General features: G+C 39.1%; 2 protein-coding genes and 1 long non-coding RNA gene across 6 annotated transcripts; 1 reads left to right on the top strand and 2 right to left on the bottom strand.

Moving 5' to 3' along the window:
• Nucleotides 1–6,134: 6,134 nt before the first annotated feature.
• On the bottom strand, nt 6,135–18,391 carry LOC133657452 (uncharacterized). 3 transcript variants are annotated; one of them, XM_062058798.1, is made up of 3 exons: nt 12,172–12,497; nt 6,973–7,862; nt 6,135–6,889 (listed from the first exon to the last, which is right to left on the bottom strand). In XM_062058798.1, exons 1-3 carry the CDS (start codon nt 12,362–12,364, stop codon nt 6,821–6,823), a joined length of 1,152 nt encoding a protein of 383 aa, XP_061914782.1. In that variant the 5' UTR covers nt 12,365–12,497; the 3' UTR covers nt 6,135–6,820. The 3 variants fall into 3 exon arrangements, with proteins under 3 accessions (XP_061914782.1, XP_061914781.1, XP_061914780.1); XM_062058797.1 differs by lacking the exon at nt 12,172–12,497 and adding an exon at nt 18,351–18,391 and having other exon boundaries at nt 6,135–7,862; XM_062058796.1 differs by having other exon boundaries at nt 6,135–7,862.
• On the top strand, nt 18,149–28,064 carry LOC133657453 (uncharacterized). 2 transcript variants are annotated; one of them, XR_009827269.1, is made up of 4 exons: nt 18,149–18,216; nt 22,088–22,157; nt 22,573–22,664; nt 26,142–28,064. It is a non-coding gene; the product is annotated as an uncharacterized LOC133657453 (long non-coding RNA). The 2 variants fall into 2 exon arrangements; XR_009827268.1 differs by having other exon boundaries at nt 18,194–22,157.
• Nucleotides 28,065–34,226: 6,162 nt separating this feature from the next.
• On the bottom strand, nt 34,227–65,351 carry rhoq (ras homolog family member Q). Its single transcript, XM_062058795.1, has 5 exons — nt 64,824–65,351; nt 64,489–64,547; nt 45,765–45,929; nt 40,896–40,991; nt 34,227–38,742 (listed from the first exon to the last, which is right to left on the bottom strand). Exons 1-5 carry the CDS (start codon nt 64,963–64,965, stop codon nt 38,581–38,583), a joined length of 624 nt encoding a protein of 207 aa, XP_061914779.1. The 5' UTR covers nt 64,966–65,351; the 3' UTR covers nt 34,227–38,580.
• Between the last annotated feature and the right edge of the window lie 6,738 nt (nt 65,352–72,089).

The following is a 72,089-nucleotide window of genomic DNA, read 5'->3' as shown; positions in this document are numbered from 1 at the left end:
TTTATTCTACTTTTTTAGGTCAAATACCCTTTTGAGCTTATAGGCATGGACCTGGTGGGAAAATTAACCATGACAAAAAATGACAATCAATATATCTGTGTCATGATTGATTATTTCACTAAATGGCCACAGGCTTATCCATTAAAATCCAAAAATGCGGCAGAGGTGACCGAGTGTATTATAACATTTTTTCATCAGTTTGAGGCACCAAAAAGGATTTTGACGGACCAAGGCACAGAATTTGTCAATGAGGTAAATATGGAAACCACGGCAACTATTTGACTGAATTCATGTGTACATTGTAACAGCTTCCAAATATTAGTGTTCCCACATTCATTTTTACATATAAACTTTTTTGTGGTTAATACAAAATGCTACATATCCTAAGACGTACAGTATGTGCACTCTACATTTACAGATTAACAGGAGTGTGTGTGCCAAGCTGGGCATCCAGCGGAGCCTCTGTGCCCCCTACCATCCTCAGACTAATGGTTTGGTGGAGAGGATGAATGGGACCATCCAAAGGTGAAGGAAATATAGCTCCTATCTTTTCTGGGGTCAATCTATTCATTAAATATTGAAGAAGATATTAAATATTTCTCGGTAAATGATGACGTATTTCTAATGAGGTTTGCCACTAACATTTTTAAACCATAAAAAATATTGATGGCACAGATTAAATCAAATAGTCAGGACAGCCTAATACAATTACATATTACTGGAGTTTATTTTAATTTCAGCAAGATATTTGAAGAAATTTGAGAGTGAATATTGATACATACTCTTTTTTTGGAACAGATGATCTCAGCAATGTCTGTCACAGCTGTGGGATAGAGGAGAGCGATAACCCTCAATGGGTATGTTTTCACTGTGCAATACAGTCAGGCTGTGAAATAGCAGGGCGTAGATAACATAATTATTGTAGTATATAGAGCTGTAACAGTGATAATGATGAATTATTTAAATCCGGAATTTATATACAGTACATTTAATGGCCCAACTTATCTGCCTCCTCACCTCCATCCTCTCTCACCTTAGATCTGCTGTGACATCTGTGACAGGTGGTTTCACCACGAGTGTGTCCTGAGGCCAGATGTGGATGGGGATTACCTGTGCCCTGCATGTTCATGATGAGGGATGGGGGGGTTGGAAGTATTAAACTATATTTATGTTATGACCTTCTGCCCAATATCTAATAATATTTCTGTTTGTAGATGTATAGTTACTTCTGAGAAGTTAAATTTTGTTACAAATAAGTGTTCTATTTTGATTGTCTTTGGGTTTACTTTATTTGACGTTTGACTTTGAATATTGTATATATAAATTATTTAACTATGTGTGGATTTTGTTATTTGTTTGCATTAAAAGAAATTGCATTATACCTTGTTTGATAAGAAATTATATTTCTTCTCCTCTGACCTGAAGACTGGGGACACTGTACATACCAAGAAAAACATAGGGGGTGCATTCTCAGGCAGCAGGCCTGAACGTCCTGCCTGAAAAGGCACCCCCACCCTAACTCCACTTCTGGTGGTCCAATTTTCACATGGTTTTCACTGTGCACTGAGGGGGCTATGAGGAGTCACCAGGGTGAGTGCCAAGTCTCTATGACCTTCCTAGCCAGAGATAGATAGGGGGTGCATTCTCAGTTAGCAGGCCTGAACGTCCTGCCTGAAAATGCACCCCCACCCTAACTCCACTTCTGGTGGTCCAATTTTCACATGGTTTTCACTGTGCACTGAGGGGGCTATGATGAGTCACCAGGGTGAGTGCCAAGTCTCTATGACCTTCCTAGCCAGAGATAGATAGGGGGTGCATTCTAAGGCAGCTGTGGAAAATGCACCCCCATCATAACTCCACCTCTGGTACTTCGGGTACTTAACGTTATTTGTGAATGTTCAATTTGAAACTTCTTAAAACGAAATCAATGGTAGATATCAGATGCATTCATTTATTTATTCATCCATCCACCCATGAGCTTCTTAAAGTTAAAGAAAATGTCATATTTTTTAAAATACGAGTATTGGATCACAACAACACGTCGAATGAAGCAGCAAACATTCGTTCTCCTTGATGTCTCTAAAAAAGTACATATAGAGGTTTACTTTGGTGTATATATTCTTTACAGTAAGCTGTCAAGGTAGACAATTAATACTACATTTTCGGGACAGCAAATATTCCAATATTAATTGGTTATTGTTTTCGCCTTATCTGATCTAATGACGGCGAAATCATTAAAGGCTCACAATTTTTAATCCATCCACAAGTAAAGAATACGTGGATTATTCCACTTTATGTACTTTTTTATGCCGAAAGAGGCGATTTCAGCCACTTGAATGACGGCGAAATCATTAAAGGCTCACAATTTTTAATCCATCCAAAACTAAAGAAAACTTGGATTATTTCACTTTATGTACTTTTGATCTAATGACGGCGAAATCATTAAAGGCTCACACTTTTTAATCCATCCACAAGTAAAGAATACGTGGATTATTCCACTTTATGTACTTTTTTAGGGGGGGTGCATTCTATGGCAGGGGTGCGTTTTCAGGCCCAACACCGGTAGATGTGGGACACGGTCACCTAACCTTAAATATTGTACTTCTATTTAGAGTGCCCTCATATGATGTCTGACTTCTATTTAGAGTGCCCATATGATGTCTGACAAGAGTCGAATAATACCAGTAGAGATAAAGCAGTCATTTAGTGTAACTCTTCCAAAGAACCCCTAAAGCCCAGCATTGTATAGATTTCAGAGCGATAAGCCTAATGAGCCACATTACAAAAACAATGAATAGTAAAAAATAATAATAATAATTAAAGTACAAAAAGACGCTTACATCTGTGTTATTGATTACACCAAAGCATTTAACTGACAATAAAGATCTTCAAATACAAACTAAGTTATACTGGGAACAGACAGTTGCAGTAGGAACCCAGCATCGAGTAACAACAGAATCCCAGATGAAAAATTCAGTATGTCAAAGCTTTGTTCTGTCACCTAATTAATCCAATTTATACACAGACATTTTTTTCGTAGAAGTCGAAGATATGAAAGACGTGAATATCGGGGTAAACATAAATAATCTAAGATATGCTGATGATACAATTTTGATCACAGGGAACAATTCGGACCTACAAGACGTAGTAACAGCAGTAAATGAGAAATTAAAACTATACTGAATGTAAATAAACAATAAAAACAAAAAGAACGGTAGTGAGCAGGAAAATTCCACTACCAAATATGAACATTAATATAAAATAGAACACAATACATCAAGCCAACAGCATAATATATTTGGCATACATGACAACAGAAGATGGAAAATGTGACACAGAAATGAAAAGAATCGGAATTGCAAGATCGGTATTTCCAAAACATGTTTTCAAATCTTAACACCAAGAAACATTAACATCAGTTTGAGACAACACATTATGAAATACTACGTATGGTCAACACTACTATATGGTGCAGAAACATGGACACTTACAAAGGTAACAAAGATCAGGTTAGAGGCATTTGAAATGTGGATTTATAGAAGAATGTTAAGAATTTCATGAACAAATTAAGATTTTCTAAAAAACTTAAACATCTTGAGACTACTACTTGTCATTATAAAGAGAAGAGAGTAAGCCTTATTTAGTCATATTGTTAGAGTCATTGATGAGCAAGCTACTTAGAACACGGAGTAAGCTAAGCTACAAATTACTCTCGATTAAATGTAGCTAAGCTATAGGGGAAGCTATCCCCGGAGAATTGTAACAAGCTAAACTACAAGATACACTGCAAAAGTAGCATGCTACATTTAACAGCATTCATATCTATGGGCCCACATGTATATTATAAATTTTAATGTAACTGAGAGTGTACAAATAGACCCAATAAGGGTCCATTACTATTAACTATGTGTCATTTAGCTGGGAACACCCTACAACTACCTGTAGGGGTCCCTGCACCTCACTGCATGTATTTATTTAGTTTGCCTTTTCTTAGGCCCACCCCTATAATGTTATTCATTTTCTCTACATACAGTAAAATGCCAGGATCTACCTATATCTTGACAAAAAAAACAATGACTTGTGTGTTGTTTGGGAACTGTTGGTAATGGTTATGTGCATTAAAAATTTTCATGAACTCAACTCACCTTAATGTGTGTTCCTAAAATTGTGTTGAACGTCTTAGATAAAGAAAGCAGTTAGGATTTTGGTTTACAGAGTAAAAATCTAAGGTTTTGGGCATTGTTTTCTCCAAACCCATATATTTGTCTAAAGATGGCCAAATATGGGTTTCCTGCACATCACCTTCATCACTAAAGGGAATATCTAATCTGCGGGAGAGAATTCCTCTGCCTTTTTCATGTATATTTTTATGTTTTTTTTTAAGTTGTCAGCTTGAAGCGTCCCTCTGTCTCCGACTCCTTTGTCGTCATGTGACAAGAGTACATGTTTGTTATGATTTTGCTTACAAGTTCCGATGACCCGCCTTATCTTGCCTGATTGGCCAGCTCGTAATGTTTCGCCCTAACCTTAGCCAATTGTGAATCATCATACCAACACCAACCAATCATCATGATTGTCCCCCGTATTTATGGATGTTGTCATTCATTCAAGTCTTTGTTTTTTTCTCCATATTTTTGGGGGACCTGGATTCACTGTCCTTTTTCTCTTTGTAGCTTGTAGCTTTGATGTAAGCTACCTAGCTACGTGGGTCTAAAAGTAGCTAAGCTACAGGAAAAGCCACTTGTTAAAAAAATAGCTAAGCCAAGCTACTGGAAAATGTAATTAAACTACGGAGCCTAGCTACAAGTAGCTTGTTACTGCCCATCTCGAGGAAACAAACCTTCAGAAACTTACGAGGTAAAGTTGAATGGTACATATGGTAGAGGTAGACCAACAACAACGTACACTGACAACATCAAAGACTGGACCCAACATAAATATTAAAACGCATCCGAGTGGCTCAAGATAACGAGAAGTGGAGGATCATGTTCGCAGACCTGCTAAGAGCAGGTGACACCTGGTGTTGATATCTGACAACTTGACAACTTACTTAGTCGAGAGCTATGTTGCTGATGAATAAGAAAAATGTAATGTAAAGTGCTGATTGGTGGTTAAATGTCCTCGAGCAACATATTACAGTATGTATACAACATCCAGCTGTCTGAATGCATGATTGTTGATCCAGATAGCAACGCACAACTCTATGAATGGATGGATATCCATCCATGTTGTCAGCCTATCCCCAGGTGCATGTCTTTGGAGGTGAGATTAGTACCCAGAGAGAATCCACTCAGTCATGGGGAGAACATGCAAATTCCGCACAAAGCCCCACAGCCCACACGCAATGAAATTCTAAATAAAGTACCTGTAAAATCTTAAGGGAAATAAACATTCTCTTGTATTTTTGGACTGAGGCCAGAAGACAGAGTATGTGAGAGAATCAAAAGCTTAGATGTTTATTAACTATTTTTTAGGAGTTCTATTCCTATACAGTCTGAAATACCCTTCCATGGTATAACTGCGCCAAGCCAAATTTTTTACCTTTTGTCATTTACGTTTCTGATAGATTCCATTCTTGCTCCCCTGGTCCTTTATCTTTGGCAGCCTGGGTGTACTTTAGGTACACATGCAAAGGCAAGGGATACAGCATTTTCTGCTGATTGCTGGTTGGTGATTCCAGCGAGATTATGCAAAAACTGCACAACCAATTCTAATTAAACTTTGTGGAGTAGTGCAAAACATTAAATGTAGACGGAAATAATTTTCTTTTGATTTCTCAGTGGAAACCAGATTTGGCCAACAACTCCCAAAAGACCTACTTCTAAGGAGCCTTAATTACAAATTGCATGTGAGAAAGTGTCTGCAAAGCCTGGGAGGTGTTTGGGTGTTGGTAGTTGAGCACAAGAGCAGTTTATTTATAAAGACTACAATATTAGTGGCAGGAAATTTATTTGTCTTAATTTAACAAAATAATTTTAGCGCAACTATTAAAATAACAGTTCCAAGCAGACAAAGAGTCCATAAAATAGTTTTATCATTGATCAAAATAAGGAGAATGGTGAGGAGTCTGCCATCATTCCTTGTGGGCAGTCATTGCAGCAGGTCTTGTGTCCGCAGACTTCCAGCCTGTCCAACCCTCTCGTAGTAGCCATCTCGACACCGGAATTCCTGTAGGCACAAGAACATAACTAGCAGCCAGAACGTGCATTAAAAAGAGCTCTTAAGACACATCCTGCTGCCAGCGTTACTAATTCCCCTGTAGGGATCTTACACGGCTAGGCAGAGCGGTTCACCGTGTCGCTGCCTCTGTATCTTGTTGCAACACTATGACGCTTCAGTCCGTCATTGCCTCGTCCGTGGGTTGAGATGACAACTGACATAGGTGTTAGTAGTGGGTTCTAATCAGTTGCCAGCCAGTCACTAAACCACCATTCCAACTCAAAAGCATGTAATATTACAAACTGCTCAATGTGTACAAAGTGAAAAATACTATACAAATAGGCATGTAATCAACAAAGGATTAAAACATTCTTCTGTTGTGTGGCATGTTGATGATACAAGTTGGCTTTGTGTGACTGATAACGCCGTCTGCTGTATTTTGTGTCAAAGCAAGAGTTTGCCAGGAACTTTCCGACTTGGTCTGTTTTGCACAGGCCTTGCTCTTTCCCTCTCTATCCAGTACACGCGAGGTGGTCCTTCCCTTCTTGGAGGATCACTGAGAGGATTTCTCCAAGGCTGTTTTGGTTTGATGTTTGTCGCCGGGACTTTTGGCTTTTCTGGTCCATATATGCGACGAAGACTCAACCATGTCCTCCTCACCTCAGGTAACGTCGACGTGATTCCCAATGTTTTTGGCCTCTTTGGTCCTGATGTGATCCCAGGTAACACACTGTTGGCCTCCAAAATTGTTAGCCTATTTTGCGCTTCTGTTTTTTCAGGTCTTTTAGATGCAGATACCTGGTAAGGACTCACCCTTGGTTTCTTGGGTTCCTGTGTTTTTTGAGAGGGCTGTAGTTCAGGTATTCCAGGTTTTTGACGTTGGGCAATCCGAGGGTTCTTGGACTCAATTGGTTTCAGACGGTTTTTGGGTGCGGCTTTCTTTGGTGTGAATGGCGTTGCCCCCGGTTTATCAGGCACTAGTAGTGTTGCTCTGTTCATAGACTTGGCCTTCTCTGGACCAGGTTTTTTATCGTGTTTGTTCAGCAGGGGGTTTTGCTTTGGAGCCTTGCTGCCTGCCTTCTCTGTTTTGCTTGCATGTTGAAGTGGAATAACTTGTCTTTCATCAGTATTTACTTGGTCACTCTCGACATTCTTTGTTGGATTTGGTGGGGGAACAAGCTTTTGTGAAACTTGTGCCTGAGTAACATCAGCATTGTACGTCGCCGATTTCATATCTAAAGGTGTTTCTGGAATAACTGGGATTGGTGGCAAAAAGCACTGACTCATGTCTGGCATTGGGTGAACTGGAACTGTTGGAAAACAGTACTCTTTTATGTCTGGCATTGTCTCAACCAGTAATGGTGGCAAAAAGCCCTGGCTTATATCTGTCATTGTCTCACTATCATCACTCAGTCCGAAACTCTCATCTTCACTTAAAATCCATTCTAACGACAATAGGTCTGTCTCTGTGCTGGCGTCGCAGAAGCACCGTTGTGGTAAATGCGCATGAGTTGTTCTGCGCTTCCGTCTTCGTTTATGTATCACTTCTTTTGGTAAAACCTTTGCCGAAGCCAAATCCTTGTAGAGCCTGTATAAAAGGCCAAATATGTCTTCCTCAGATATGTTTTGCAATGATGGGACAAAGGCCATGCTTGGGCTGGGAATCGTTGTTTGGCTGTCTTTATTATCCAGAAAGTTTGTCTCTGTAGAGAACCATAGACAAAAACAGATAAACAAGCATATATTTAAAAATATCATGTTGTCTAACATTGCAATACATTTACTCTATGGCAATCAAGCAGTGGTTCAAAGTATGTAATAAATATATGTTCTATACTATTACTGTACAGTATAGTAATGTAAACGTCAGTAATGATAACCACTGTAAAACTCCCTTATTATTGTTTTAAATGAAAATGATCGGAAAACCGTGACTGCACTTTGATAAACTCACAGACTGACTGGCGCCAGCTCACTAGTTTAATTACTAACATGAAAACAAGAGACATTAATGTATTTCCCCACTAAAAAAACAATACCTATACACCATAATCTGAACTTGTATGAACACTATACTGTCTGAGCAACTAAGAAATTAAATTGTGCACACTGAACATAAAAGCAGTTCTCTCTGAGTGTCTCTCAAGTGATCTTTACTCAAAGGAAGAGACAAAGTGTTTTTACGGCTTGTTCAAGGACCGCTGCACAAAGTAGGACACAACGCCCGCTAGAAATAATAATATTACTATTATTATTTACATCTTAAAGTAATACAATACAAACCAATATTTAAAACAACAAAAGTATAGCCATTACAACAGATTGTCAGTGGAGCATATAAAAAACACAAAACATGCAAAATAGTGGATTTTCTAATGGTGTGTCTATTTTATTTCATTTTATTTTTTTAAATAACTTGGTCAAATTATTTTTAGTATGTGTATAATTACTTTTTAAATACATTCAACAATACTGCAATAATGATGATAACCGTGATATGAAATATTCATAGTCACATCCCTACTACAGTACTAAGGGTGCACGATACATGTCGAGACAGATAATTATCAGGCTGATATGACGAATTGTAACTTAAGATGGGTATTGTTTACATTTTAACTGATACTAATACTTATAAAAATGGTGCCAGTGCTTGCATGATGCCAAAGCTGTACTTAAAAAAAAAAATTTTTTTTTTTTTTTCAAAAACAATGCCTTTATATTTTCATGGCTTTTCATGACATTTAAGGTGAACAGACTAGTAATTTCAATACTTTATGTAGATCAGTGGTTCTCAAACTTTTTTCACAAAGTACCACCTCAGAAAACACTTGGCTCTCCAAGTACCACCATAATGACCAACATTAAAATACAGTAGCGCAGTAGGCCTAAGTATTTATTAAAAACAAGGCAGAGGTGTTACTCAACAAGTATATTTAATATTTCCGACCACTGTAACTAGGGATGTCCGATAATGGCTTTTTGCCGATATCCGATATTCCGATATTGTCCAACTCTTAATTACAGATACCAATATCAACCGATACCGTTATATACAGTCGTTGAATTAACACATTATTATGCTTAATTTGGACAACCAGGTATGGTGAAGATAAGGTCCTTTTTAAAAAAAAAAAAAAAAAAAAGAAATAAATTAAAAACATTTTCTTGAATAAAAAAGAAAATAAAACAATATAAAAACAGTAACGTAGAAACTAGTAATTAATGAAAATTAGTAAAATTAACTATTAAAGGTTAGTACTATTAGTGGACCAGCAGCACGCACAATCATGTGTGCTTACGGACTGTATCCCTTGCAGACTGTATTGTTATATATTGATATATAATGTAGGAACCAGAATATTAATAACAGAAAGAAACAACCCTTTTGTGTGAATGAGTGTAAATGGGGGAGGAAGGTTTTTTGGGTTGGTGTACTAATTGTAAGTGTATCTTGTGTTTTTTATGTTGATTTAATTTAAAAAAAACAACAACAAAAAAACGATACCGTTAATAAAAAAAAGATACCGATAATTTCCGATATTACATTTTAAAGCATTTATCGGCCGATAATATCGGCAGGCTGATATTATCGGACATCTCTAACTGTAACATAACACACAGCATGAACAGTAACACTTGGTTTGAATATAGAAAAATAAAACACTGTACTTTAATCAAAAGATTATTTGGCGTACCGCTAGATGGAGCCAACAGATTGAGAATCACTGACATTGATTAAATGATAACTAAGGCACCGAAAGAAAGCTCCTTTTTTCAGTGAGTTTAGAGTACTGTTTACGTTGGCACTGACATTATGGAACTAGGTTTAGGTTTCAGTGCCCATCCCTAAATGTGACGTCATTGTGATAAATGTGATAACATTAGAAATATCTCAGTTAAAAACAAAATCAGCCCAATGAGGCTGGACTACCCGTACCGTGCTGCGGATAGGTTAGGTTAGGTAGGGGTAGATAGGTAGATAGGGGATTTATATGGCCACATTCATCGTGGTTTACCTGACACATGAAACATGAGGCATTCGGGCGTGCACTATTCACTTTAGCCGCCAGATGGCAGTAGAGTGTTAAATATCTTAAAATGTGTTTTGTGGCAATTACAACTTTGACTACAGCGTCAGTTGCTATGTAGTGGCACTTTCCATCATTTTCGGCAGACTGCATCGCCAAATGATGAACCCCGCCTCTCCCCGTCACGGGATAATCACCCATATGAATATGAATCCCTTCCCTACTGTGGCCTGTCGTAAACTTCCTAAGTTTGCTGTAAACAGACATGGCGCCGATCGTGTGGGACTTCTTCACTGTTGTTCTTCACAGAGGAAGATATTTTGCATGCTATCTGCACCAAAGGATTTCCAAACATTCTGCGAGGAGGGGCAAAAACATTGTGCTTCCAACACATCAAACCTGAGCAGCCACACGAAAAACGTCAGCATTGCTACGACAGAGTTTTGAAAGCCTACAAAGATGCATAAGCTGTTTACCATGAATTGAGTAACGTGGACCCCGACTTAAACAAGTTGAAAAACGTCTTGGAGTGTTACCATTTAGTGGTCAATTGTACAGAATATGTACTGTACTGTGCAATCTACTAATAAAAGTCTCAATCAATCAAACAAAGAAGCTGCCGCAAAAAAAGATGTAGACCAGGGGTGTCAAATGTGAAGTGAATTATATTTATATAGCGCTTTTCTCTAGTGACTTAAAGCGCTTTTACATAGTGAAACCCAATATCTTAAGTTACATTTACACCAGTGTGGGTGGCACTTGGAGCAGGTGGGTAAAGTGTCTTGCCCAAGGACACAACGGCAGTGGCTAGGATGGCGGAAGCGGGGATCGAACCTTGAACCATCAAGTTGCTGGCACGGCCACTCTACCAACCGAGCTATACCGCCCCACGTACGGCCCACGGGCCGGATCAGGCCCGCGAACAGGTTTTTTTTCGGCCCGCAGGATGAGTTTGCCAAGCATAAAAATTAGCGGAAATTTTTGAATGAAAGAAATTGCTGTTCCAAATGTGTCCACTAGATGTCGCAATAGCAATTGTAGATATGTAAAAAAAAATAAACCACATGTTAGTGCACCAGTCGAGGAAAATGAGCAAACTACATAAATAACATACTGTAATTTCATTTTGATATCATTTTTTTATTTTGATAGATTGAAAATGAACACCAATGAGTTGACTGATTAACATTATCACATAACCTATTCAGAAAGTATAAATAAAGACAAATAAAGATACAATACTATTAACCGCGATGTAAGTGTAAAAAAAACCCAAACAACATTATGATTTGTACATTTTCAGAATGTGCTTGTTCTATTTTTAAACAAAGAAAACAAGCTGAAGTTGTCTTTAATTTTAAGTTATCGTGCCGTGGTTTTACCAGCCCGGCCCACTTGGGAGTAGATTTTTCTCCATGTGGCCCCAGATCTAAAATGAGTTTGACACCTCTGGTGTAGACAAATTACAGTTACAGTAGGAAAGGGATTCATACGGCCCCATTCGGCACGGTTTACCTGACACATGAAACATGACAAAAGGGGGCGTGGACGATCCACTTTAGTCGCCAGATGGCAGAATGTTGAATATCTTAAAATGTGTTTTGTGGCAATTCCAACTTTGAGCATAGCATCAGTTGTTATGTAGAGCGGCACTTTTTTATAATTTTCAGCAGACTGCATTGCAAAATGATTACCCCCTCCCTTTTATTTCATGTGAGATCCAGCTAGGATTGGGCCATATGAATCCCTTTCCTACTGTAAATGTATATTTTAAAAATAGTGGGTATAATAGCTTAATGGTAATCGGTATCAGTGTTAAGAATCAGTTAGTTATCTGTATTGGTACGACCTTGAACAAAATACATTCTACATTTTTTCCCATTGTTATTAGAAATACTGTAGTTGAAGTTGCCTGAATGAAGTAATTGACTTACACGTACTACTTAAAGAAGCTGAAAAATACATATTACATATATCTTACCCCATTGTTCTTGGAAGTGATTAAAAATGTGATGGGCATTCCCTTCTTTGTGACATCCTATGGAGTCCGTCAGCTCTGATATGTACTGGTATATAAAGTCATTCAAGTTAGATGGTTGTGCAAAGTACATCGCTGTGAAAACACAGTCCACTAAACATTCAAGTCCAAATGGATCGGATATCAAGGGATCCATTTTTAATTTCTTGTATTGTTTGTTCTTGAGTACAGTGCAGTACTGTAAGGACTTGGGCAGTTTATGTGACCGCTGGACCGTCACACATCTAATCAGGAATTGGTAATCATTTTTAAGTCAAGCCATGTATATGACTTCATCATATACTGCATTGACTTAGGCAAGACAGCCAAAGATGGCACGCAATATTTGCTGCAGGTATGTGACCGCAGGCACCTAAAAATAGATTTAGCCTCACAGGGCTTTTTTCGATTAAAATGTTGAACCATCAGTATGTCCATATTGGTCACGGTAAAGCTTACATTGCTCGATATCATAAAGGTCAGGTTTGATTATGACAAGTGCCCCCAACAACTTGACCCTATTTTAAAGCCCTGTAATGATGTCACAGGGGCTTTAATTTTATAACTTACTTGGTTATCCACCCCAAAAAACTGAACGTTACACCATCCATCCATCATATTATACACTAAATTGTAATCATAACTTAAAATTACTGCTAATCAAACAGCTTTTTACTGTTACAGCCAGTCGGCTAGTGTGAGCTTCTAGCATAGCGAGTGTCCGCCTTGTGGTAAAGTTAAAGTACCAATGATTGTCACACACACACACTAGGTGCGGTGAAATTATCCTCTGCATTTGACCCATACCCACAGGGGAGCATTGAGCAGCAGCGGTGGTCGCGCCCGGGAATCATTTGGTGATTTAACCCCCAATTCCAACCCTTGATGCTGAGTGCCAAGCAGGGAGGTAATGGGTCCCATTTTTATAGTCTTTGGTATGACTCGGCCGAGGTTTTGAACTCAGGACCTACCAACCTCAGGGCGGACACTCTAACCACTAGGTCACTGTCAGAATTGTGCTCCTAATTAAACATGTATTCTTTTTTAGTCTTTTCCCAGATGTGGACATTAAACGTGCAAGATAAGCCAGGTCATAGTAACTACCAATCGACTAATTTTAGAACATGCAGGAAATAGTTGAAGATAGAGATGTCCGATAATATCGGACTGCCGATATTATCGGACGATAAATGCTTTAGAATGTAATATCGGAAATTATCGGTATCGGTTTAAAAAACTAAAATGTATGACTTTTTAAAACGCCGCTGTACGGAGGGGTACACGGACGTAGGGAGAAGTACAGAGCAGTTGCGTCTCCCAGTCATACTTGCCAACACTTCTGATTTTCCCGGGAGACTACCGAATTTCAATGCCGCTCCCGAAAATCTCCCGGGGCAACCATTCTCCCAAATGTCTCCCGATTTCCACCCAGACAACAATATTGGGGGCGTGCCTTAAAGGCACTGCCTTTGTGTGCCGGCCCAATCACATAATATCTACGGCTTTTTACACACACACAAGGCATACTTGATCAACAGCCATACATGTCACACTGAGGGTGACCGTATAAACAACTTTAACACTGTTACAAATATGGGCCACACTGTGAACCCACACCAAACAAGAATGACAAACACATTTCGGGAGAACATCGTAACACAACATAAACACAACATAACAAATACCCAGAACCCCTTGCAGCACTAACTCTTCCGGGACGCTACAATATACAACCCCCGCTACGCCCTACCCTCCCCCCAACTCAACCCCGCCCACCTCAACCTCCTCATGCTCTCACAGGGAGAGTATGTCCCAAATTCCAATCTGCTGTTTTGAGGCAAGTTAAAACAAATAATGCACTTTGTGACTTCAATAATAAATATGGCAGTGCCATGTTGGCATTTTTTTCCGTAACTTGAGTTGATTTATTTTGGAAAACTTTGTTACATTGTTTAATGCATCCAGCGGGGCATCACAACAAAATTAGGCATAATAATGTGTTAATTCCACGACTGTATATATCGGTATCGGTTGATATCGGAATCGGTAATTAAGAGTTGGACAATATCGGAATATCAGATATCGGCAAAAAAGCCATTATCGGACATCTCTAGTTGAAGAGGCTCTTTATTTGGCAACAGCCAACACTGACCTGGTTGACAATATTGACAAATGAGAAGAAGACCATTACTTACTCATGAAAGAAACCAGGAATAATCAGCCCAACACGTAACTGGTAAATCACCACATGGCATGAACAAAATACTACTGCATGGTACATGACCTACTACGAATTGCAGCCTCAACTCTCACTGACACTACAGTACTTCAAAGGGGTGCCGAATGTCAAAAATCAGTCACACGTTTCTAGCATTTGTTTCTCACATTCAGCAAATTTTTGTCACATTTAAGTTTAAATTAAATCTGAAATCCAAACGTTAAATCTGAATATTATATCTAAGCCTAAAGGTTAAATCTCAACTTAAATATTAAAACTCGATATAATTGTTCAATTTGAATCTAAATGTTGAATATAAGTCTAAATGTTAAATCTATACTTAAATGTTGAATCTAAATAGGAATGTTTAATCTAAATCTAAATGTTGAATCTATATCTAAATGTTTAACCTAAACCTGAATGTTAAATCTAAATCTGAGTGCTAAATGTAAAATCTAAACCTAAATGTCAAATCTAAATTCAAATGATACATTTAAATCTAAAATCTAAATGTTAAATCTAAATGTTAAATCTAAATCTGAAAACTAAATCTTAAATCAAAATTTTAAATGTGAGCCCTAAATAATAATTCTAAACCTGTTAAATCCAAATCTAAATCTAAATGTGAGCGGTAAATCTCTCACCAAGTGTTAAGATAAATAATAATGTCAATTTTACACCAATCCAAGGCCTCTAAGCTACAAAGCCAAGCCCACGTCTGCCTCAGTGCACGACACGCCTACTGCGGAAGAGGGAAACATGACAGATGATTAATGACAAATAAAACCAATAAAGTTGCATATTGTTAAAAATGTTAACTCCAAACTTGTGAGTGTGTCATGTCTGTTCATGTTTTTATTTTGGTCATGTGTTTGTTTTTTGGACTCTTTTTAGTTCCTGGTTGCACTTCCTTGTTTGGTTTGGTTACCATGGTCCCAGCCACCACGTCCCCTCCACCACCCGAAGTAATTGAAGGTGGACCAGTATACAAAGTTAAACGTTTGTTGGCAGTGCGCAACCGGGGCCGGGGCAGACAATTCCTGGTGGATTGGGAAGGATACGGACCTGAAGAGAGACAGTGGGTTCCTTCCCGCCACATTGTCGACCCCACTCTCATCAGGGACTTCTACAGAGACCACCCTAAACAGTCTGGGCCGTCAGGAGTCGGCCATAGAGGGGGGGGGGGGGGGGGGGTACTGTCACATCGTGGTGAGGGATGTCCTGTTTTGGGGTTGTCTGGCAAACTTCCTGTTTTATTTTGAAAATTCTAATCCTCCTCTCGTTTCAGACCACTTGCCCTTCCTCCTGTGTCACTGGTCTGAGGTCTCTCCTGATTGCCTGATTATACCCACCTGTGTCACCCTCCCTCATGTGTATATAGTCCTTGTCTTCCCCTGTCTTGTTGCCAACGGGGCATTATGGATAAGGGGGCGGAATCTTGCATATATTCAGAAGAAATTGCAGGCAGCAATTAGGACGGTGGAGCAGTGGGCAGATGAATGGGGTTTTAAGTTTTCTATCGCAAAGACGCAAGGGATTTGCTTCTCTAGACGTCACAAAGAGGTTTCCTTGAAAATATATGGTCAAAAAATTGAGCAGGTTAGTGTCGTTAGACTGCTTGGAATGTGGATGGATGAAAAGCTGACTTGGCGGCAGCATATTGACAAAGTGAGGGATAAATGTAAAAGAGTCAACAATCTCTTAAGATGCCTTTCAGGAAGACACTGGGGTGCAACTAGAGCATCACTGCTGAATATATATCAGGCCATCATGAGAGCAACGCTAGACTATGGGGGCATAGGCTATCTAGCAGCAGCAGACAGCCACCTGAAAAAGCTGGATGTGCAGCAGACACAGGGTCTGAGAATATGCAGTGGGGCATTTAAATCCTCTCCAGTAGCAGCCATACAGGTAGAAATGGGGGAACAACCATTAGGGATCAGGAGACTGAAACTGCTGTTAGCGTACTGGGTCAATCTCCAAGGGCATAGTGTTTCACATCCTGCTAAAGCCATCCTAGAGGACTGTTGGGAGCATAATGAGTCACATTTTATGAGTTTTGGGTGGATAGGAAATGTAAAGGCAGTACAAGCCGGTTTAGGTCATATTCTATTCAGTCCGACAGTCCCATACTCATGTACTCCTCCCTGGTTGTTCATAGAACCGACAATACATTTTGAAATACAGCAACAATTAAAGAAAAGGAATAGGCAGGCCTCTGCGGGAGGGGTAGCCGAAGGCTATTTGGAAAAACATTTCTCAGACAAAACGCTGATTTTTACTGATGGGTCAAAAGACCCTGATACTGGAAGAACAGGAGCTGCAGTTTTCATTCCACAATACAAGATACACATCAAGAAAAGAACCACAGACCATCTATCAGTATTCACAGTTGAGCTTGCAGCTATCATTTTAGGGTTGGAATGGATAGAAGGAAATAACCATAAAAATACACTAATAGCATCAGACAGTTGGGCAGCACTTACAAGCATCAAAACCATGAAGTCATGTAGGCAAGATCTCATTCTCAAAATACATAATCAACTGCATAGAATGAATAAGAGGGGATTAGCTGTTTGCTTCATCTGGGTTCCTGCCCATGTAGGGATAGAAGGGAATGAGGGAGTGGATATTCTGGCCAAACAATCACTCAGATCACACACTGTAGATATGGACATACCGTTATGTAGGGAAGAAGGTAAATCAATAATCAAGAAACATGTGGGTAAAGTGTGGCAAGAATATTGGGACATCCAAGACACGGGAATACACCTTTACAACATACAGAAACACGTTGGGTTGGGAAGGAGGAGGGGCAGGAGCCGGAGGGAAGAAGCAGTGATCACACGACTTAGGATAGGGCACACAGGACTGAATAGTTCACTACACAGGATAGGAAAACACCCTGATGGCAGATGTGACCAATGTGGGCAGGATGAAAGTGTCCAGCATGTGTTAGAATGTAGAGGGTATGAGGAGGAAAGGAGGACGCTAACAGCAGCGGCAGAGGAATCCAGGATGATATTAAGTGTTGGGAACCTGCTAGGAGCAGAGGCAGAAGCTATGCTCAAGCATCTTATGGCATATCTGATAGACACAGGCCTAATGGAGAGGATTTAAGTTCCCTATTTAGATGTTTTGTTTCTTTATTTCTTTATTTTATTTTTTATTTTCTTTATTTTTTTTATTATTTATTTTGTTAATTATTATTTGTATTTATTTTGAATCCCAATTTACAGTCCCACACTCCAGTCCAGTAGGTGGCGGTAATGCACCTTTGTTGGTTTGCCAACCGCCAATAAACTCCATAGAAGAAGAAGAAGAAGTCTTGTTGCCAGAGTATATCATCTCGCTACGTACCTCCAGCCTTGTTCACAGCCATCAACCAAGTTTGATAAGTATTGTCTCGCTTTATTTATTGATTCCTTTGTTCCCTCTGAGAGAGTGATTTTCTTTTTCTAAGTTTTTTGGTCAAGTCTTTTTGTATCAATTTTCATAGTGCCTTGTCTTCCCTTTTTTTCTCCTTCTGGAGCGCTTTTAGTTTTCAGGCTTCTCAAATACTTTATACATACTTTCTGTTTATAGCGTCTCGACTTTTTAGCACGAGTGAATTTCCTTTTTGTAGATTATCATAGATTGTTTTTTTTGTGTATTCGACTCATATAGAACTTTTTGGCTATTGCCTGTTCCTCCTTATGGAGTTAGTCAAAACGGGGGGGGGGGGGGGGGGTCGCAGCTGGCTGCGGGGTTGTTCTTCCCATGCAAAGACGGCTCCGGACGACAGCGTGAAGGTGAGCTTGGATTTATTTAAACATAAATCACTCAAACTTTCACAAATGCAAACAATAAGCAAAAAAAGGCAAGCGTGCCTAAAACACAAAAGAAGCTGCTATTAGCAGAAGCAATGACATGAACTATGACTTACTTAGTCAGCAAGAGCCATGAACAGGTGTGACATAAGACAATGAACGCAGAACGAGTGCACAGAAAGAAAGACTTAAATAACAGACATGATTAACAACAGGTGCGTGACTCAAAACGTGAAACAGGTGCGTGACATGACAGGTGAAAACTAATGGGTGACCATGGAAACCAAACCAAACAAGGAAGTGCAACCAGGAACTAAAAAGAGTCCAAAAAACAAACACATGGCCAAAACAAAAACATGAACAGACATGACAGAGTGTACATGGTGTGTTGCAAAAAGACAAGACGCTCAAACACTGAATAGCTTCACCTTTGCGTTTGACAAGTAGATTTAACATTTAGGCTTAGATTCAACATTTAGATTTAAGATTTAGATTCAACATTTAGATTTGTATTTAAATTTGCATTTAACAGTTAGATTTGAGATTTATATTTAAATGTACTATTTAAGTTTAGATTTAACATTTACAATTAACATTTACATTTATGTTTAGATTTAACATTTAAATTGGAAATTAACATTTAGGTTTAGATATAACATTTAGAAATAGATTTAACATTTACATTTTGATTTCAAATTTAGATTCAACAATTAGATATATTTAGAATCAACATTTAATTTAAACTTAAATGTGATGAAAATGAGGTAAATGGGACAAAAGTGAGTTAAATGTGAGAAATATATTTACTAGAAATATATTTACTAGAAGTGTGACTGAACTTTTACATCCGGCGCTCCATAGCTTATGTGACTTTGGTATCTGTATAAATCCCGAACATTTCCATTAATGCGTAGAGGTATTGCAAGGATATTTATAAAACAATCTTGCCTTACTGCCTACTTCCTGCAAACGGTCCGTTTGGAAAATGCACAATTGGTGACGTCACAAATTGGTCACAAAGCCATCCGATTATCCATATATGGTATAAAACTACCCAAACTGTGTTGCGCGCGTCCGTCATTTTAAATTCATGTGGCAAGCACCTGTAGTTTAGACCAGTGGTCCCCAACCTTTTTGGAACTGCGGACCGGTCAACGCTTGAAAATGTGTCCCACGGACATTGGGGGTGATTTTTTTTATTTATTTTTTTTTCATAAAAAAATACAATCATGTGTGCTTACGGACTGTATCCCCGCAGACTGTATTGATCTATATTGATATATAATGTAGGAACCAGAAATATGAATAACAGAAAGAAACAACCCTTTTGTGCGAATGAGTGTGAATTATTGTAAATGAGGGAGGGAGGTTTTTTGGGTTGGTGCACTAATTGTAAGTGTATCTTGTGTTTTTTATGTTGATTTTATTTTCATTTGTATTATTTATTTTTTTAATTCTTGTGCGGCCCGGTACCAATCGATCCACGTACCGGTACCACAGAAGTTTGGGGACCACTGGTTTAGACGACAAAATGCCTAAGATACGACTTGAAAAACAAAAATGCTGTTATTGGTTGTTTTATTTATTAACTTAGGACACTAATGAAACCTCCAGTCTCAATTTAAGAAGTAAGAAATGTCGGCTAACTTTTGTTTCGTGCCTTCAAATGTGAAGAATGATGAAGTCTCTATGTGTGTGCAAACCACTTGAAAGATTCCTGCTTCATGAACCTGCAGCAGTATGAAGATGGATTTTCCCTGAAGCTTATTTTAATGGCGGAGTTGGTGACTATTATTTATAGCAATGGAGGAGACAATGAAACAGTAAGTAAAAACAAGTTAGATGGATAAACCTTTATTGTCTTATTCATCTTTAACAGGCTCTAAGACAAACTTACAAGAGATGAAAAATAAAACCATAAAACAGACACAAATTGTAAAATATAAAAGATGATGCAATAGTGCACATCTATTTTTGTCTAAAGTGATGGTGGCAATAGGAATACAAGTTTAAAGAGACAGCCTGATAGAAGCAACTAGAATGATGAGTGCAGTGGGTGTGGGATCCTGAATGATGGAGGTGGCTTTCCCGGAGTGTAGAGATCTGTTAGGGAGGTTTGGGGAATCCAAATATTTGACTGGTCTGTTATATTATGAGGGAAAGTTTTGTTTTAAGTTTAATGGTAAGTGAGTTGTACCACTTTGTAGACCAGGGCCAGAGTGTCCTTACTGATGCTGAAAGACCGGCGTTTCCTTAGCTGGTGGAAGCGCTAAGGACTGCACCTCCTCTACCAGCTGACCATTGATGCTGACAGGCTGGAAAAGTGAAAACTGCTGTGAGACCAGCGTTCTTCTGGTACCACAGCACAGCTCTTTGGTCTTCATGACATTGAAAGTTGTTGACTGACTGCTGGTGGTCAGACATTGAAGTAGTGTCAATTACATGTGCTACCAAAGCCATATCTCCATAATTTAAAAAGAGTAATTCTGTCTCTGCTGCACCTGATGATGTTGGTGTATGCAGACAAGACAATGAGGGATAGTACATTCTGGGGAAAGTCCGGTCTTTATAAACACTACTGGATCTAGAGACATTTAAAGACATGCACCTGGGGATAGGTTGATTAATGTTGTCTGTCTATCTGTGTTGGCCCTGTGATGAGGTGGTGACTTGTCCAGGGTCTACCCCGCTTTCCGCCCGATTGTAGCTGAGATAGGCTCCAGCACCACCCGCGACCCCGAATGTAACAAGCGGCAAAACATGGATGGATGGATGGATATAAACACTTGCTAATCTCCTAATCCATAAAATCAGTGCTGGATGCACATGGAGTTCCACCAGTCAGTTAATTCAAATGCTTGTATGGACACTGTTAAAAGCTGAGGAAAAGTCTGTAAATAAAATCCTGGTGTGGGAGTGTGCAGAGTCCAGCTGCTTACCAACAGTATTCAAAAGAGACAAGCATGCATTCTCCACTCCACGTTTGGCCTTATTGGCAAACTGAAATAGCTCCAGCCTCTCTGCCACCATGCTGGAGAGATGGGCAGACAACCCTCTCTCCCGGCATTTACAGCGTGCAGATGTTAAAAGAACAGGTATAAAATCATTCAGGTGATTCGCACGTCTTTTTTGGAATCGGGATGATGTTTGATTCCTTCCAGTAGTAAGGTGCACATCCAGAATCCACTAACCACTGGAAAAGCTTGGTGAGAGGCCCACTTAGCTGAGTGGAGCAACTTTTGTAGCACCCTTCCTCTTAGCTAGGCTTTATGTGCGTTTACCCGGTCAAGGATGGAGGTCACTAGCTTCTCATCTATGGTGGGTGCCAGGTGAGGTGAGCTCAGGGCGGGGGCGGAATCGCCGAAAGATGTGCTGAACCCGCTGAAGCAGTGGCGTGCGGTGAGGTTAATGTCTGGTGAGGCACTGCATCATCAGTCAGATTTACAAACATATGAACCCTAAATAGTATCTTATTCACCATGTGATTGGCAGTAGTTAACGGGTTATGTTTAAAAGCTCATACCAGTATTCTTTACACAACTGTAGCACACAAAAAAGCACATTTAATAAAAAAAACATTATTATGGTCTTACCTTTCTTGCTGGACATCCACAGAGCCAGCCTTTGCGTGTGTACCACGCCATCCCGAAGTCAAAAGCAAACCTTTTAGCTCCGGCGTTGGTCTACCTTTAATTATTACCTCCTGCTTTGATTGAAAGTCCAGTTTAGAAAACTGTTTTATTTTACATATGTAATCCTCCATGTTTTTAATAAAAGTCCAGGCGAGAGGAAATAAACAATCGCTGCACTAATTGACTTGCAAACTTTTTTTTTTTTTTTTTTTCTTCTGCAGCGAGGAATGATCTCTGGGATCGCTATCACCCTCTACCACCAGGAGGCCGGATTACTGCGAGCCTCAGACAGTACGTCTTTTGCAGCAGTTTTATGAATGCTCAGCACAAGAAATACGTTACACATACAGTTGTTGACAAAATACACTGTACATTATATACCTCAGCTAACTAAACTATGCCATAGTTTAGTTAGCTGATATAATTCATGTAGCAATACAGTCTCACTGCACAGCAGCTCAGCAGTTAGCCGAGTCATTGTGCACAATCCATGTTGAGGCACAAATCAGTGATGTGCCTCAACTGGCTGCTGATCACCGCACCGTCTCTTCTCAGTATTTGAACGTCAAATGTGAAAATAAAAATAAAAATAATCTAAAACTGGTGAAGTTAAATGGAAAATAACTTTAGTATAATCACTGGATACATATAACAATTTAATTATTCTTTTTTTCTTTTTACATTTTTTTTCTTTCCATGATGGCAGGTGAGGCCCCGCCTCCCCTGCCTCTAGTGACTGCACGCCACTGCGCTGAAGAAAACATTAGGTGGTGGAGTCTTGGCATTTGATCACTGCAGGTTTGAGGGCTCTCTCCGTCAATCTCAAATGTGTAAAATATGCCTTCGCAATGTTGTCTCAAGTTGTTGTGTAGCTAGCTTAGCTCTCTAATGTAATACAATAACATCACCGTCCTGCGGCAAAATAAAAAAATGTTTTCTTAAAAACTACTTTCAATTAGATCACTGCCTACTGTTTGGCAACGAACAAGTTAGTAATATAAGCCAGTATTACGTTCGCAAAGTAGCTCGTAGTTTAACTTACTCTATGAACCTGTATTGTTTACAACTTGAAACAGCTGTGCAGCAGAATTATTTACATGATATAAAACTGAAAAGTATTTCATTGTCAATATACACATGCACACATCCAGGATTTTGAATTAATTAAATATGAATGAAAAGTTTATTTCGGTCATATAATCAACCATCAACCATTTTGTGTGACCAGTTTAACAGTACAGATTAGACATATTTAACAATCATACACATTTACACACAAAAAGGAAAATAATGACCGAAAAAGGAATAGGCTGAAGCCAAAGCTTATATTTGCCTATCATATACCTTCACTGAAAATAAGATTGCCTGGAATATCAACGTTCAAAAAAAAAAAAATCAACGGGATGAAAGTAATTGTTTCTATATTTTATAATTTTCTATTATTTCACCTTTTAAAGGTTTTCTTAAAGGCCTACTGAAATGAATTGTTTTTATTTAAACGGGGATAGCAGATCTATTCTATGTGTCATACTTGATCATTTCGCGATATTGCCATATTTTTGCTGAAAGGATTTAGTATAGAACAACGACGATAAAGATTGCAACTTTTGGTATCTGATAAAAAAAAAGGCTTGCCCCTACCGGAAGTAGCGTGACGTAGTCAGTTGAACATATACGCAAAGTTCCCTATTGTTTACAATGATGGCCGCATGATGTGAGAGAGATTCGGACCGAGAAAGCGACAATTTCCCCATTAATTTGAGCGAGGATGAAATATTTGTGGATGAGTAAAGTGCAAGTGAAGGACTAGTGGGGAGTTGAAGCTATTCAGATAGGGAAGATGCTGTGAGAGCCGGGGGTGACCTGATATTCAGCTGGGAATGACTACAACAGTAAATAAACACAAGACATATATATACTCTATTAGCCACAACACAACCAGGCTTATATTTAATATGCCACAAATTAATCCTGCATAAAAACACCTGCGTGTTTGTTACGCTAGCTCCTAGCTCCTCTGCTAGCTCCTAGCTCCATAGAACACGCCAATACAATTCAAACACCTGATCAACACACACAATCACTCAGCCCAAAAGACCGTTCACCTAACCCAAGGTTCATAAAGCTTATATATTTTTAAAAAGTTACGTACGTGACGCACACATACGGTCAAGCTATCAAATGTTTAGCAGCCAAGGCTGCATACTCACGGTACCTGATATTCAGCTGGGAATGACTACAACAGTAAATAAACACAAGACATATATATACTCTATCAGCCACAACACAACCAGGCTTATATTTAATATGCCACAAATTAATCCTGCATAAAAACACCTGCGTGTTTGTTACGCTAGCTCCTAGCTCCTCTGCTAGCTCCTAGCTCCATAGAACACGCCAATACAATTCAAACACCTGATCAACACACACAATCACTCAGCCCAAAAGACCGTTCACCTAACCCAAGGTTCATAAAGCTTATATATTTTTAAAAAGTTACGTACGTGACGCGCACATACGGTCAAGCTATCAAATGTTTAGCAGCCAAGGCTGCATACTCACGGTACCTGATATTCAGCTGGGAATGACTACAACAGTAAATAAACACAAGACATATATATACTCTATTAGCCACAACACAACCAGGCTTATATTTAATATGCCACAAATTAATCCTGCATAAAAACACCTGCGTGTTTGTTATGCTAGCTCCTAGCTCCTATGCTAGCTCCTAGCTCCATAGAACACGCCAATACAATTCAAACACCTGATCAACACACACAATCACTCAGCCCAAAAGACCGTTCACCTAACCCAAGGTTCATAAAGCTTATATATTTTTAAAAAGTTACGTACATAAGCAAAAAAAAGTTGTGCACATACGGTCAAGCGATCAAATGTTTAGAAGCCAAAGCTGCATACTCACAGTAGCACGTCTGCGTCTTTGTCATCCAAATCAAAGTAATCCTGGTAAGAGTCTGTGTTGTCCCAGTTCTCTACAGGCGTCTGTGTATCGAAGTCAAAAGTCCTCCTGGTTAGAGTCTCTGTTATCCGAGTTCTTCCATCTTGACTGCATCTTTCGGGAATGTAAACAAAGAAGCGCCGGCTGTGAACTGTTGTTGCTGACTATGTTCGAAAAATACGTCCATTTCGCACCGACAACTTTCTTCTTTGCTTGCTCAGCTTCCTTCTCCATAATGCAATGAACATGATTGCAACAGATTCACGAACACAGATGTCCAGAATACTGTGGAATTATGAAATGAAAACAGAGCTTTTTCGTATTGGCTTCAATGTGGAAGGCATACCTCTGTTCCCCGGGCTACATCACGCGCATACGCCATCCTCAGAGGCGTTTCGAACCGGAAGTTTAGCGGCAAATTTAAAATGTCACTTTATAAGTTAACCCGGCCGTATTGGCATGTGTTATAATGTTAAGATTTCATCATTGATATATAAACTATCAGACTGCGTGGTCGGTAGTAGTGGGTTTCAGTAGGCCTTTAAACCTTAACAAAGAACTACATGTGTTCAACTCATCACTGAGTTTGTTGCACCATTTAACTCCTAAAACTGAAATACATTTGTATTTTATATTTGTTCTTACTTTACGTATTTCAAAAATCAATATGCCCCGTAAATTATAGTTTTCTCCTCTCAATTGAAATAATTTAAGAATACAATCTGGAAGGCTGTTGTTCTTTACTCGAAACATAATTTCCATTGTTTTTAAAAACACAATATCTGAACATTTTAACACATTAGAACTTATAAATAATGGATTGATGTGTTCATAGTAGCACACTTTGTGTATTATTCTAATGACCCTTTTTTGAAGTTTAATTATTGGGTCTATATTTGTTCTATAAACATTTCCCCAAACTTCAACACAATATGTTAAATATGAATAAAAGAATAATATAACATGCAGACGTTTCTTATTCAGCATGTGTTTTACTTTATAAAGAATAGCAATGAATTTGGATATTGTTCCCTTTATATATTCAATATGTGGTTTCCAACATAATTTATGATCAATTATTATTCCCAAGAATTTAGTTTCATATACTCCATCAATTTCCACTAGATTTAATTTTAATTTTGCTTCACAATTTGTCCTTGCACCACTAAACACCATAAATTTAGTTTTCTTATCATTTAATAACGTATTAATATCAAACCATTTTTAGCATCACAAAGTTACAGAGTCAGTAGAAGTTTAACCTTAGCCAGCGTATTGATCTAACCTGTTCGTTCCTCTCTCTCATCCGCCAGCATCTTGGCCTCCTTCCTTTGTGCCGACAACAAACCAAGATGAGTCGCTGATCTCGCTATATCATCTGGGATGTGGTGTTGCTGTGAAAGCCACTCAAGACAGATGGCTTGTGGCGGTCACCAAAGTCCATAGTGCACATTAAAAAAGCGAGAGAGATTAAAAAACTACAAAACATTTCTGCCGAGCGGGGGCAAATGCACACTCAGCGTAAGGAGCATCAACCAACTCTACCTCTCAAAACTAACCACTTTAAAAAACAGAAAAAAAGTGGCTTAAAAATATGTCTGTAAAACATAATGTATGCACATTTTTCACCAAAGAACCACCATTACATGTTATATAGACCCCAGGACAATGTTTTAAATGTAGAAAAAAAATCTTATGACCCCTGTAAGTCCTTGAGTTTATGTGGAGTTAACCTCGGAAAACATCACATACTATTAACTCATGTAGTAATTGTATTTACCAGCTTTAAGTATCAACATCTTGCTCTGCGTGTACAAATGAACTGGAAGTGGACTTCTATTGAATGATTGCAATTTCCACAGTTGTTGACCACTTGCTCATTTTTAGCATAACCTGTGTTCATTTCCAAACTTCTGACCATCGCCTGGAAACCTTTAAAACATTACAGGTGGAAGGGGACAGGATGAATGACCACCCAATTCTCCTTTGCTTAGGTTGGCTCTAAAAAAGCGGAAATGTTATCAAGTCAAATGTGGATTTAAATGGCTTCACCTTTACTTATTCACTAATCGGTTGTTTTAAACTGCTCCACTCTGATTTGTTGTATTGACCAAAGATGTTTTATTCATTTAAAATTTACCAACACTGTATTTCCTCTTGAGTAAAGGCAAGTAGTTTATAAATATAGAAATGCATCCATCCATCCATTTTCTACTGCTTGTCCCTTTCGGGGTCGCAGGGGGTGTTGGAGCCTATCTCAGCTGCATTCGGGCGGAAGGCGGGGTACACCCTGGACAAGTCGCCACCTCATCGCAGGGCCAACACAGATAGACAGACAACATTCACACTCACATTCACACACTAGGGCCAATTTAGTGTTGCCAATCAACCTATCCCCAGGTGCATGTCTTTGGAGGTGGGAGGAAGCCGGAGTACCCGGACGGAACCCATGCAGTCATGGGGAGAACATGCAAACGCCACACAGAAAGATCCCGGGATTGAACTCAGGACCTTCGTACTGTGAGGCACATGCACTAACCCCTGTACCACCGTGCTGCCCCTATATGACATTTACCTTGTTGTGTATATATATATATATATATATATATATATATATACTATGGGACAACTCATATACCGCCCAAGCTCCATTGAAAATGTGGGCTTTTGAAGAATAGAATAAAAATTGTTCTTAAAAAGCCACTAAAATCAAAGAAGGACGACAAACCGAATCCAAACAACTTACTCAATATCCATTTAATGAATATTAAATTAACACCTTGTATCGGTGACGTCAACATAACTTGGTTCACGCGTCCATCTTTTATTCTAGAATAGAATAGAATTGACTTTGTCATAAAATTTGCATATGATGAGATTAAGGACTCCAATTTAAGGTGCAGTAGTGGGAACAAATATGGGGTAAAAATAAATAAATAATAAAATAAAGAAATTACACAACAGGCAATAAAGAAAAAAAACTAACAATTGAAATAGACTACTATCCAATAAGAATAATAAGCAATCCTGTACAATATACAAAACACTATAGAAATACAAGACGTAGGTTCGATTCTTGACAACGTCAGTTCTCAAACGTGTTTATCACTGTAAATATTACATTTATTAAAGTAACGCATTCTGTATTTATTATTATTAACCAGCTACCAGGAAACAGCTGGATGATGGAGAGGTTTTATCAAAAAATAAATACAAATGAACTAAATCGCCTCTGTTCTGTACGTCATTGTCCATATATATATATATATATATATATATATATATATATATATATATATATATATATATATATATATATATATATATATATATAATTATTATCCTTTTCATGCCATTTCCTCAAGGTGACAGAAAATCATTATACAAACCCCGTTTCCATATGAGTTGGGAAATTGTGTTAAATGTAAATATAAACGGAACACAATGATTTGCAAATCATTTTCAACCCATATTCAGTTGAATATGCTACAAAGACAACATATTTGATGTTCAAACTGATAAAAAAAAATGTTTTGCAAATAATCATTAACTTTAGAATTTGATGCCAGCAACACGTGACAAAGTAGTTGGAAAAGGGCATGTTCACCACTGTGTTACATGGCCTTTCCTTTTAACAACACTCAGTAAACGTTTGGGAACTGAGGAGACACATTTTTTAAGCTTCTCAAGTGGAATTCTTTCCCATTCTTGTTTGATATACAGCTTAAGTTGTTCAACAGTCCGGGGGTCTCCGTTGTGGTATTTTAGGCTTCATAATGCGCCACACATTTTCAATGGGAGACAGGTCTGGACTACAGGCAGGCCAGTCTAGTACCCGCACTCTTTTACTATGAAGCCACGTTGATGTAACACATGGCTTGGCATTGTCTTGCTGAAATAAGCAGGGGCGTCCATGGTAACGTTGCTTGGATGGCAACATATGTTGCTCCAAAACCTGTATGTACCTTTCAGCATTAATGGCGCCTTCACAGATGTGTAAGTTACCCATGTCTTGGGCACTAATACACCCCCATACCATCACAGATGCTGGCTTTTCAACTTTGCGCCTATAACAATCCGGATGGTTCTTTTCCTCTTTGGTCCGGAGGACACGACGTCCACAGTTTCCAAAAACAGTTTGAAATGTGGACTCGTCAGACCAAAGAACACTTTTCCACTTTGTATCAGTCCATCTTAGATGAGCTCAGGCCCATTGAAGCCGACGGCGTTTCTGGGTGTTGTTGATAAACGGTTTTCGCCTTGCATAGGAGAGTTTTAACTTGCACTTACAGATGTAGCGACCAACTGTAGTTACTGACAGTGGGTTTCTAAAGTGTTCCTGAGCCCATGTGGTGATATCCTTTACACACTGATGTCGCTTGTTGATGCAGTACAGCCTGAGGGATCGAAGGTCACGGGCTTAGCTGCTTACGTGCAGGTTCTCTGAACCCTTTGATGATATTACGGACCGTAGATGGTGAAATCCCTAAATTCCTTGCAATAGCTGGTTGAGAAAGGTTTTTCTTAAACTGTTCAACAATTTGCTTACGCATTTGTTGACAAAGTGGTGACCCTCGCCCCATCCTTGTTTGTAAATGACCGAGCATTTCATGGAATCTACTTTTATACCCAATCATGGCACCCACCTGTTCCCAATTAGCCTGTTCACCTGTGGGATGTTCCAAATAAGTGTTTGATGAGCATTCCTCAACTTTATCAGTATTTATTGCCACCTTTCCCAACTTCTTTGTCACGTGTTGCTGGCATCAAATTCTAAAGTTAATGATTATTTGCAAAAAAAAAAAAGTTTATCAGTTTGAACATCAAATATGTTGTCTTTGTAGCATATTCAACTGAATATGGGTTGAAAATGATTTGCAAATCATTGTATTCCCAACTCATATGGAAACGGGGTTTGTACAACCTGCCCTATCATTTGATTCTACCATGTTGGCAAAATACAAACACACAATACAACACATAAAACATAATTGTATTATACTTTGTTCATTTACCGAGCAAAACCATTTTGTCAAACATTTATTGTGATTCATTGTCATTTCCAAGAGCTGTCACAGACGAAATATTTAAATGCATCACACATTAATTATGTGGTTAAGATGCAGCTGTTTGTAATTATAAATTTGACCAGCAGGTGGAGTCTTGTGACAAAGCATGCATTGAAGCTTTGACAAATTCTCGAACCAATTGGCTCAAGTGGTTCAATGCCTCATGAGGCTTCATCTGACCATCACTAGTAAGATGCTTATTTATCCACAATAATCAAATACAACAAGGCAGATGTGCTGATAGCGCGGGAAACTGGCAAAGCTCAACATGAACAAGCAAGAGGCTCGTAACAAGTAGTTAGCAAACAAACTGACAAGGAGTAACCAAACGCAAACTGTCGCATGAAGCCAGCGAGACTGCCAGCAGAGTGTGGTGTGAGGCAGGAATAAATAACTCTGATTAGTGGTCGGGAGCAGGTGAGTGTCCCGACCACTAATGAGGCAGGTGAAGAAAATCAGCACCCATGGCAACTAAGAAAACTAACAAGGTTGCTGAAACAGAAATAGACAATAACTAATGAAATACCAAACTAAACATAACATGACCCAGATGGATCATGACAGTAAAAATGTGTTAAATACTAAGAATCTGTTTTTTTAGAACACTTATTCTGTCACTGTGATACGGGTACCACTAGTCAGAGCCATGTATAGAGAAGTATGGACAACTCAGTTTTAGAGTTTGTTTTTCCAAGATGGTGCCGCTGTAGTGGCTGCTGTTGGCAGGAGCTCTGTGCTCGTGTCATCATTTTGTGTTCCTGATGTTTCCCGCTTGTTTTCATGTGGGTTTTTTTTGCCTTTTGGTTCGGGACCCTTTGGGACTGTGCGACAAGGGGTGGCACTTTCATGACTTCTGCTGTGCTTTTTTGTCAACTTCTGGATCTGACTCCCAGGAGCCTTTTGGCCATGGAGTCCAGCTGCTGGGTCTCTGCCACACCAGAGTCCGTTTGGAGAGACTGGAGGAGATGCGGATGAAGAGACAGGGCTGCGGAGTTAGGACTGAGCGCCGGGACGGACAAGCTTCACAGTGTCTTGGCTGAATGAGCAGGTATCGGACACCTCGGTCTCCTTAGACACATCCGCTCATCCATGCAGACTGGACACTGGCCGAGGGTGGAGTTGGCTCTCTTGGTTGCTTTGTTGGGTCTGCTCCTGTCTCTGGCCATGCTACTCCCACCCCAGCAGACGATGGCGTGGAACACCGCAAAGGCCACCACAGTGTATATGTTTTTTAGTTGTCTTTGTTTTACTTTTGTAGCTGTATGTAGAAATGGATGGTTGCATCAGCTCTGCTCTTTTAATGTCCTTTGTGATCTTTGATGTTTACCTCTTACACACATGCTTATGTGTGCTATGGCTATGAGGTTTTTTCCCCTTGGGCCCAGGCTTAGAGTGAATTCCACTCCCCCGTCAGCGATCCTGTTCTGTCTCTGTGTAATGTTTGTCTGATCTTGAATGGGATTGTGCTGAAAATCTTAATTTCCCCTCTGGGATTAATAAAGTATTTCTGATTCTGAAACATGCTGCCCTGTAGTCACGTTAGGGGCCTTTGACCAATCATGTATGGCCAAACAATCTCAAATGATTGGTCAGGGCCCCATGTTTGGGACCAACTCTGAAACAGAGCTGACCATACTTCTCCATACATGGCTCTGCCACTAGTGGTACGCGGGCTCCATCTAGTGGTATGTCAAAGAGTCACCGAAGTGATTGTTTTATTTTCCAATATTGTTATTGTTAAAACTAATGTTACATTGGCCAAACATATTAAAGGGGAACTGAACTTTTGGGGGGGAATTTTGCCTATCGTACATAATCATCAGGGACAAGACGGATGTATTGTTAAATGCATTTTAACTAAAAAAATAAACGTAAATAAAAGTGCTTATAATTGAGTCAATGGGAGGTCCTCTCTTCCACGCACACATCTCCCCAAAAAAACATTAAAAAAAAGCGCCAACAATAGTCCATTTATTTTTCGTGACCTGAATATTAACCAAGTATTAGTGATATTGTTATTATAAGCACTAACACAGATTACATATTTTTAGCGGGGCCGTGATCAGAGAGCCAACAGCTTGTGGTGATCAGCGGCTGCGGTGAGCTGCTTTCATGCTTTGGAGCTCAAAAGTTCTAGATCATAAATAATGCCTCTCACCTGTATAGTAGAAGGATGAGAACATAATCTGATGAGTTTGGCATCCATTTTAGACACAATTAAATGGCAAGAAAGACACGAAATGACGCTTTGTTCCATCCCCCTTTTTTCTTCGTGAGGATTATGAGTCCTTTTTCATCTAAACAGTAAATGGGTATAATTGTATCAGGCTTTTCTACCTTCAAGGTACTCAAAGCGTTTTGTCACTATTTCCACATTCACACACACATTGACACACTGATTTTGGGAGCTGCCATGCAAGCCGTCACCACGACCATCAGGAGCAAGGGTAAAGTGTCTTGCTCAAGGACACAGCGGACGTGACTAGGATGGCAGAAGCTGGGATTGAATCTGGAACCCTCAAATTGCTGGCACAGCAGCTCTACCAACCGAGCCACACCGTACCCAAACTTGAATATATTAACATTGTAACAGTTACCATCGGAGCAACAGCAGACATTGTACAGTAAGTGATGTTTTGTTATGTTTGTTGGCTCTCATGACGCCTGCAGTGAGTAATCAGTGATTATGCGTTTAAATCAGGGGTGCCCACACTTTTTCTGCAGGCGAGCTACTTTTCAATTGATCAAGTCGTGGGGATCTACATCATTCATATGTATAATTTATATTTACTTATTTATGAAATATATGTTTTTGTTAACAAGTTAAAGGTGTTTAATGATAATGCAAGCATGTTTAACACATATAGTTAATATTGTTAACAAGTTAAAGGTGTTTAAAGATAATACAAGCATGTTTAACACAGTTAATGTTAACAAGTTAAAGGTGTTTAAAGATAATACAAGCATGTTTAACACATATAGTTAATATTGTTAACAAGTTAAAGGTGTTTAATGATACTACAAGCATGTTTAACACATATAGATTCCTTTCTTTCATGAAGACAAGAATATAAGTTGGTGTATTACCTGATTCTGATGACTTGCATTGATAGGAATCAGACAACGGTGCTGATAACGTCCACATTTTCAAATGGAGAAAAAAAGTCCTCCTTTCTGTGCAATACCACATGAAAGTGGTTGGTTTTTGGCATCTTATTTGTCCAGCTTCCGTACTCCTTTGTATACACTTTACAAGAAATACATTGGCGGCAAACTCCGTAGCTTGCTAGCTTGTGCACGCCAGCTTTCCGAGACTCTTATTTTGTTAGCGCAGGCAGGATGAAGCAGAGCTTTTATTGTGCAACTGTGCAGTCGGTCTTTGGAGTTTTGACGACAGGTACGGCGCCAGAGTCTGTTGAAATAAAAAGTGTTTCTCGCCTTCCTGTCGGTAATTTTTTCTTAATGAGCTGGCAGCAGCCAGCGTCATCTCAGAAGACTCTCAGGTGCCGTGAATGTCAGTCAAGTGACAAAAGTGACATCATAGTGAAGATTTTTGATCGCTCATTTTTAGGACTATTTTTTTAATGCCTGGCTGGCGATCGACTGACACACCCTCCGCGATCGACCGGTAGCTCGTGATCGACGTAATGGGCACCCCTGATTTACTAGTTAGAACGCATATAAAAAGAAAAACGTATGTTGTTGTCTTAGATAAGGATTGTGAATGATAGGCAAAATTCCACCCCAAAAAGTGCAGTTCCTCTTTAAATATACTTGTTAAAAAAAAATTCATTAAAACGCCTACTACGCTACTGTATTTTAATGTTGGTCATCATGGTGGTACTTGGAGTGCCAAGTGTTCTCTGAGGTGGTACTTGGTTAAAAAGGTTTCAGACTCACTGTTCTAGAGTGACCTAGGCAAGAATGCACTATGTACACTGCACCAGTCTTAGATTCAACATTTTAGTTTGGCCTGGACTTACCATTCAAATCGCAGTGAGGTGTTGTTTTTTCCCCATTAACATCTGCAAGCTTTCACTTGTTAAGATTTTTGACAGGTGTGTTTGGCATTTTGAAAATGTCAGCTTAACAATGACAACGTTTACTAAATTGACCTGTCTGCTTAAACTGTAGTCACTGCAATCATTCACTGTCAGGGCTTGGTAAAAAGGATTGGACTCAGATGCAGAGTAGGGAACTTTTACAGGCTTTTATTTTGGCAGCTTCTTTCACCTCCAAAGTCAAGGAATACAAAATCTATATTTAACCCAAAAAACTAATCGGCGAAAAAGGTTCCAAAAAAATAGGAACAACCGAAAATCACTCCGAACGGAGGAAAACACAAAAGCAAAGACAAACTATAATTGGCGCAGTATATGCTATAAAATGTATTAACAAAAAACGCTCCAACAGGAGGAAGAAACAGCTATGAAAAATTCTACAATAATAAAGTTTAACAAAAATAGTCACTCAAAAATTGAGGAAGGAATGAAAAATAACTGATAACTTACCACTTCGGCTGAATAAACTCAATAACAAAAATCACTCTGCTGAGGAGGAAGAAAGGACAACTCAAAATAGCCACGAAGGGATTCAAGATCAAGGAACATAAGCAGGAGACAAGGCAAGGCATGGACATGGGCACTAGATAGTACGAATAAACGAGACAATCTGGCACAGAACAAAGGGAGGAGTGGGCTTATAAGACACATGAGGGTAATAGGGAACAGGTGGAAACAATCAGGGAACAGGGATGACGTCAGACTGATGACACAAAAGGAAGGGCAAGTGACCTGAAACGAGAGGAGAGTTCCTTTTCAAACTAAAACATGCAAATCACAAGACAGAAAAAACCAAGACAAGACATCCCTCACCACATTCACATCTGATTTGTGTAGATCAAGGCCTGATTTGAATCTGACCATTCAAGTCAATGCTTGTTTTGTTTTCCTATTTACACTGCCAGCACACATCCCACAAGGGGAAAAACAATTATGTCTTCAAGTGTAAATTCAGCTGAGTAACCTGCCTTCACAATAACTCATTCTTGTTCGAATGCATTCCTAATGCACATGCTAAACTAGGAATGTCACCATAAATGTTACATCATGTTACTTTCCCAAGTAAACCAACCAAGAAAGCGTTTTAACAGTTTACACTTTTATTGAGCAGACATGGAGCATCAATGCACTGATTGCTGCAGCGTTTTGGGGCCTAAGACGACCCCCACCCCACCCCACAACACACAATGACAATACAATCGCGCAAGCTGGGGTAGAGAAAAGGAGCATCAATCGCATCAGATACTGAAAAGAACTACTGTTCTTTTGCTAGAGATGGCACTTTAAAAAACATACCAAGAGAACACAAGCAGTCAATTTTTCTGGGATGTTTGGCTTACTGGAAACTTTGTTTTGCAAGACACTCGTGCAGTGCCCATCGGGCTGGTAAACAACATTCAATGTAAATTTTAAATATGTTGTAGTTTGTATTACTTACTCTATGTTTTAGAAGATAGCAAGAACTGGAGTTGGAAAATTAAGATTTTTAAGTGGATTTTGGTCAAATTGATGAGCTGTATGATTTTTGATCCAACCTGAAAATGATGGTGGTAGAAGTAGTTTCACTATCATTCATAGTTTGTCATTACAAGTGTGAAAAAGTAGTGGTTTCTCAGTCACAACAAGTAGTGTGGAAATTTTAACATTAAACCAGCTTTGGAGGGTTCACATTGCAACCAAATAAAGCACAATAGACCAGTCAGGCTTTGGCGGATACCCATTTGGGCTGCAGTGACCTCTTTAACAATTTCAAAACTGTTTGTAAAAAAGCTGCATCCTTTTGGCTTTGAATGTAAACTAGCTTCATTTCTATTGGTTGCAAATAGGGATGTAACGATATTAATGTTAACTGCGGAAAAACTGAACGGGTAGTTTTATCGTTTTAAATTCAAATGATCAAAAAACAATGATTGATAGCCACGCTTTGATGAATAAACTCAGAGACGAACTGATCTTAAATGCTGACATGAATACGACATAGCCCAATCTCAGCTTGTATAAACACATTGCTGCCTGAGCAATTAAGATATTGAATTGTGCAAATTGAACCTAAAAGCTGTGCTCACTTAGCCCATAGTGATCGATATACACTCAGAGAAATATGACATGGCGGTGTTTTTATGGTGCGTTCAAGAACCGCTGAACAGAGTAGGACACCACAACGCCTGCCAGAACACTCTTTAGTAGGGTATCTGTCAGTGGAGCATAAGAAACGCAAAACATGCAAAATAGTCGGCTTTCTAACAATGGGTCTATTTATCTTAATTTTTGTAATCAAAACATTTCAGTGTGTGTATAAGTACATCTTGAGCACATTCAACAATACTGCAATAATATAAACCGTGATCATTTTGTTCACAAAAACCCTGATATTAAATGTTCATATTGTTACATCCCTAGTTGCAAATTAACCACATGTTTTCATGTGAATCGTCCATAGGCATTGAGTCAGTCACATTGCATTAAAAGTAACAAAACAAGATGAAGTGGAATCATTTTGGCAACTAATGACTTACATTACTCTATTTGTAAATGAAAAACATTTTTTTAACTAATGTAATCTAGCGGTCAGTCAGTGGGGATTTCTGATTTAGTTTTTTTGGTCTTCAGCCAGAACAGGTATATTATTGGCAAGCTAACCATATTTTTTTCCCAAGCAGTTCTATTGCATCTTGATTTAGTGCCTTCATTATAGCTCTTTAGGGGAAAAAAATGTTACAAATGTAATTCCAGATAACTTTTTTGTTAACAATTGCCTGAAAAAGCTACTGTTAACAATTGCAATCACAAGCATTGTAATCAAATCGTAAAACTGGATGCATGTACAGTGGAGATATAATAATTGTTTGATATGTTGCTGATTTTATCAATCTAACTCCTTAAAAAGACATGAACAGTGAATATTTTTATGGTAGCGTTTTTTTTGTTTGTTCCAGAAACAATAACAACCAAAATCATTATATAAAAGGTTATATCTTGATTTGTAATTGAAATAAGTATTTGATCCCTGACCAACTAGCAAGACTAACTGGCCAGGGATTGAAGGAAATTAACTCTGTTAGATAAGCTCGAAATTCACTTTGACATCAACTCAACTTGTCGTGTTTGGAGACAGAAGAATACTACTCACTGTCAACCATAGAGGTGGAAACATTCTACTTTGGGGCTGTTTCTCTGCCAAAGGTAGAGGACGACCTCACCGCATTGACGATGGAATCCTGGCCTTAGGTAGAACAATGAAGCTGGGTCATGGATTAGTATTCCAGCATGACAATATACGGCCTGGGGAAGAACAAAAATGACTTAAAGAAGAAGCACTTCAGGTCCTAGCTAGTCTTACAAAATATCGGAATCTTTAAATTGACTTCCAAACCTTCTGTAATCTGTAGAGGACTGCACCAAAATCACACCTGAGATGTGTGCAAACTCAAACTAACGTCAGACTTTGTGCTTGCCAGACAGGGTTTTTCTCTAAGTCATTTTGCTTAGGGATCCAAATATTTTTTCACTCAATCAAAATACAAAATATTCTAGTACATTTAATGTTTGTTTCTGTTCACAGTCTGTTGAAATAATCAAAAATGACAGACTGTTCAGATCAAATAATTATTTCCCCCACTCTATAGATTGTGAGTTGGTATAACGCTAAACTGTGCTCAAGTTTGTGCCTGCAAGCCCATCACTGTGCTTGAAGAGGGGCAGTGTTAAGAACAGAAGAGTGTGCTTCATCTTTAATATAAAGTACAGTAGAATTAGGTCTTTTTTGCCACCCATTTTTGATGACAGTCTGTGTGATTTGTTTCTTTGGGAGTTATGTATGCAGCACTCCTAAAAGACCATTTGACCATCCTGCTATCATACTGTGAAAGTGATAAAAGTACACCTAAAGAAAATACTACATTTAAAAATAGACAGTTCTAGGTCCAAAATATTTTGTTGATACAACATTTCACTTTACGACTGAGTTGTTACCCCTTATACATAAGCACATGTGGTTTAATCAAGGGGTTAAAGCCCAAGAACATTAACTGTCTGGGGCCTTCCGGGAAACACAAAAATATTTACTGGAGCATATTTTCTGGCTCTTGTTGCTCACTGTCAGAGGTATGAAGAAATTTTAATTGTAACATGACTGAAGCTCGCCGAGCAGGTGTGAAACAGATGTTTTTCTTCATCTTGCTCAAGCTGCTACAGTCTTCTGGTGGCTCTTAGGGAGACTCACCTCACACTCATAAAACACCTGGTTTATCTGTAGCTCGCTGACGAATTAGAGAAAGTGACAGGACAAAAATGGTTATGGTTGATTTCTGCGTTACCATTTTTCCTTTGACAGGCCTTCTCAAAAGTAATTCATTTTCTGAAATATTTTTTTTTTAATGAAGCATAAATCTCCATTTTAAAGGCAAATATATCATACTCAATGTTGAAAAAGTATTTTAGAGATTAAAACAACTAAAATTAGAAGAGTCTTTTGGATATTGTGCTGTGGTAATGCAGTAAACTCTTCTTTCAAAGTCATGAACCTCCGAGTGCCTTGCAGCTTAAAAAGTCACTCTGTTGTTGTCCTCTGCTTAGCTGACGTCATTCCGTAAGTCTAAGACACATAATGACACGTGTGTGTATCAAGTGATCAGACAGCAGTTGATGCAACTGGGTCCCAGTCTTCTCTTCAGAGCGCTCTTCTTCCTCTTGGGAGCCAAAATGGCAATGATGGCCTCATCAAAGACCGTTTTCAGGCCCTTCTGGGTTAGTGCGGAACATTCCACATAGCAACATGCACCAATCTGCGCAGTAGGAAAGAAAAGATAAGTCAGTTTCAAGTATAAATCCATTTTCTACAATCTTAATCTGTAGGTTACAGTCACCCAACAACAAGATGGTTCACTGTTGAAACCTAGCTTCGAAAATTTGTAGGTATTGGCAATAAAGCCTAAAATCTGTATCGCAATATACCGTATATTGCAAATTCTTACAATATTATATGTCATGATATATTAGTTGGCACATAAATGATAATAGATCCATTTTAAAACAAAACTTTGCTGTTGACATTTGTGATTATATTTTGTCATTTCTTGTGTCATTTTCTCAAAACTATTATTAATCTACTTGTTAATTTCTCTTGTAACATGCAGAGTCTCTGCAGGTTTCAACAAGTCAAACCTAAGACCTTAAGACTTTTAAAACCATTTCATATCCATACGGACAAAAAGGTACAAAGACAAAAGGAAAATCAGAGGTCCAGAATGAAAATAATAAAATTAAGTAAATTAATGAATTCACTTGTGTATTTCACATTGGAAAACAAAAAGGTTAAACTTTCTAAATACTCCAAAAGTCTCTCTATTGTAAAGTAATTGAAATAAATATTAGCACACTTCATAACAGATTAGCCATATAACTATTTTCTTGCAAAAGTTGCAGTGTGCTTCATGTCAAGTGTTTTCTTGTAACAAGCAGAATGTCAGCAATGGTAGAGAAAATCACAACAATATATTGTATGTGAAAGGGACAGTTAGCATCTCTGCTAAAACTAAATGATTAACTTTTGCAGTGTTTTTGTGGCTGTCAGAATTGAGCAAACATAAAAACATCTACAGTACTACTGTATCTGCACAGTTGTGAAAAACAGTGTAGACAGAGGGATTGTCTAAAAAGAAAGAAGGCGATTGTGGCTCACAAGCGTCAAAGAGAATTTGGATGTGAATAATGTGGATAACATTCAAATTTGCTCAGCTCATTGAGAATCTGGTAAATACAAGTTTACCTGTGTCATGACTTTTTTTTTTTTTTTTTTAAACATATTGCTATTCAACAATACCAATATTTTTTTTTTAAAGCATGACAAAATGACATTTAAGAAATCTTCCTTGCTTTCCTCACACAACCATAAACTGTAAACTACTAGAAGAAGGAATCTCTGAGCACCTCACGATTCGATTACGATTCAGGAGCTATGATTTGATTATTGATGCATCTATATTTTATATACACTACCGTTCAAAAGTTTGGGGTCACCCAAACAATTTTGTGGAATAGCCTTCATTTCTAAGAACAAGAATATACTGTCGAGTTTCAGATGAAGGTTCTCTTTTTCTGGCCATTTTGAGCGTTTAATTGACCCCACAAATGTGATGCTCCAGAAACTCAATCTGCTCAAAGGAAGGTCAGTTTTGTAGCTTCTGTAACGAGCTAAACTGTTTTCAGATGTGTGAACATGATTGCACAAGGGTTTTCTAATCATCAATTAGCCTTCTGAGCCAATGAGCAAACACATTGTACCATTAGAACACTGGAGTGATAGTTGCTGGAAATGGGCCTCTATACACCTATGTAGATATTGCACCAAAAACCAGACATTTGCATTTAGAATAGTCATTTACCACATTAGTAATGTATAGAGTGTATTTCTTTAAAGTTAAGACTATTTTAAAGTTATCTTCATTGAAAAGTATAGTGCTTTTCCTTCAAAAATAAGGACATTTCAATGTAACCCCAAACTTTTGAACGGTAGTGTATATTGATGCAGTTTTATATGTATTTTTGTTTCACTAGCAACTTTAAAAAACAGTGCATTTGACATAAAAAACAGTTAAATTAATTTTCACATTTACTAAGTTAATGGAAACTGAAACATAATAGCCCTATAATAAAGGAGCTGGTCGGATAATGTATAAACTGCTCATCTTGCAAAGGTTTAAGCCGCTGTGACACTGCAAGGAATAAGTACAAAAAAAAGAATAGCTTCATTTAAAAATCACTGAAGTCTTTACAGATTGTTTAGGTTCTTTACATGAATATGAATATACATTTTTAACAGATTGGTTTGAGTTTAGTTTATGCCAAAAGTGTCATTTCAGTGAACTCCAGAAATGAGTACATCTCACATACAATACCAGTGTTAAACACCTTCAGATTCTGTTCCAAACATACACACCTCCTTTGCTAGTTTCTGCCCTTGCTCAGTCACTACAGGTTTCTCTTTCATATTATTGAGTTTGGCAATGGTCTTGGGGTCATCACGTAGGTCAATCTGTGAAATTTAGTGTGAGAAAAATATTGATATTAGCACAGACTTGCACTCAATCTTATTTCATTGTGTAGCACATGTGGATGGTGATAGAGGTGGGAATCTTTTTGGCACCTCACAATTCGATTATGATTACGATTCAGGGGCTATGATTTGATTTATAAATCGATTATTTAAAATACAAACCCCGTTTCCATATGAGTTGGGAAATTGTGTTAGATGTAAATATAAACGGAATACAATGATTTGCAAATCATTTTCAACCCATATTCAATTGAATGCACTGCAAAGACAAGATATTTGATGTTCAAACTCATAAACTTTATTATTTTTTTCAAATAATAATTAACTTTGAATTTCATGGCTGCAACACGTGCCAAAGTAGTTGGGAAAGGGCATGTTCACCACTGTGTTACATGGCCTTTCCTTTTAACAACACTCAGTAAACGTTTGGGAACTGAGGAGACACATTTTTTATGTGGGCTCTGTACCGAGGATGTCGTTGTGGCTTGTACAGCCCTTTGAGACACTTGTGATTTAGGGCTATATAAATAAACATTGATTGATTGATTGATTTTTTACGCTTCTCAGGTGGAATTCTTTCCCATTCTTGCTTGATGTACAGCTTAAGTTGTTCAACAGTACGGGGGTCTCCGTTGTGGTATTTTAGGCTTCATAATGCGCCACACATTTTCAATGGGAGACAGGTCTGGACTACAGGCAGGCCAGTCTAGTACCTGCAGTCTTTTACTATAAAGCCACGTTGATGTAACACGTGGCTTGGCATTGTCTTGATAAAATAAGCAGGGGCGTCCATGGTAAAGTTGCTTGGATGGCAACATATATTGCTCCAAAACCTGTATGTACCTTTCAGCATTAATGGCGCCTTCACAGATGTGTAAGTTACCCATGTCTTGGGCACTAATACACCCCCATACCATCACAGATGCTGGCTTTTCAACTTTGCGCCTATAACAATCCGGATGGTTCTTTTTCTCTTTGGTCCGGAGGACACAACGTCCACAGTTTCCAAAAAAAATTTGAAATGTGGACTCGTCAGACCACAGAACGCTTTTCCACTTTGTATCAGTCCATCTTAGATGAGCTCAGGCCCAGCAAAGCCGACAGCGTTTCTGGGTGTTGTTGATAAACGGTTTTCGCCTTGCATAGGAGAGTTTTAACTTGCACTTACAGATGTAGCAACCAACTGTAGTTACTGACAGTGGGTTTCTGAAGTGTTCCTGAGCCCATGTGGTGATATCCTTTACACACTGATGTCGCTTGTTGATGCAGTACAGCCTGAGGAATCGAAGGTCACGGGCTTAGCTGCTTACGTGCAGTGATTTCTCCAGATTCTCTGAATCCTTTGACGATATTACGGACCGTAGATGGTGAAATCCCTAAATTCCTTGCAATAGCTGGTTGAGAAATGTTTTTCTTAAACTGTTCAACAATTTGCTCACACATTTGTTGACAAAGTGGTGACCCTCGCCCCATCCTTGTTTGTGAATGACTGAGAATTTCATGGAATCTACTTTTATACCCAATCATGGCACCCACCGGCTCCCAATTTGCCTGTTCACCTGTGGGATGTTCCAAATAAGTGTTTGATGAGCATTCCTCAACTTTATCAGTATTTATTGCCACCTTTCCCAACTTCTTTGTCACATGTTGCTGGCATCCAATTCTAAAGTTAATGATTATTTGCAAAAAAAAAAAAGTTTATCAGTTTGAACATCAAATATGTTGTCTTTATAGCATATTCAACTGAATATGGGTTGAAAATTATTTGCAAATCATTGTATTCTGTTTATATTTACATCTAACATAATTTCCCAACTCATATGGAAACGGGGTTTGTATTTAAATCTTGCCTGCGCGATTTCACAAGTTATAAATCGTTGTATTTATTTTTAAATAAATGTTTGGATATATGTAGTGTTTAGCGCAGCCGGACCAGAGCAGGAGGGTGTAGAAATAAAATTAAAAAAAGAAGACAGTGGGGGAAATTCTGGGGACAAGACAACAACAAAATATGCAGAGTGGAACCTTGCCTCTATTTGCAACCTTTTTGGTTTAAGAACTTTTACATTGTGCCTAATATGCCTCTGTGTGCGAACCATGTCTCAGTGTATAAACACTTCATTCATTCATCTATTCATTTTGCATGCTGATTGAAGCTATCGGGGGCTGCCATCACTTCCTGTATTTTTAACTGCATTTACAAAATGAAAATTTCTTACACTACAATCATGCTTTGTCAAAGGGGATGGGCACCGGATCCAGAACCTTTCTGGCACGGACCAAAACCAGCCGGTACTGCCGGGCACCGATTCACGTAAGATCCAGCGGTGCCATGTTTCTGTGCCTGGGTTGCGCGTGACGTCACGTCTGTTTGAATTGGCGCTTGCGAGTGGCGAGTAGTTGCTAGCACTTGAGAGGAAAACAGGTGATTTCGAAGCGGACATGCTCTTGGTAATCTTGCAACCTATCAAAGTTTCATGACAAAAACCCAACCATGCCAAATAAAAAAACGCTCTTAGGTGTGGCTTTTCTTTTCCAAATGCGATGCAGATTACGCTCGCTGCAGTATTTGTGGTGTAAAAATCAAGGCAAGTGGCGGGAATACTTCCAATCTGAGGAAGCACAGGGTTAAACACAAGATTTTTCTCATGGCTGAAGAGTGCAGCCAAGTTAGATGTACGGCTGCAACTCATGCATTTGGCACCTTTAGCGACTCGGCTGCAGCCAACAACACGAGGGAAGAAATCGCGTAAACATTGGGTGACGATAACAGCGACATCATCATCCTCTACGTCTGCTCCAGGTAAAAAGCCTACTGTAAAAAAATACATTGGCTTTACATTTTAACTATCAATAGTTATAATCACCTCAGTTCCTTGTACTGTACTTTGTAATGTTATTGTAAATGTTTTGTTTCACTTTCATTTGTAGTTTAATACTTTTGAAAAATAAATTCTGGCTGGCTGGAATATTGTGTAAATTATTTTATAATGTGTTCTAGTTGAGTCCTCAATTACAGAATGATTAGCAGGCTGAATATTACATTTTATTAATTAACAGAAGGTTAAAACATTGCCATGCAGAAATATGAAGACCATTAACTTGTACAACATGTAATGTACAGAATATCAGAATAATTTATTCAGGTAGAAATATCACAGATTACAGCTGGGATACGCTCTAGGAGCCCACTGTGACCCCAAAAAGGGACAAGCGGTAGAAAATGGATGGGTGGATATTACAAAAACATCTTTGACAATGAAAGCATGATCATAACAATTTGTGTTATTTATGCATGAAACTTGTCTAAACATGGCAGTGTAGCTCCTCCTCTGAATACAAGTGCTTCTAAAGCAGGAATTGAAAATTCTGTATTTCTACAAAATACAAAATCTGGCAAGACACCACACATAAGGCAATTTTTTTTAACGTAATTAAATCATGGTTGTTCTTTTTGTGTTGAGCTGTTTAAAAAAGCATATTGTTTTAAACACATTTCATTAAAGCAAATTAAATGTCCTTTCATATTGTCAAAACTTAAAAATTATCTGTCTAGGGTACACTTATTAATGATGAAAAATTATGTACATCTGCGATTAATCGCAATTAATTTTGAGTTATCTATGAACAATGCGATTAAATATTTAAATTGTTTGACAGCCCTAATACATAAATATTGTGGGGAGGCGGGGCCGGCAGACCGACAGCGAGGCGTGCCCAGCCGGGGCTGACTCCGAGATGGCGGCGAGGAGGCGTGGCCTGCAGTCCAACAGCGAGGCAGGGCACACCGGAGCCCGCTCCAAGATGGCGGCGAGGAGGCGTGGACGGCGAGCGAGCAGCGAGGCAGAGCGCGCCGAGATCGACGCCGCAATTATCATCAGGTGCGTGGAGCGCTCAGCTGGGCACAATTTAATAATCCTCGTGGACTGTATAAGAGGGCGGCAGCTGCGGACATGGGGGAGAGAGGCGGAGATGAGAGAAGGAGCCAGCGAGAAGCAAATGCTGAGCGCGAGAGGCAGACAGCGACGCGGAAGGCTGGAAGCAGACGGCGGAGCGAGCAGCAGAGGGAGGCGCAGCGGAAAAGCGACCTGACCTAAGCTCAGCTTTATTGCAAAATAAAGAAGTCAACCCTGCTCGCGACAATGTCCTTCCTTGATGGTCCTGAGAACCCGGACGACAGCTTGAGTCGTTCACATATATATATATTTATATGTGTATATACTGTATATATACATAAACATATACATACATATATAGATATATACATACAAATACATACATACATATATTGTATATGTACTGTGTGATTATTATTGTCTCTCCTGACTTATTAATCTACCTGCTAATTTCCTCTACTTGGGTGGTTGCAGTTCTGATTAACCTTCTGTTGTTAGCCAAGCTAACACATACTGTTAAAAGAATAATAGCTCACAGTCTGTGGTTAAAATCAAATCTAGGACTCACATTGAGAGAACATTAGCATTAATGACGCATTTTAGAACTGTCTGTATTGCTTTATTTAACATACGTAAAGAATTGATGTTTGGACATTTGTCCATCGATTCATTAATTGCCCATGTTCTAAACGTGATGCATCGGAGAATCGGATCATTTTTTCCCACCCAGAGGAATCAATTCAAGGTCATTTCAAAACCTGACTTACAGTATGACCTACTACATGTTTAAATATCTAAGTTGACCACGTAGTACGCCATAAGGGCAGTTAGGATGAACATTCTGGTGAGGACTCACCTGGGTGCCGATAAGCAGGTAGGGGACGCTGGGTGCATACTCCTGCAACTCAGGCACCCATTCTTCACGCACATTCTGGAAACTGGCAGGGTTAACCACAGAGAAGCAGATGAGAAAGACATCGGTCATCGGGTAGGACAATGGCCTCAGTCTGTCATAATCCTCCTGGGAAAAGATTCATGGTCGGCATTAGAAAAGTCAATAGGCATAGCTGGTCTATGCTTTTTTCACCTCACTCAAATTAATGTCAATTAATTAAGTGCATACAATGTTAACATTTTCTCTTCACTGAAGCCAAGCTTGGAATGTAATTGTTCTGATCTTATCAAGTGGTTTGCTCCACACACACTGCCAAGCTCCTGCTGCTTTTCACATATGATGGGTAATTTTATGACAGGCTCATAAAAATGCTCATAAAACTGTCAACTGGATTTGAGCTATGAAGAGCAAAGAATGTGAAGACCTTCACGTGGGATTTGCTTTCTCCTTCGCCCTCCTGCTGACAAGCAATTAGCAACTTTTTAAAAAATGTGATGTCTTTCAGTGCAAGCTTAGCCAAGGAAGGGTGATGACACATTAGAATGATTTCATCAGGGACAGGGGTCTCAAACATGCGGCCTGCGGGCCAATTGCGGCCCGCGAGACGTTATTGTGCGGCCCGGACCTTAATATGAACGTTTAATGTTTGTGTGCGGAGCTGAAGCATTCTTGCCAATTTTATATGAATGGCGCTTGACAGCGTTGTGTGCGGAGCTGAAGCATTCTTGCCAATTTTATATGAATGGCGCTTGACAGCGTTGTGAGCGGGGCTGAAGCATTCTTGCCAACCCTCCCAATTTTTACCCGTCAACATTACTGAGGACTTCATTATTGAGTCAACTATACTATGTATGCGGCTTCAACACACACACACACACGTTAGCGACTGCAATGCATACTTAGTCAACAGCCACACATGTTACACTGAGGGTGGCCGTATAAAAAAAACTTTATCAATGTTACAAATATGCGCCACACTGTGAACCCACACCAAACAAGAATGACAAACATCCGCAATGTAACACAACGTAAACACAACAGAACAAATACCCAGAATTCCTTGTAGCCCTAACTCTACCGGGCTACAAGGAATCTACCAATCATGGTGTGGTATATGGCTCTCGAGGGCCGAACACTGACGTCACTTGCGTGATGCAAGCAGAGAAACGTTTTGCTGCTTTTCCACGAGACTCGCACGCGCTCTACCTCACTCTCTCCCTCACTCACTCGCTCTCTCTCTCGCTCGCTCTCTCTCTCGCTGTAAACTCCACAGCGAACCCCCGCCCCCGCCCCGCCCCCTCCCGTTGGCTCCAGACAGAGACGATTTTTGTTATTTGGGTCCAAAATACCCCTGCGTTAGTGGAAAATCGGCAAATGAGTGAAAGCGAGAGAAACATTGCCATGGAGACGAGTTATTACTGACTGCCCGTCAGTAATAAAGTCCCCGATAACCTGGACCAATTCAAACCGTTATGTTTTTTTTATTGTTTAATTTGCATTGCCTCACACGATAAACACTACATATATTTTATATGACGCCATATAACACTCCGGGAGCCGTCACTTTTTCCCGGTACCTTCCGCCGACCGCCGTGTTGCTGTCGGGAGGAAAAGCGGAACGACACACATTGCGGAAATAACATTATTCTCCGTGCGTCGGTTAAATACAAATATATTCCACAACACCAAACATGTGTTTTTCAAAGCCTGCAGAGAAGAGAAAGGTTAGTGATGAGCAAAAACAATTCCAGGAAAAGTGGGAGATGCAATATTTCTTTGTTGAGCACAGGGACACCCCAACGTGTCTTATTTGCACAGAGAAAGTTGCAGTGCACAAGAAAAACTATTTAAAACGTCATTATACCACTAGACATGCTGAGGAGTATGCAAAATACCAGGGAGATGAGAGATTGAACCGGGTTGCACATTATGTGTATGTGTATACATTGTTGCTGACTGGAGAAATCAAATTATTATTGTTAGAACAGAATAGAATAGAATAGAAAGTACTTTATTGATCCCTGGGGGAAATTCAGCACCACAGTTCGAGTTCGCTCACAATAGACAAGAATAACAATAAATAATATAATATATATAATATATTATATATATAATATATAAATAATATAAATATATTCTACATATACTCTACATTTAAGTGCAGTCAAGGAACATATGCATTATACAGTCTGATGGCTGTCGGTATGAAGGACCTCCTGTGTTGTTCCGTGTTGCATTTTGGGAGTCTGAGCCTTCCACTGAACGTGCTCATCCTCCCCGCAAGGTCCGAGTGTAGTGGGTGGGAGGTGTTGTCCATAATGGCTAGGAGTTTTGCTAGACTCCTCCTCTCTTGTTATTACTGATTTATTTACTTAATTCTCATTTTGTTCATTTATATTTTGATTTTATTTTGTGTTGAAAATAAAAATAAAGACATTTAAAAATGATTTTTTTAAGAAATCTTTTCTTGCGGCCCAGCCTCACCCAGACTCTGCATCCAGTGGCCCCCAGGCAAATTGAGTTTGAGACCCCTGATCATGGATATAGTGTAAATCAGTGGTTCTTAACCTTGTTGGAGGCACCGAACCCCGCCAGTTTCATATGCGCATTCACCGAACCCTTCTTTAGTCCATCCATCCATTTTCTACCGCTTGTCCCGTTCGGGGTCGCAGGGGTGCTGGAGCCCATCTCAGGCGGGGTACACCGTGGGCAAGTTGCCACCTCATCACAGGGCCAACACAGATAGACAGACAACATTCACACTCACATTCACACACTAGGGCCAATTTAGTGTTGCCAATCAACCTATCCCCAGGTGTATGTCTTTGGAGGTGGGAGGAAGCTGGAGTACCCGGAGGGAACCCCCGCAGTCACTGGGAGAACATGCAAACTCCACACAGAAAGATCCCGAGCCCGGGATTGAACTCAGGACTACTCAGGACTTTCGTATTGTGAGGCACATGCACTAACCCCTGTGACACTGTGCCTTCTTTAGTGAAAAATAAAATGTTTTTTTTTTTTTTCAAATTCAAGACAAATGTATATGTTTTTTTACTGGTGCACAAAATGAACCGTGCATGAACATCACCTCGTTCAAAGAACAAAACCAACACAGTGCATGAACTCACAACAAATTACACACCTGCAAATCAGTGTGACTTCGGCTGTTGCCGTATCCATAATACGCCGATAGGGAGAAGTTTTTATGTACACGATGAGTCGGATGTGTGACCTCCGCCGAACCCCTGAGGCCTACTCACCGAACCCCTGGGGTTCGATCGCACCCAGGTTAAGAACCACTGGTGTAAATGGATCATTAATGCATGCATTGCATTAATAATGGTTCTTACTGAGCACTCTTCACACTTGTCCCTAACCAGGATACATTATTGTGATGAATGTCCAACTTGCATATGGATAAAAACAAGACTTTCTGACCCACACACATTTTTAATGGTTAAAAGTAAGGATACGTACCAAACCCAGTTCCATATTGGCACCGGTGCACACAAACAATAGTAACTAGACTATTGGTGCCTCATTTTGGTACTAAATGAATGCAGTGTCAGCCACCTGCAACAAGTGCTTGGTGGTGATATTGTGCAAGAAAAATATTGTAAGTAATGTAGCGTCCCAACGAGGGTTGTACGATATACCGGTACTAATAAAGTACCACGGTACTAATTAATTTAAAAAAAATGTACTATACTGCCATTGAAAAACACCTGTATTTTTTTCTTCATGGATATGATGGTACACCGTATATGAGCCAAAGGGCATGTGAGTCAACACACACACACACACACACACACACAAACACACACACACACACACACACACACACACACACACACACACACACACACACACACACACACACACACACACACACACACACACACACACACACACACACAGAGCACTTTCAAGCGCAAACAGTGTAAAGACAGAAGAGGGAAAATGTACGTATTATGGCTTAAAAACAAATTATAAAAGTGAAGTTATAAACACTGAAGCGCAGCTCTGCAAGCGGTACTTTAAAACATAGCTAGCGGCTAATGTCCCTCTGCAGTGTTTTAGCTACTTCTAAACCACTAAATCTTCACCTCCATAACGACAAATAAACTATGTTTCTTACACATATCATCCCTGCAGTACGAAAAACAGCTAAACATGCTTCACTCCACACTGTAGGATGACGCTATAGCTAACCGCTAACAGCAAGCTAGTGCTCCTGAATGTAAACAAATGGGAGGATCTATACATATATCGACTGAAACATTACCAAGTATAAGAGCCATAGTAAATAATCACAAAATCTTTTGTAATTTTTTTTATTGTATATAAACTCAGAAAATACTTCTCTGGAAACAGAAGGACCAATACATGACCTGGCCTGTAACTACTAGGTATTGCATCAATACCCAAATAATAGTAACAGCCAAAACATATGTAAAGTATCCAAACAACAGAAGAATAAGTGATTATTACATTTTAACAGAAGTGTTAAAGACATGTTAAAACAGAAAGTAAGCAAATATTAACAGTAAATTAACTAGTAGATTAATAATCCTTTTTCTACCGCTTGTCCCTCATAATGTTGACAAAATAATACAATGAGAAATGACACAATGTTACTGCATACGTCAGCAGCCAAATTAGGAGCCTTTGTAACCCGTTTGCTTACTAACTACTAAATGAGAAGTTGTCTAGTATGTTCAGTATTGTTCACTATGTTATTTAATGCCAAAGTCCTTTGAATCCAATTAGAAACGTACAGTATGTTTCATGTTAGATTTTCTGTTAAAATAAAGCCAATAATGACATTTTGAGTGGTCCGCTTTATTTTGAAAGGTATCAAAAAGTATTTAAATACATTTTGGTACAAAAAAAAGGTAAACACTAGTCCCAACAGAAGCTTACAAAGTCTGACACTTAAACTTTATTGTCGAGTCATGACGACCTTAACACGCTAACAGCAGCCCTCATGACAACACTAGTGCCGCAGCCCTAGCTAGTACCCACAACTACAACACAGCACTTCATTATGCACCAATGACAGTTACGGCGAGCAAGGTTGGATTCATGAACCCCCAGAACAGGCACAAGGCATTATAACAACGATCAGAACTTGTTGAATTAAGTCCTGACATTGAGCAACTCAAACCTAACGTTGGAACAACATGCTTTTTGACAACGTTCAATCAATGTTGGGTTCTGACGTTGATTTGACCATGGAAATTTGGTAATTTCCCAACCAACAAAATGGATCCAACATCAGACATCAACTTCGTTTCAATTTACAAATACAATTATTTTGCAACGTTGTTTGAAGGTCAGTTTTAAAAGGACATGTATGCATAATTAAACATTGTATCAATGTCTTGTGCCTGCCGATCAAAACTCACTGATGGCAGCTCCCGCCATCAGTGTGTTAATGTGTGTGTGAGAATGGGTGAATGTGGAAATACAGTACTGTCAAAGCGCTTTGAGTACCTTGAAGTAGGGCTGGGCGATATGGCCTTTTTTTAATATCTCGATATTTTTAGGCCATGTCACGATACACAATATATATCTTGATATTTTGCCTTAGCCTTGAATGAACACTTGATGCATATAATCACAGCAGTATGATGATTCTATGTGTCTACATTAAAACATTCTTGTTCATACTGCATTAATATGCTTATTTTAAACTTTCATGCAGAGAGGGAAATCACAACTAAGTCAATTGACCAAAACTGTATTTATTAAACAGTTATTAAGCAGTGGCACAAACATTCATGTCATTTCGAAACAGAAAGTGCAAGATTGTCAGAGACATTTTAAAACAAGCTATGAGTGCACTTTTGTGCATGATGTCACTAAGATGACACATCAACACAACACTAAATTAAAGTGCACGTTTTGTATAGAACGCCACTACAATAGTTTAAAACAAATAAAGTGCACTTTTGTGCATGATGTCACACAAGATATTTCAATAAGTGTCAAATAAAAATGAGCTGCATAATAGGAAATCAAATAGTGTATGTCCTTCGCTATGTGGTAGGTTCCTGCGGACGTTATCTCCTTCTGTTGTTGACTATTTTTTTTCATACGGTGTTGATCTGGAAATGGTTGCCTCTGCATTTTGTTGGTGTGGCACTGAACAGAGATGTTGTCATGCGAAGTTTCAAGCACTTTTCATTCTCTAGCGGGTGACTTTTCAAATGATGCTACATTTTAGCCGTAATGCTACTTTTTGCAGCAACGCTTTTGCCCCACACTTGACAAATTACGGTTATCTGTTCAACATATTCCCGCTTGAAGCTAAACCACCGCCAGACAATGGACTCCCTGCTGTTTTTCTTGGGAATTAATTCTTCCTTCATTTGTTACCAGATTCGCACCTTTTCTCTCGTATTACCACTCGCACCACAGCTAACGTTACCCATGCCGCTACCTCTCTGCTCCGCGAGGGCGTATACGTATGTGACGTATGTAAGAAGATGCGCTCGTTTTATGTCTCTGTGAGAAGGAGAGACAACAAAGAGTGAGAAGAACCTGTAGTGTAATGCCCGAAGCTAAAAGCAACTGCGTGAGAACGTATATCTAGCCATTTTATTTATTGTTTTGGTTGTGTATATTTGAAGGCCCCCAGCCCCTCCTTAACATATTTTATTGCTTTTGGTTTTGATTGCAAAATATTGCTAACAGACAACATAATATCATTATTATTTGTTTTATTTAACTTGGAGTTTTAAGTTTACATCCCAATTAAATGTTAAAATATACAAGAAATACACGTTTATTGCATTTGAAAGGATATACATGCATTGTTACATCAGTGGTTAATTTGGTTTAAAAAAAGAATGGCAATATAATTGTTTGTTGGCAATAATGTCAATATATCGTTGAGCAAAATTTGTTACCGGCCCAGGCCTACAGGTACCTATTTCCTGAGTTTGTAAGCAATACCAAAAACGACAAAAAAATATTTGACAATAAAACCATATCAATCTAATCACTGAAGTCTAGAGCTGAAACGATTCCTCGAGTAACTTGAGTAGTTCTATTACAAAATATATACGAGGAATTTTCGCTGCCTCGAGGCGTCGTTAAGTTTATTTTATTTATTTTTTATACGCCATTTTGCCTCGTTTAGTAGTCAAAGCTCACGTTTCGCACGGACTGTTTAGGTATTGCACAGCGTGTTTACGTCAGATCATACGCCCCCTGCACTGCACAACACCGCTCCTTTAAATACGCTTGAGTTTAGTAAACTTTTTCGACAACATAACTCGCAATGGCAGACGCCGCAGAAAGCAGTGGACAAGAGCCATAGCAAAACGAGGGAATTAAGAAGCGACAAAAGTTGTCTAAGGTGTGGGAACACTTCACACTAAAATCGAAGGAAAACGCAGTCGTATGCAAACATTGCAAAGTGGAGCTCGCATACCACAATAGCACAAGTTCGATGCTGTAGCACCTGTCGAGAAAGCATCCGATTTGAGGGGCGTCCAGAGGCGAGGTAAGTCATCTATTATCAAATGTAAACACAAAAGTTGTGTTAGTAAAATAAATGTTATTCATTATGATATCCAGGATGTGTTCTTTCACTCCCGTGAAGTCATCAAATGCCGCCAAAAGGTGTTGAAAACTAACAACGCTATCCGAACTGTCGTGTTCAATTAGCCTTTCATTAGTAACCACGCGAAAGTAGTTGTGCAAAGTTATTCCGGATATTTAAGTCATGCAACCACATGCTACTTGGATAGCTTGCACTTGCCCCCACTATAGTCTCTATAGCATAGGCGCCGATCTACATTTCTGCCAGTGGGTGCTCGGGCGGGCGGTAAATCTGACGCTACTTTTCTGGGCATGCGCGGTTTTTGCTTGGTTGTGACTCACCACTGGTTGCACATTTCAAATGCAGTATTAAAGGCACTTTTTGTTTGATATAATGTAAACTGTTCTTGTTTTATTTGTGATACTAAGGAAAATAGTTGTATTTTAACTTTCTCAGGGAATATTAATTTGAACTAATTTTATATATATCAAACATGTTATGATGGCAAAATGAACATTGTTTACTATTTTGCATGTCAAGAATGCAATGAACTGTATTGCATTCTTAAAATTTTAAACTGTCGTCATTATTAAGTTGTTTGTCTTTTTATTATTGTTTATGTATTTTTGGCAGGTTGAAAACAGCTCAGCGGATTTGCGTGGAGAAACCACCATTTAAACGGCAACATATAATAATAATCAAAAACGCACGAGAAACAAGAACTTTGTTTATGCGGTCACACCACACAGCACATAGGGCTGTGAGCGCACCTGTTTTTATTAGCACACACAATTTGGCACAATTAACCACGGACACATTTCATCTGTGGGTGTCAGCCTTCAATAATGAAAACAGACGTTTAGGAAATAAAAGACAATTAGGCCAAATTAAATAATTGAGGGCACATCTTAAAATGTATAATTAGACCTTAATTAAGCAAAAATATTGCTTCGGCCCGGCTGCACCAAATAATAATATAAATCCATTTAATAAAGTCAAAATACAAATAAGACAACAAGAGAAGTATCCCACACTTCTCTTTTGTAAAGTAAATTTGTACAGCCGATATGGGCATATACATCAGCTATATGATTTGCCTGAGAAGCTGGACAAGAAAAAAAAAAAAAAAAAAATTAAGCAAAAATATGATTTATTCGATTACTCGATTAATCGATCGGGATATTCGATATAATACTCGGTTACTAAAATATTCCTTAGCTGCAGCTCTACTGAAGTCTCTACTATTCACTGATACTATTATACTTGGTATCACTACTGTCGATATTTGTATCGTTCTGCCCAACAATGTTTTTATTTAAGAGCTCAAGCTTAGCAGTTAGCATGGCTTCTTGTATCCACCTATCATGTGTAATGCAGCATATCATCCTCCAGTGATATATTATTTGTAAGAAACAAAGTTTATTGTCGCCATAAAGACAAGGATCGCTGATTTAGAAGCGGCTTCGCATTGTGGAGGGGTGTTAGCCGCCAACTCGCTAACAAGGGCACTGCATTGCGTGAAGGACGCAGTTGTTGCTTGTCGTCAGATTTGCGGGACACAGCTAGAATGTGTCATCGATATGCATTGTCACGACATGACGATTGTATTAAAAGCTCTATCGTTGGTCACGTTTATATAATTTACATCGGATATGGTCTATATATTGTGCAACTCTCATGTTCTGCTAATGTGTTTGTCAATGACCTTTGGTGGTAAAACAGAATACTCCGAGCAGTCATCGAAATGTAGAGGTCTACAGTAGAAGCCACTCAGCAATTGTCCTTGAAAACTGCCCCCCAGTTTCCCTGAGACCCATCAATGCCTCTCACACAATTTCTTCACTTACCCCTTACACTAAACACAATATGTCCTGCGGCCGTAAGTCAGGTCGCTTACACTCAGCTCAAACAATCATGCACAGTTATGTTCCAACTCCTGCTGTTTTGAGGCCAATTTGTATTTTACGTAATCAAAACACATCTTGATGCTCAGTAAACAATATGATCAGCAATAAGAGAATAAAGGAATGAGTGTATGATTAAAAAACTGTATAGGACAACCCTTGCAAAGCGTGCAATGTTCATTCGGTCACTGTGTGAGCTCTCCTGTCTGACTCTGTGACCACATTTCTAGTGAGTCATCGCCATAGTCGCATCTTCATTGTTCTGTCTTTCAGCTTCTATCACCTCCTCCAGCTCTGGAAACAGTGCTGTCAGGAATAATTGCAACACATATTGTTGTCTGATCCGCAAGGCCAAGCTTTTTACTAACCTGGATTTAGTCTCAAAAATCATTTTTACTGGCCTTTTATTGATTATTAACAAATATTAATCTCATCTACTTATTTATATCCGTACATTAAGCTTCTCAAAATCCAATGCAATTTACAAGCAAGACACGCAAGGGCATTTAAAGCACATCAGAAGCAGCTATCTTAAACATTGTTAAATATATGCCAAAACCAAAATACATTGTAGAGATTATAGAACATCGCATCTAGATGATGTTTTACAATTATGTAATTTTTAATGACTATTATAAGCATTCATTTTAAACTGGTACAGACAGGATCACTCAAAGTGAATACACCCCCTCATTTCAGCAATTATTCTATTATATATTCTGCTACAGTAATGAAACTTGGATTTAACTTAGTTTTAGAGGAGTCAGTGTACAGTTTGGAAAACTGTATATAAGTAATGCAGGGCTAAAACTAATTAATAGTAAACTGGTAAATTAAACATTTTGATAGTCAACTGGTCAAAGATGAGTAGACTAATCGGATTATCAAGCCTATTCAGCAGCTCTAATTAAGTCATTGGCTTTTAAAATTCAGTTTGAAATAATAAAGTTTTTTTGTTGCAGACAATTAAAAAATAAAAATAAAAAAATGTTCTCCTTTTGCTCCAGCATACTTTTTTCCCCCAGGAGCTTCCGTAGCTTGCGGCTTCATCTTACTTCCTTAGCGGCACACCTAACAAAACATGGCTAATGTTAATGCTAACCAGAGCAAGACGTTTGCTCCAAAGAAAAATGATGTCAGTACTTAGGTTTTGCGGCAACAGGCGTGGATCGAATGACTGCACACAGCAAAGTGTTTAAAAAAGGTAGAAGAAATTGCACCACAAATGCATGTACATGACTAATTTTCATACTTTTTTTTCTATATTTGTTCATCTGATATGGTGGGCAGCATGTCCACTCGCTGTGTGGCTCGCCATGTCAAACATGCAAGACCTCCCCCATATTCCGTGAATCTTTCAAAATCATGGCTGAAGTGACAGTTAACTGTGAACGTGTAAAGTGGTTGAGGAACAGCCTGACATGACACGTGTTGAGTCAATAGGGCAGCGAGACATGCAACTCAACGTGGGTTGCAAGTTTTTTTTAAGTGTGCATCCACTTCCTGTTTCCCTAAGCTGTTGTAGCGCAATGCTAGGTTTTCTTGAGTGCAGGAGTAGTGGGTGAACGAATGAATAAATAAACACATTCTGCTTTCTTGTCACATTCAGCAATGATGGCTTTGCAAATCCTCCATATGGAATAATTAAATAGGCTGCTGTGGGAAGGAGTGGGGTGTGGTTACCTATCAGACAAAAGAGAGCAGACAGCAGACAAAACACAGCGACATTCGGATCCATACTGATCTGAGGTTATGTGGCGCAGTCACATAATATAGACATGACAGCTTGTCAGTCTCATCTCATAAAGATACCTGCACCTGTGAAGCCAAAATACACTTCATTAAACTAGGGAAGGGCATTTGATCTAATGTTCATGATGGACTAGTCATTACAGGGAAAATTAGTGATCAATTTATGGTTATTTCTGGAACATGAGATGGAATCTCTGTCTCGCAATTCTCTGGATTTCTGTTCAATGGCGCTGGTGTGTTGATTATAAAAATGTCTGGCTGTCATAGGCCCCATTTACACTGCATACCAAGTCAGATTTTTTTGCCCTCAGGTGACACAGATTTGATTTCTTCAAATCTGATCTTTTGGCATCAGATTCAGGCCACATCAGGAGGTTGTCCTAAATCAGATTGGAATCTGATCTTTTCAAATGTGACTGCAGTCTAAACGCAATCCGACCTGTATGTGACCTGAATCTGATTTTTGTTCATCATTTTTGGGTGAGCTACAGCACTCGTGTGTGCAGAAAAGACCCAGTTGCCAGCGGAAATGGATATTTCACCACAACAGCCGGTTTCGGTTTTTATTTAAGACAACCAAATATTGGGTGCATCACTTGTCAATAGTGTGAAATTAATAGGCTATATGTAATATATTAATTTATATTTTGATTCTGAAGAAATAGTGATTGTTGAAAGACCGTAATTGATGCTGCTGTGGCACATCTGCTTACATGTGGGTTGAAAAATAAAGCTCCATTAGATCAACGTTGATGTACATGTCTCCTCTACTTAACAGCCATAAAAAGATTACAACCCTCCCAAATATATTGCACTATATACATTATACTACATACATAATGTTACTTCCATTTACTTTCACGTAAAAAACACTCATTTTTTTAAAAGGTGTTTTTATTTTATTTTGTAGAAGTAGCGACTTCCTCCGGGTCTACTTCCTTTGTTTTCACTATATCGAAGTGCCCATGCAAGTGACGTCGAGGCCATATTGGAGCCACATTGGGGCCTGTGCCCGTTTACACTGGAGTCTGATAAAAATCACAATTTACTTGCAGTGTAAACAGTCAGCTGGAAAAAATCTGATTAAAAAAAATTAGATTTGGGCCTTTCTGGCCTAACCTGACTCTCGCCAGATCCTTGTAGTTCGCTGAGCTCCACACTAGGATCTGGGATCGAGGGCAATGCAAACTCCTTCAAGATAGCAAAAAATAATGAACCAATCACAATCGCCGGGCGGGATTTCATAAATGTGACGTAGCGCCGAAGCAACTGTTGGATTCAAACAACAATGGCGGCACACAGTGAGGAGACGTGTGCTGACATTGATTCTGCTATTGCAAGTGTTTTGCCAAATCTATGGAATATTAATTATTTAAAAGATGAACAGAGAACGGTTTTGAAGGCATTTATTGGTGGCAAGGATGTTTTGGCTCTTCTTCCGACCGGGTTTTGCAAGAGCTTGATTTACCAAATCGCTCCACTGGTAGTGAAGGAGAAATTAAGGCTTCCCAATGAAGCCTTTTATTCGCATATTTTCTTTGCACAAACGACATTGATCGTCTACTGACATTGCTGTGTTGTTTCAGTAAAAGTTGTCTAACTTTTCGCTCTGTCGTTAGAACATATACTCGAATATCACGATGTAGTCATTTTCTATATCGCACAGACACAGCAGCTAAAAGCAACTGCGTAAGAACGTATACTCGAATATTACGATATAGTCATTTTCTAAATCGCACAGAGACAAACCCGCGATATATCGCGTGTATCGATATATCGCCCCGCCCTAAAGGGAACATTTAGTTCCGGGAACTAGAGGTTCCATGAACTTAAAGTTCATATACTTTTGGTGGAAAAGGGCCTTAAATCACACATCTGGGGTAGTGTGTATGCCAGGATTGGATGAAAGTAATACTTTATATTACCTTTTTCTTGAATTTCCTTAAAGGCCTACTGAAACCCACTACTACCGACCACGCAATCTGAGAGTTTATATATCAATGATGAAATCGTAACATTGCAACACATGCCAATACGGCTGGGTTAACTTATAAAGTGCAATTTTAAATTTCCCGGGAAACTTCCGCTTGAAAACGTCTATGTATGACGACGTATGCGCGTGACGTCACGACGGCAACGGAAGTATTCGGACCCAATGTGTCAACATACAACCTGCTCTGTTTTCATCGAAAAATTCCACAGTATTCTGGACATCTGTGTTGGTGAATCTTTTGCAATTTGTTTAATGGACAATGGAGACTGCAAAGAAGAAAGTTGTAGGCGCGATCGGTGTATTAGCGGCTGGCTACAGCAACACAACCAGGAGGTTGTGTTGTGTTTGAGCTGGATAGCAGACGCGCTACCGTGAGTACAGCTTTGGCTTCCAAACATTTGATCGCTTGCCCGTACGTGCTTGTCGCTATGTGCATGTCACGTACGTAACTTTGGGGAAATATATGTTTCTTGCCGACTCTGATGGCGGCCGGGGTGTCTTCGAAAGCTACAACGCCCGCCGCCGCTCCGTAGCTAAGTTAGCTTCAATTGTTAAGCTTCGCCAAGCTGGAAATTATTAACTGTGTATTTACATGTTCATGGTTTAATAGTATTGTTGATCTTCTGTCTATCCTTCCAGTCAGGGTTTTTTTAAAATTTTGTTTCTATCTGCATTTGAGCCTGATGCTATCACGTTAGCTCAGTAGCTAAAGAGCTTCACCGATGTATTGTTGTGGAGATAAAAGTCACTGTGAATGTCCATTTTGCATTCTTGACTCTCATTTTCAAGAGGATATAGTATCCGAGGTGGTTTAAAATACAAAAAATAAATAAATAAATAAAATAAAATACAAATCCGTGATCCACAATAGAAAAAGGAGAGAGTGTGGAATCCAATGAGCCCTTGTACCTAAGTTACGGTCAGAGCGAAAAAAGATACACCCTGCACTGCACTCTAGTCCTTCACTCTAACGTTCCTCATCCACAAATCTTTCATCCTTGCTCAAATTAATGGGGTAATCGTCGCTTTCTCGGTCCGAATCTCTCTCGCTCCATTGTAAACAACGGGAATTGTGAGGAACCCTTCCTCCTGTGACGGCACGCTACTTCCGGTATCGGCAAGGCTTTTTTTAATCAGCGACCAAAAGTTGCAAACTTTATCGTCGTTGTTCTATACTAAATCCTTTCAGCAAAAATATGGCAATATCGTGAAATTATCAAGTATGACACATAGAATGGATCTGCTATTCCCGTTTAAATAAAACATTTTCATTTCAGTAGGCCTTTAAACCAAGTCGTAATGTCACAATTGTCACGGTCGGGTCTGCAGAGGTTGTTTTCCCCAGGACGCAGAAGGAGAGGCAGAAGGCAACTTGCAGGTAAAATTAATCTCTTTTAATCCAAGGCAACAAAAGCTTACACAAAAGGTAGTCGCTTACAACATGACCGTGAAGGCAACTGTCACTTGTGGCGAACAAACCGTATGTTGGGTGACACCGGTATAACGGGGCTTGATGGGCGGCAGCAGGTAGAAATTATCAATAATGAAAACGGGTGTGAATGATCAGTGCCCATGGCAACCAGAATGTAAGCAAAAGAAGCGCTGAAACTTAAATGGACTATAAAACTAGGAAAATTACAACAAAAAAGGATCTGGTTATGACAATGTCATTTTTCTCCGTTGGAGTTCAGCGGCTAATCCAGGTCTATGTGGCCCAATTGTCTGACAAAAAAAGCAAAAGTATGTATTTCATAGTATGTATTTTATAGACCTAGAGCAGGTGGGAGGGCATGAAACGAGAAGGAATATACAAAGTTCCAGCAGCAGCAGTCTCCAGCTGTGTGGGTTCAGCAGAAGGGGGCAGGGGGAGGCTTTTTGACACAATATGTCCAAGAATGTCCTCATATATACAGCCATCTATTTGCGATGTCACCCATTCCCCACTGTTGAAAAAATAATCCAAAACCTTGTGAACTGAGGCATCCAAAACTGCATGAAAGCTCACACCGAACCCTTGAGCCTCATGATTTGACACTATGGCATTGTTTAAAACGATTATCCAATATTGTTATCATTCAAAATTCAGAACAGTCAGAATAGACAAAATGCATTATAGGACCAGTTTAATGTAAGTTTTTGACATTATTCTTACTGATCGGACATCAAGTCATAAAATGATGCAAACAGTACATAACATTGCAAACTACTGGCATGGCATGTATGTCGCAGCGTTTTTTGTTGTTTTTGATTTTGCTGGGCCATGTGACCATGGATTGTTTTGACAAAAATGTAGTCTTCTCTTCAGAAGTTTTCAACATGGCCATGAGGGGAAAAAAATATTGTTAATATGGTATAATCATGTAAAACGTACTGTGACTTCCATTCCGCAAACTGTCGCTGTACTGCATTTTTAATTAATAGTTGAATTATGTAGAATATTGCAGAGTATCACAATACTGTATTGCATCGTAACTAAAATATGGCGATACGTATCAAATCGTGAAGTCCTTGCCAATACTCAACCCAATTCCTCGCTGTATCCCATCTGTTTCTCACTTCCTCGTAGCTTCTCCTGAGTCATTCTTCCCCTCTCTATTTGGGCCACTAGTCTTTGATCACATTCTGAAGCTATAAACATTACCAGCTGGCATCCTGCTCCAAATAAAGAGGTCAGCAGAGTCAGGGGTGACGGGGGGCTGATTTTGAACTGTGGTAACTCTACTCTCCCTTGGCTGACATCTGGGGGAACTTCTCCATTTCAGAATGAGCTAAAAACAAACCCCCCTGTGACAAACGCTCAACTACAAATACATCAGAGAAGACAATAAGCTTCCTCTTTTTATTAAAAACAGAAGAATAACACTTCTGCAGAGTAAAATATAACAGCCACATGTGGATTGTTGGAGGAGAGAGAGTGAGATTCATAAACAAAGAGCACAGAGGAACTGAACATTCTCTTGACCTTTTAATGCCTTGTTTATCTCTTTTCCAGTCAACACGATTCGGTTTCAGATTGTGACTCATTCACACTGTTATATCCAGCCTGAGCAGAAGCAACCTAAGGCAGATCTTGCAGTCTGTCTTTCACACACACTTTAGCGTTGTGTTGTCAACTTTGCGACTTTTTTGCTAAAGCTAGTATCTTTTTCCTCAACATACAAGCGGTGCTGCCCTGAGTCTTTCCTCACAGGCAGTCCCCTGTCTACTGAATGTCTGCTCTTACACAGCTTGTACTGAAAACACATTTCTTTGTATTTTTAAGTGCAATGACAACAACGTTCCATTCCAGTCAGAGCAGAGAGGAGATGCACGTACACTCTGTGCAAAGCTGCCGCTGTTTTTGCCTTTATTTACCGTGTAAGCTTATTGTAAATTTGTTATCACTGTCGTGCTTCAAATAAAAATAAACCTGTTGTTCATGTATGGCCAGTCAATAGATTTGGTTAGTTCGTGAACATCACAAGCCTACAATGATGTAAAACAAAAAACTAAAGTTTAAACTAAGAGTCAACAGAATAAAATGTATTTACAATTCAAATCGTTTGCATTTTTTAACTCACTTGTAATGTCTCTCACCACGTTATTCCTCTCCTACAGCGTCCATTATAATAAACGTATAGCAACTTTTATGACAGCCAACTTTCCTTACTGCGGAGTTGGCATCATCAGAAGAGATTGAGAACATTGAGGACAGAGATGTAGAAGAGATACAAATTGAGAACACAAATGCAGAGGATGAGACAAAAGAGCCAGCAGAGAAAACAGTGGAGAGGATTTTCATTTCTAATTTCTGGTTGATTATGACTAGCATCAGGAGACCACAGAGAGAGCTTTTGGAGGTGAGAACATCAGTCTTAACTTAAATCCTTAAAACAGGCCAAATCGGCATTAAAAAAGGTTAAAAAAAATTCAAACGCATCATGCTACTAAAGCCTGACTCTTGTCATTGTTTTAAACTTAGCAGCCCTGGTAAATGATTTAATTTTTGTTTTTATTATTTTTATTGTAGCAACATATTTGGTAACAATTTGAAGGGCACCAAAAGGACTTGTGTGTGTGTGTGTGTGTGTGTGTGTGTGTGTGTGTGTGTGTGTGTGTGTGTGTGTGTGTGTGTGTGTGTAACAATTAATAGTTAAGCTGGTTATCGTTGTGATGTTTAGATAAAAAAAAAGATTGTTCTTTTGATACGTTTACAGTATACACAACATTATAGTGTCTTCCAAGTGTGCATGTATTAATATAAAATAGTGACTTTTGTCAAGGACACAACCATGCTCAAGGACCAATTAAGTTTGTAGATCGAGGTTCCATTGTACTGTTTGTATACGATATGTCTTATCTAACCGTTAGTTTTTCTTTTTAAATCCATGTTAAATGTTAAAAAAAATTCTTTTTTTTAACATCATTTATCATCAATTCATCCATCCATCCATTTTGTACCGCTTGTCCTTTTCGGGGTCGCAGGGGGTGCTGGAGCCTATCTCAGCTACATACAATTGATTTCAATTCATTCAATAGGAGACGTTTGTTTGAGTTAAGAACTCCTTCATAGAAGCTCGTAAGTTTAGGTATACTCCTGTATTTGCTTCCCTGAAATTTTGTTAGTTTCCTTAACGCAGCAATTTCACTGCAGGTTCAATAACTCCCAATAAGTGACATGAAACAATAACTATTGTATTACTTTTATACATTTCTAATACAGGGATTTCTCATGTGTACACTTTGTGTGTATTCATAAGCTTGCTTTGGATTGTGAGTGTACACTCACAGGCTCTAATATTGAGAGAAAAAAATGATTGTGTGTATGTGTGTGGGTGGATATGCGTGGGTGTGTGTGCATGGATGTGTGGGTAGCTGGATACGAGTTTTAACAACTACCCACTAAATGGCACATTGTAAAGAAAAATCCCAGTATGAGGCAACCCTATTAACACATCTGTGACGTCACTACTGGACATAGGAAGCTTGTTCTTCACATAATACAACTATTGAACGCCCCTCACTACCATCATTGTCTGTGCTGAACTACTGGCCGTAAAAAGACGTGTGAAGGCCATCACCTGTTGCAGCTTATAGTGTTTGGCCTGAATATGAAGCCTGTGTGTGTGCTGGGACCAAAACATAGACAGTGAGGGTGATAACGTTTGTGTGCGTTTGTGTACTTTCTTTCTCCAGCAGGCACAACACATTGATACAATGTTGATTTTACATACACGTCCTTTAAAACTCACTTCGAAACAACAAATAGTTGTATTTTTAAATTGAGACAACAATGTCTAAAGTTTAATCCACATTGTTGGTTGGGAAGTTCAATGATAAAAATAAACATCAGAACCCGACATTAATTAAACCTCGTCAAAGAACATGTTATGTTTTGAGTTGCTCAACTTCAGGACCTAATTCAACAAGTTCTCAGCGTTGTTTCAATGTCCTGTGCTTGCTGGGTGGCATCTGACCGGTGTAAACAAAGAAAATAGAGCGTACCTGACCGGCTGTGTCGTAGAGTCCCAGCAAGTACTGTTTTCCTCCGACATTGACGCTCACTGCAAGGAAAGGAGAAAAAGAGCAGTTGAAAAGAGGAAGGCCTGTGGGTGAGGATGTTAGGGAGGGGTGCGCAAAGGGGATGTGGGTCCCCAACCTCAGTCTGCAATGAAGCAGGCAAACAAGTGGTTTTGATTATAGCAACAGATGCAGGCTTGTGCAGAAGTGGAAGATGAATATAAGTCATTTATTATCAATAAACACAAATGATTACACACATGAAGTCAAACAAAACAAATAAGCCCGACGTGTCACATGTGTGATGTGTGAGTGCCTACCTGCATAATGATCAAAGACTGTTGGGACATATTCCTCGGGAAAGGCGTCATTGGCGTAGCTCATAAGAAGACACGTTTTCCCCACAGCACCGTCCCCGACTACCACACATTTCAACATGATTGTACCGGTTCCGTTGGCCATGATCTCGACCTCAAACTCATCGTCATCGACCGCCCTGTTAACCCGCCCTGCTCCTCTTCCTCCTCCCGCTATCGCTGCTGGGCGCCGGTGATCCCCGCACGGCGGCGGGCATCACGAGCATTGCTGGCGGACTCCGCGGCGCTCGGAGCAGCACAACTGCATCTTTCTCCCCTAACTGAACTCCCCGCCACAACCACTGGTTACACTACTCCCAAATGTAACCGGGAAACACTGCCTTGTTTAAACTAAGGTTTTCTAATCAAACAAATAGCCCCTTTTTTCTTTGAGTACTTCCGCCGTGGTCGTTCACGCCTCTCTGCGGCCAGTTGTGCTCCTTCTCCGGCGTGGCTTGAAGCTGCTCGCCGCTCTGAGATGCTGCTGCTTAAACAAGGTGTGTGCGCTCTTGGAGGGGCGGAGTTGACGTTTGGAACTAAGGGACTGTGTGTAAAGCACATAGCGTAGCAGATACACTATATTGCCAAAAGTATTTGGCCACCTGCCTTGACTCACATATGAACCTGAAGTACCATACCATTCCTAACCCATAGGGTTCAATATGATGTCGGTCCACCTTTTGCAGCTTTTACAGCGTCAACTCTTCTGTGAAGGCTGTCCACAAGGTTGCGGAGTGTGTTTATAGGAACTTTCGACCATTCTTCCAAAAGCGCATTGGTGAGGTCACACGCTGATGTTGGTCGAGAAGGCCTGGCTCTCAGTCCCCGTTCTAATTCATCCCAAAGGTGTTCTATCGGGTTCAGGTCAGGACTCTGTGCAGGCCAGTCAAGTTCATCCACACCAGACTCTGTCATCCATGTCTTTATGGACCTTGCTTTGTGCAGCAGTGCACAGTCATGTTGGAAGAGGAATGGGCCCACTCCAAACTGTTCCCACAAGGTTGGGAGCATGGAATTGTCCAAAATGTTTTGCTATCCTGGAGTATTCAAAGTTCCTTTCACTGGAACTAAGGGGCCAAGCCCAACTCCTGAAAAAACAATGCCACACCATAATTCCTCCTCCACCAAATTTCACACTCGGCTCAATGCATTCCAAAATGTACTGTTCTTCTGGCAACCTCCAAACCCAGACTCGTCCATCAGATTGCCAGATGGAAAAGCGTGATTCATCACTCCAGAGAAGGTGTCTCCATTGCGTCCGGTGGCAACGTGCTTTACACCAGTGGTCCCCAACCTTTTTGTAGCTGCGGACCGGTCAACGCTTGCAAATTAGTCCCACGGACCGGGGGGGGGGGGGGGGGGGGGGGCTTTAAAAAAAAAAAAAATTTCATACAGAAATACAATCATGTGTGCTTACGGACTGTATCCCTGCAGACTGTATTGATCTATATCGATATATAATGTATATATTGTGTTTTTTATGTTGATTTAATAAAAAAAATAAAAATAAAAAAAATATTTTTTATTTATTTTATTTTTTTATTTCTTGTGCGGACCGGTACTGGGCCGCAGCCCGGTGGTTGGGGACCACTGCTTTACACCGCTGCTTTACACCACTGCATCCGACGCTTTGCATTGGACTTGGTGATGTATGGTTAGATGCAGCTGCTTGGCCATGGAAACCCATTCCATGAAGCTCTCTGCATACTGTACATGGGCTAATTGGAAGGTCACATGAAGTTTGGAGCTCTGTAGCAACTGACTGTGCAGAAAGTTGGCGACCTCTTTGCACTATGCGCTTCAGCATCCGCTGACCCCTATCTGTCAGTTTACATGGCCTACCACTTCGTGGCTGAGTTGCTGTTGTTCCCAAACTCTTCCATTTTATTATAATAAAGCCGGCAGTTGACATTGGAATATTTAGGAGCGAGGAAATTTCACAACTGGATTTGTTGCACAGGTGACATGCTATGACAGTTCCACGATGGAAATCACTGAGCTCCTGAGATCGGCCAATTCTTTCACAAATGTTTGTAGAAACAGTCTCCATGCCTAAGTGCTTGATTTTATACACCTGTGGCTGGGCCAAGTAATTAGGACACCTGATTCTGATCATTTGGAAATATAGTGTATCTTCAGCAGAGAGCAAGAACATTGCCAGTAGGGTTTGATCCATCCATCCATCCATCCATTTTCTACAGCTTGTCCAGATTAAATAAAACAAACTTGCCATTGTAAAAACTCAAAGTTGTATTGACACTAAAACAAATATTGGAATTGTAAAATGATGACCTGAACATTAAAACACATACGTTCAGAAAACACAATATTTTTGGTGGATCTTTCTGTTCCATATGTTTTTTGAATGCCAATCTTCTAATCACACAGACTTTCGAATAAGGGCACATATCTTCATCTGTTTAAAACTAATATTTCTAGAAATAAAAGTGTGCTGGCAGAGTTGCTCTCAAGTAGCAATTTGACATTGGCAATTCATATTTACTACTAACTTAACATGTATTACTCTGCTTTGTCGTCTTTTATTATTTTGGTATCTGAAATTGCAAGTTCTTTAGTCTTCAGTTAGTCTTTTTCTGAAATTGTTAATTGTTTCATCTTTTGTTATTTTTGGTTTGTAATTTGGGGCAGCAAGGTGGAACAGGGGTTAGTGCGTGTTCCTAACAATGGGTGTGATCCTGGGCTCGGGATCTTTCTGTGTGGAGTTTGCATGTTCTCCCCGTGACTGTGTGGGTTCCCTCCGGGTACACCGGCTTCCTCCCACTTCCAAAGACATGCACCTGGGGATAGGTTGATTGGCAACACTAACTTGGCCCTAGTGTGTGAATGTGAGTGTGAATGTTGTCTGTTTATCTGTGCTGACCGCCCAAATGCAGCTGAGATCCAGCACCCAGCACCCCCCACAACCCCAAAAGGGACAAGCGGTAGAAAATGGATGGATGGATGGATGGGTGAGTAATTCTTTATATTTAGTATGCGAGACTCGAAGTGGTGGTCAAGCAAGCATCTGTTGTCAAAGCGTTCAAGGCTGCATTTTGTCTTTCTCAATGAAAAAATCCCTATGCTTGCATTGTTTTAGGCTGTTGAAACCTTTTAAATCACGAAAAGGATAACAGTTTTTTTCAGAGTTCCTCGAGAGGAAATAAAGACGGGCGAAAGATTGCAAGATTTTACTGAACGACGACGAGACGAGTGGCTCTCTAATTTAGTCCAAGGAAGCAGAATCGAAAAACGCACTCACTGCGTTAAAGGTTGGTTTGATACACTTTTACTGTTTATGTTTCCCATTTAAATATTATCTTGATATTATTTGTATCGTATCTTGTTTCAGAGTTCTTTAAGCACTTTTTGGTTACGAATGTTTCGTAAACCCCCAACTTGGCGATTCTAAATAAAAGAAAGCAAACGTAAGCAAAACCTAAAATACTTAACTTTTTAACAATGGCAGCAATCATAAATGAATATTTCAGCACATACACAATGTTGAGGTCTATTGTTACATTTTGATAAAGATAGGGAAACCCATGCGTACTCGTAACAATATGTGCAACAACAACAAAGCAACATGGCCAAAACTTACACAGCCATGCAGTTAGTGATCTGTAAACAATTCTCTGCCTTCTTTCACAACCAGCCAGGTATTTCAATTATCTTTATGAGAGGTTAACATAATTGAAAAATTAAAAGTAGGGAGTCAAAGCTTTCGAGTGTTACTTGCAGTTTGTTCACAAGGACGCGTCTTCGCAAGTCATGAAGTTAAATCATGAAATGCAATCTTGCCCGAGCAAAAACGATGCATATTTATCCAAGAAAGTCTTGATACCAATTTCCTTGACCCAGCCACACACAAAGACATTGTAGACCTCCGTGTTTTTCCAAGCTCCATCTGTTTTGTTGTGTGGAATGGAGCACCAGATAGTTCAACATGTCTGGGAACACGATCAGTCGACAAATCATTTTTTGTTTACATTAAGGGATTGATTCTATTGCATTGTTAGATTTTTTGCACGTATCTGCTTTTAACGGTTAGATCTAGGTCCTTTGCGACTCAGATAGCTCACACTCTGTTTGCTGCAAAGTAGCCAAGGTTTGGTTGACCACCACTTTGTTCACCGCAAGTAAACATGTCCGAAAAAGTCATGTGACTTATAATACAAAGAATTGTAAATAATTTTTGCACTTTGTTATTTTGTTTTATGTATTTGTAATTTGTTTCTTGGAATGTAAAAAAGTGTTTTGCACTTCCAGGCCACCGTACGAGAGGCTATACATTCCAAGATAGCGAACGTAGCTAAACTTTGCTAAATCGCTATCATTATGACCACAAACAAAGCTAATGCGTGTGCATGTGTAACATATTTGCTTTTATGCTCTGAAAAGCACAACGGTTGCAAAACAGCTCTTTATCAAGGTATCTTTAATAGTTACAGTTAAAACAACATTATATACAAAACGTATAAATAGTATCTCCCATCGGCTTTGGGGTCCTTGTCCTGGAAAATGTTAAAGACCCCTTCTTTATTGTACAATATAGTATACACAGTATATATACCGGTATATATATATATATATATATATATATATATATATATATATATATATATATATATATATATATATATATATATATATATATATATATATATATATATATATATATATATATATACACGCACATAGTATACGATATATACTGTACTGCAAATATTGGTGACAATCCGATACAAAGGAAGTGTTCAAGGGCAGTAAACCCCATGAACTGAGGATAACTTGCACCTACTGCATCAGGGTGTGTGTGTGCATGTGTATGTATGTGTGTAAGTGTGTGTGCCTGTGTGTTGTGTTGCATATGAGCGATGGATGCAGATGGAGACCCAGCAGGAGGAAGTGCTGATGAAAGAAGGATGAGAAATACATGGAGCTCTGGCCAGATGTGGACTGTTTAATTTGAATGTCTTTGTCATGATAGTCCTGTGTCTTTTTCGAAAACTGAATGGAATAAGTATTTTCTTCAAGGGGTCGCCAAACTGTCGCAACCGACCTTTGGGTGTTTGGGACTTAATCCGGTAGATCCCGAAATAGTAGGAATAAAAACAGATTACAGTATGAGATCAGTATCTTCACCTAAAATATTACTATTCGGCCTAAAATAATGCTAGTAACAGTAGAATAGAAAGTCAAACACAAATAGCAATAGAGGGAATAGAAAGAGTAAAATAAATAAACTTTTTGGGTGTAACAATAGATGATAAATATACAACATAAGGTGGCAAAAAATATTTCTATAATGAATAAAGCCGAAAATACTCTACCAAAAATCACTCTTTATTCTCTGCTGCTTGCTAGTGTTACTATATCTGAGGTATTGTATAGAAATATGAGGAAATAACTGAAAAAGTACACTTCATTCACTAACCATGTTACAAAACAGGTCGGAATAATACATAATGTTGGATATAGAGAACATACAAACCCTTTATTTATTAAATTCTAAATTTTGAAATTCGATGACTTATTGGAGTATTTGCAAACGGCTAAAATTATACACAAAACAAATTAAAGCCTGCGCTCTCAGAATCTACGACAAATATGACCTTAGAGAAAAATCTATCTTAAAGCATTTGTATGCACGTACAACACTTAAGCCATTAGCATAACAGTATGTGGAATTAAAATATAGAATGGATAAAGCAAAGAAGTGAAACAATGTACTAACATGATGTCGTTTAAGAGGTTGTTCAAACTCAAAGTATTTACAAAGTATAAGGATGAAGAACTATGCTACTTATTAAAAAATAATATATTATTTTTCTCATTAAGGGAATCATAACTGCATGAAGAGAACCTAATTCAAAAAATATTTTCTGTAGTATATCAATATTATATTGTAACATTATGGAACAGTTTGTTAAACTGGATATGAACAACAGCATGAAACTTGCCTCTGCGTGCAGCCATGAGCAGTCATGTTGGTTGACGCTCCCTAAACTGCTGTGAGCTGACCAATCAGATGCAGGGGGCGGAGTCGAAGGGTCTCCTCCTATCCTTACATTTGACAGCTGCTGCAGCAGACAACAATTACCTCATACATGTGGTACTTCAACTAAAGGTGTTTCCCTGCTGGCTGTGCTGGCAAGACATGTCAGGGGGTGGAAATGACCCCACTCAGCATCCTGGATCTGGTATAATATATAATATAATCATTCATTAAATTGTACAAATAATCTGTACTGTAAAGTTCAAATTTGAATGACAATAAAAGGAAGTCTAAGTCTAAGTCATTAATTTGTATTTAATTAGGAAGGAGTGTAGAATGAATGCCCAATCAGCAGTGTTACAGTTGCAAAACATACAGTTTATATTATCTGTCTTATGCAGAACTTTATATCAGAGTACATATGACGTATCCGGGAAATCATTATTGTTGTACATACAGTAACTATTATGTTAATTTATCTGAATAACCTCAAAGTACCACCAAGCATGCCATGACTTAGTCTGGTGTATGAATGGCAACATGTGGATACACAGGTTCATTTATTCTTTCATTCATAATAATTAACCTGGGTATCATTCATGAACGAATGAATGATACACAGGTTAATTATTATTATTACTATTATTATTTCTGCCATCTATTAGTAGATATTTTGATGGTTGTTGCCTGTTGCCCATTTACTGGCAAAAATGTACATAAACAAAGATTAATTATTTGTATAAAACCAGTAAAACTTTTCAGACTAGTTAAGTGAAAATTGTATAATTTGCCACACATGACATGACACATGACTATGGTCGTCACCGTAAGTGACCTGAACGAGCCTACATTTACATCAGGGGTCCCCAAACTACGGCCCGCGGGCCGAATCCGGCCCGCCAGCGTCCAAAATCAGGCCCGCGGGAAGTCCCAAGTATAAAAAAATAAATAAATAATAATAATAATAATTTTTTTTTTTTTTTTCCCCCTGTCTTTTCTTATCCACTTTGTACCGCTTGCTACTCACAGTGTCTCTTGCTGTTCAGGCAAATCATATTGTCTAAAAATGCATTTTTTCATCGATAACGTGACATCATCGCGCGCGCGGAAAGTGCGCTATATATATCTAATACATATATATATATATATATATATATATATATATATATATATATATATATATATATATATATATATATATATATATATATATATATATATATATATATATATAT

Source organism: Entelurus aequoreus, linkage group LG09 (assembly GCF_033978785.1).
Source record: "Entelurus aequoreus isolate RoL-2023_Sb linkage group LG09, RoL_Eaeq_v1.1, whole genome shotgun sequence".
NCBI lineage: Eukaryota > Metazoa > Chordata > Actinopteri > Syngnathiformes > Syngnathidae > Entelurus > Entelurus aequoreus.
Note: the sequence above shows the minus strand (reverse complement) of the source record. Positions and strands in the feature narration are given on the sequence as shown.

Coding starts and splice junctions, on each gene's coding strand:
- LOC133657452 (XM_062058796.1), bottom strand. CDS start 12,364: ATGGATCCCTTGATATCCGATCCATTTGGACTTGAATGTTTAGTGGAC. Junction 7,863..12,171: donor TCACTTCCAAGAACAATGGG/GTAAGATATATG, acceptor GGTTCTCTACAG/AGACAAACTTTCTGGATAAT.
- rhoq (XM_062058795.1), bottom strand. CDS start 64,965: ATGGCCAACGGAACCGGTACAATCATGTTGAAATGTGTGGTAGTCGGG. Junction 45,930..64,488: donor TCTACGACACAGCCGGTCAG/GTACGCTCTATT, acceptor ATCTTTTCCCAG/GAGGATTATGACAGACTGAG. Junction 40,992..45,764: donor ACCTGCTTATCGGCACCCAG/GTGAGTCCTCAC, acceptor TAAATTTCACAG/ATTGACCTACGTGATGACCC.